Source organism: Lethenteron reissneri, chromosome 35 (genome assembly GCF_015708825.2).
Source record: "Lethenteron reissneri isolate LAM-NWPU_2019-01 chromosome 35, ASM1570882v1, whole genome shotgun sequence".
NCBI classification, from domain to species: Eukaryota; Metazoa; Chordata; class Hyperoartia; order Petromyzontiformes; family Petromyzontidae; genus Lethenteron; species Lethenteron reissneri.
The window spans coordinates 183,952-244,899 of record NC_083813.1 but is presented as its reverse complement, the minus strand read 5'-3'; the positions used below and the strand labels follow the sequence as shown (position 1 = coordinate 244,899).

The following is a 60,948-nucleotide window of genomic DNA, read 5'->3' as shown; positions in this document are numbered from 1 at the left end:
ATAGATGAGACTCGACTCCCACTGCAACCCCGCAAGTACCAACTCCATCAATCACTGGAAAGTGGTGGGAGCCATTTGTAAACCCATCGGCAAAGAGTTGAAATGAAAGAGACCTTGAGGCATTCTGAAAGCCGTTTTCGGTCTGGATTCAGCATCTAGTGATAGCTGCCAGAATCCCGCCAAAAGGTCTGTGGAGAAATTTTTTGCTCCTGTGAGCATATCCAATGAGTCATCTAAGCGCGAGAGCGGGTAGGCGTCCGCCAAGGTAACTTTGTTCAGCCGCCTGAAGTCTACGCAAAACCGCATGGATCCATGCGGCACCCCTCACGGACTTGTAGAAGGCGATATGATGTCAGACTCCATCATCCCCTGCACTGCCCGCTGCACATCCTTCTCGCTAGGACCCATCCTATAGGCGTTCTGCCAAATGGGTGGAGCATCGCCCGTATCAATGTAGTGCTCCATCAGCGTCGTGCGACCAACATCGTAGGGACCCTTACAGAACACGTCTGCGAAGTCACACAACAAAATCCTGAGCTCCCCCGATTCCTTTGCCGACAGATTGGTGTTCTGGGGCAGAAGCGCGTCTATCCATGACATATCCTTTGCGCCGACCGACGGACCCTCCAAATGCACATTGTTGACGGTCTGCGCCTCAGGGTCCGAATGCATTGGACTGACATTTGCAAACAAGGTCCTTTCCTGCACTGTAGGAACAGTGGCTGATTCCTGCGCACAAGCGTATCAGCTGCTGCTAAGCAATGGCGACCAACCACCGACGTCACCGCGGAGACGATGAGCGGCGCGTCCGACCAGAATGTGACGAGTGGGGTGCAATATCGAAGCGGCACCAACGCCTGCGCACCAGGCGGGATCGAGACCATAGTCCCAACCAGCGCCTGAACTCGCGGAAATTGCCACCACCCTTCAGGCCAAACAACGCCATTTATTAACCGTATCCGGTCACGGGTCCGGACCATCAGCTGGAATCCTAACCACCGCCCCCGAGGAGTGAGATGCGTGATGGGGTGAACATGGGGTGGATGGTTCTGGTCAGGTGTTCGAGGTGTCAGCACTCGCGTGAGGCAGAACGGCCGTGGCCCGAGGCTGAGGAACCCGGCTGGTCGTCCCAGGTGCACTCGTCCTGCTGCGGCATCCGTAGGCGATGTGTCCCTCGTGACCGCAGCGATGGCAGATGACTTTTCCTGTGACCAGAGGATGCTTTCCTGCCTTGTGAGGTGCCCAGCGCTGGGGTCGGTGCTCCGCTTCTCGCGGGATCCTCGGACACCACCGCAGGGCCGCCACCATCTCTCCCTCGTCCTCCGCCAGCGGCGCGTGTCTGGTTGGGGGCCGTGGCAGCCCCTCGATGTCGCCGAGATTCCCTGCGAGGTGTGCCACACTTCGATTTGGACACTTCCCACTGTCGGTTTTTAAACTTATGGTACACCCCCTGGCGAAGAATCAAACACCTCCGCCATCTTCTTGTAGAAGCCCTGCAGGGATCCTTTTTTTGTAGGTGGAATCCGGTTGAACACTGCCAGTGTGGGGTCATCCAATGCAGTGGGCAGTATTGTCAGGGCTTGTTCCTCCGTCCACTTCAGTGCCCGGGCGGTCCTCTCAAACCAGTGGATGAAAGCGCGCCATTCTCTCGATCTGGACGCGAACCTCTTTATCGTGTTCTAGATTTGAAGCTTTTGTGACTGTAAGGATTCATATTCTTAGGTTTTTTCGGTAAAGTCACGTAGGTAAAAAATTACAATTTATAAAAGTAAAATAAAAATAAAATAAAAATCACGACGTTTCGGAGGCAACACAAGCTTCCATCTTCAGGTGGAACCGTCACAGCACGATAGCTGTATCAAGTGAGAGAAATTCCAAGAAAAGTCCTTGTATATATACTGGTTGAGGGTGGGAAGAGCCAAGGTAGGCCCTAAATATTATTTTTGTGAGGTTCGGTGCGGCTGAAGCACGCTGTTAGGAATGAGCCTTTGTTGTGTAAACTTTATCGTGCCCAGCTGGCGGCTCCATCCTGGTCCTCCCTCCGCGGGCTGACTCGGCTGAGTTTCGTGCCGAGTTTCGGGCTGAATTTCGCTCCCGCCCTGTACCATTACCACTTGCACGGTCAGCTGCTCTCCGCTGCGCTCCAGTCGTTCATGTCCCCCGGTTGCTGCTGCTGTTGGCAGATATCGGGAGGACAGGCAAGGGCTTTCTCCTGGGTCCCGCGCGGGCCGCATGGTCAGCGGCGTCGCTGGTGCTGCTCCATCCCCTGATAGCTGCTGCGGAGTGCCAGGTCTGGAAGGCTGACCGTGGCTCCCGTCTCCTCACTGGGGAGGCGATGCAGCTGAAGTTCCCCCCGCTCGTTCGACCTCAGGACTCAGCCGGCGAAACAGTACGGTTACTGCCTCCAGCAGCTGATCCATCCTCCAATCCCTAGAGGATGATCTGCGGTGGTGGCGGCACTGGGTCTGCACTGTCGGGTTGGTAGAGGAAGGTGCCCACACGGGGCGAGCAGCTGCCTCGGATCCCGACGATGAGCCAAGGGACAAATCCCGACTAGTCGGTTCTGTTGCCGAGCAATTCTCATCACGGGCACCAAGAGCTCCTTCTGGCTGAGTCTCCCCCCTTGAGATCTTGCGTCGGCTGAGGCGAGACATCCCACTGCTGCCACCAGATGAAGAGTCGGAGACTGGTTAAGCACTTCTTTAATTTTCTAACCACAGCCACACTCGTTCCTCAAAAACCCCGAACACGCGTTTCACAGCCCCTTTTAAACCCTCCATCCTAATACACATCTCCGTCTCGCGCGCCGTGTGCATGTGACGTTAGTGGCCTTTAATCCCGACCCCCGTCTAGTGTATTTCTGTGCGTGTGAATGGTGTGTGCTATGTTGAGTGCGGAGATTGCGTGTCTGCGTGGTTTGAGTGCGTGAGGATGGCTGGGACATCCCCTACACTAGTACAGCACACCGGTGTATTGGAGAGTAAACCCACAATATTTACACGATATAACCCAAAAACCTATATTGATGATATCGGTCGCGAAAGCCCTACGTGTTAAACTGAACAATGAATGATGTGGCAACTTCTAATGGGATTCCTGTATTATGCATTGGCTACCTAGATGGCGAACCACTCAGTCACGATGATGCTCATCTGGAATCGCTCTATACAAATGGGAATTTGGCTATTTTTTCAAATCAGGGACACATCAATAGTGTCCCATAGAGCAATGGTGGTTCTCAACCTTGTTTGGCTACTGCTGATACCCCCCTTGTTGGATTTTGTTGCAACCGAGTAACCCCCCCCCCCCTTGCCCGACCCCAACACGGTTCTCAGAACTAAATGTACGAATAATGAACATCAATATATTAACCAATTGTCCATCTTATGAGGTATTCTAACTAGCTGCAAGTAAACTGCAAGCGATTTCATATTCTTAGTTCTTTCGGTAAAGTTACGTAGATAGAAAATAAAAATGATAAAATTAAATTAAAAATAAAATACAAATAAAAGCAAAATGCAACTGCTTATACGGGTTTCCAAAGTGAGTTGGGGGGGGGGGAGCTTGTGAACAGCACACGAGTACCTGGTACGGTGTGTAAACATCGCCACTAGGGAGACAAAGGCAGCCAGGCGTGGTGTTGGCCACCCACCCCCCTCGTGTGCCGTGTCAGCCTTCATAGGTGCTGCTCGCTAACAGCACTTCCTCAGCAGTGTTCAGGCTATACGGGGGGATCTGTGTGTTTGCGTGTACCACATTGACTCTTGACCTGTATCATTCTACGACACGCACACACTTACCAGCTTGCTCGATCTTCGGGGCACACCGATGCAACAAATCGCCGTGGGCCCATTGGGTGGGTGGGAATGCGTTGGAGCTTAAGCGAGAATTCACAATCCCTTTCTCATACTAAACTTTCTTTATTTTACCAAGGTCAACGGAGCTATGTAGCTCTTTTTCAGAAGCGACCTAGCCACAAATTATAGCCCAATGAAGTGGCTTATCGTGCAGAAATTTATAGCAGCCAAACAGAACCGGCCCTAGACCTTTGGGGGCCCTAAGCAAAATTTGGTTGGAGGCCCCTTTGATGTATGATTTTTTTCACCCACGAGCTAGCAGTGACTCTAGGGGGCCCTCTGCTGGCCACGGGGCCCTTTGCAAGTGCAAGGGTCGCTTAGTGGCTGGGCCGGCTCTGCAGCCAAATATTCTAAACCCATGTTGATTCTAAATGTGGAGGGTAAAACCAAAAGATCCGGAGAAAAATCCACGCGACCACGTGGAGAAGATGTAATCTCCAATAATACAGCAGGCGTCAGGGTCGGGATCAAACCCACGACCTCCTTCATACCAGGCGAGGTAGTTAACATCTCGCCACAAAGGAGCCCTAATCTTAACATCAAGCAAAGATCTACGACAAGAATTTGCCCAACTGCATGAGTGTTTTCGTATGTCTCTCCGTGTCTGTGTTTGTGTCTAAGTTTGTACTTGTGCCTCTAACTTAGAAGTCACCAGCCACCCTGCTTTTCAGACTGGCTCACTAGGCACGGGTCCCACAACGTTATCTGGCTACTCAGGTGGGTCGCAAGTTGGGAACGTTTGAAAACCCCTGCCAAAGGGAAATGTAGCATTTAACATCTGTACAGTATGTTGAAACCGGTCCAGACTTGGCTTGGACTGAACCAATTTTGCCAAAATGATGAACTCCCACGTCGTAGTGCTGACGAGACATAACACGTGTTTTTGTGTGTCGATACAGATATGGGAAGGTGCATTGTCTGCTTATATATATCGTTACACATTCTCCACAACGATGTCCATTATGTCGTGTTGTTGTTAAAGAGGGTAACGTCTGAGCTGGCATGGTAGATGTCATTAGAACTCGAGTGATGCTGTGGTGGCCACTGGCCGGCAGAGAACCCGCGCCAAGTGGCCACTCCTCTGCCAGCTTGCGGCAAGGCCAACGCCGCTGCTCGGGGCTCCTGTGCCTTGGGGAGTTGTACTGCACTACGATCCTCTTCAGCTACCGCTGTGACGATGATGTCCTCCCAATCTCGCCTGTTCTCCCACGAAGATGCGGGTTTAAGTAGAGCGCAGCTTCATTTCTTAGCAGTTAAATCGTTGATTTGGCGCTTTCGTGACTGCAGGAATTACTCTTTGGTTCTTTTGGTAAAGTCACGTAGAAAGAGAAAATAATAAATTAAATAATAGCATACGACGTTTCGTTTGCAACACAAGCAATCATCATCAGGCACACAGCACTGTGTGCCTATGTGTTTGTCTCTCTGTCTGTGTTATCTCTCTCTGCTTACGTGTCTGTCTGTGTCTCCTGTTCTGTGTTTAATCTCTCTCTTAAATTTAGCAATCTTTGGAAGAACCTAATCAACCAGATAGGGTGTTGACTGTTATGTTAGCCGACTATCTGTGTTGTATTACATTATATTTCTAAGTTTACTAGGTTTTGTTTTCTCTTTCATTTGCACCTGATGATTGCTTGTGTTGCAATCGAAACGTCGTATGCTATTATTTAATCTATGATTTTTTCTTTCTACGTGACTTTACCGAAAGAACCAAAGAGTTAAAACGTTGCTTCACATCAATACCCAGAATAGTTTTTTTCTATGTATGAGATTTTACAATATCCAAACTTTCTAAAAAACAACTGGATACAGCACTTGTGTCCATCATAAGCACCTCCGATTAGCACAGTTGGCTACGTGCGATGCGAAAGAAGTTCAACATACATACATACGTAGGTAAATTTCACAACATTCGACATGGTTATCACACAGACTTCAACATAAACACTGGTTAGGGAAACTGGAAACACTTTATGGAAAGTCCGAAATGGTTTATGCTTGATAAATAAAAACTAGACAAGAAAACATAAATTATTGAAAACAAATGCAAAATAGACAAAACGCTTTTCAGTCAAAATTCCGGTGGCAGCAGCCTTGTGTGTTCGAACTGCCATGGTCAGAAATTGCTTATGGATGGATGACAAGACGCGCAATCAACTGTGCACGCTGACCCAACAGTTGATCACCATACGCGCAGTCGCTTGGGCACGGGACGAAACGCGTTGCTGTGAAACGGTTTCTGCCCGCACACCTCGTTCGTTCCTCAGTCCGCTTTGTCCTGGTGAGGGTCGCGGCAGCAGCATGCATGCTGAGTAAGGCGGTCTAGACCTCCTTTTCCCTGGCGACTCAAGTTCTTCTTGGGGAATTCCCAGGCGTCCCCAGGCCAGCTGAGCGACATAGTCCCCCGCCAGCGTGTCCTGGGGTAGCCCCGGGGTATTCGCCCAGTGGGACGTTCCTGGTAGAGTTCCAGGGGCAGTCTATCAGGAGGCGTCCTTACCAGGCGCCTCCTCTCTAGCACTCTGGCATAAACTTGACCCGGGACGGTGAGGAGTGCGATTCCTCTGTAGTTGGAGAACACCCTCTGGTCCTCTTTTAAAAAAAAATGGTAACCACGACACCAGTTTGTCAATCCAGAAGTACAGTACCTGCCTTCCATACAACATTGAAGAGGCGTGTTAACCACGACACTCCTACACTGCCCAGCGCTTCCAATAACTCTGGGCAAATCTCGTCCACACCAGCAGCTTTGCCGCTATGAAGGCCCTCAACTGCCGCAGCGACATCAGCAGCCGTTAGGGATCTGACCCCCCCCAGCTGTTTAAAGGGCTGCCTACTCACTATTACCACTGATCTAGCAGGCCAGTGTGTATACCGTACAAGTGTTACGTTTCAATTAAAAGCAACACTGTGCGTCTCCCTGATGGCCACAGAAACATGTTTACTTAATGAATGGCGGACAGGTACAATGGCAGACAGATTCGATTCTCTACCTGGTGGTTTAAATGTCAGCTGTGTGGATGACATTGCTTGGAGGTAGGCTTTCCAAATTGGCATGGGCTAAGATTCTATCTTTGTCACGTGTGTGTCTTTGCTGATGGCCCACAAGGTGGTGCTTGAGCCGGAAAGCCATGCCGCACTCCGCACATGCAAAGGGCTTCTCGCCGGTGTGAATGCGCTTGTGCCGGATCAAGTCGAACGACTGTAGGAACACCTTCCCACACTGCTCGCACGCAAACAGAACCTCTCCTGCGTGGATCCGCTCGTGCTTCCGAAAGTACTGCAGGTCCCTGAACTTCTGGCCACACACCTTGCACTGGTAGGGCTTCTCCCCCGCTTCTCTGCATGTGTTTTGAATATGGGGGGCGGTTACTTTTAAGCGCTTAACGCAATTTTGTATGGCACTTCCACTTGCAGAGTTCATGTTTAGACTTCTGGCGTCAATGATTTCTGCATCTGTTTGGAAGTGCGGTCTGATCACGCTGGCTTCCATGTCGGCGAGAGGCGCTGCACTGTCATTCGTAGCGATCCTGCCATTTCTGAAACAGTTTAACAGTGCTACATTCTGTTGGTATATTCCAGCGATGGTGCACGCTTTCCTCTTACCATCCTCCCTTCTGGGTTCTATAAAAAACACAAGAGAAAATCTGTGTCTTAGTGCTTCATACAATAACATAAAAATTTTTGTAGAGTACGTAAGTATGTTTGTATGTATGTTTAACTTGTTTCGCACTGTACATAGCCAACCATGCAAATCGGAGGTGCAACTGCATCTCAAGACCCTTAACCAAAAAATGAAAGGTGAAACGGATTTAAAGGATCTTATGTGTTTAGTTTGTTGGCCTTCCCCCCCCCACCTCCGAATATCATGGTTGACTACGTACGGTGCGAAAGAAGTTCAGCATACATACAGAGTACAAATACGTGATCCGAGGTTCCCGTGTGAGGATGACGTCACGAGGGAAACGAGAGAGAAGGTGGGGCGAGAACAAAAGAGAACGTCGCAGAAAGAGAGGGGTGACGTCACCGGAAGAGGCGGGGCGATCGGTGGCGCCTCTCGGTGGGGATCGGAGTGATGAGGACGTGTGTGGCGTGAGCTCGTGGAAAATAAAGAACAGTGTGGCTCCCCCAACTTTGGCTGGTGGACTCATTACACATACATAACACATTGGCTGGGGGAAAAAAATAAATCATAATAAAAGTGATAACAGTAAAAATAGACCTCTAACTCCACAACACAAATTAAAATCATCGAAAAAACTGCCGAGACTAAACTGACCGACGCAACGACCGCACAAGCATGAATATATGTCTAGAAACGTCCCAATAGCCATTAGGTTAAGCATGCACAGTAATTACTGCGGGCTGTTAGGGGGGGCGTAGGCTTCAGTACGCCAGGATCCCCTCTACACCCTTGGAAATGTAATCTGTCTGCCGCTGCAGAAACCCACACACCCTACACTCCTGACACAATACAGGACCTTACCCTCCTCCCTGCACTCCTTCCCTCTGGTGCTTGCGGAGAGGCAGTGCCTGTGGTCAAATATCCAAGGGGCGAGGCCACACGGACAGCGCCCGTTTCCTATTCCTTTACGCACCTGGCTAACACGCTGTCTTATGCATGGTTGCCGAACGAATACATTATAAGGTCTAACTCATTACACACAAAGCGCGTGCCACAAATGAACCACAATACCGAGCTGATTTCGTCAAGGAATAAACTATCATCGCAGCAGCTTTTGGCTAACCATCGAACAAAGATGGTCACTGCATCGCGAGCTTTCAAACGCTCTTCCTTCCGATATTAGGAAGCCAATGGAGCCATGAACTTAAATTATCTAGATTGAAAACTAATTTCGATAGAACTGCTTTTTACATCTAGTTTGTTGTCCTCCCCCCGCACCTCCAATTAGCACGGTTGGCTATGTGCGGTGTACAAAAGAAGTTCAACATAAATACATACAGGGAGCTGCCAATGCCACGTCAAAGCGAGAGGCACTTGCACAGCGCTTGCTGCTTGCGACTGCAGTGCAAGGCCGCGAGCGTGCGGGGGCTGTGCACACCTGCATGGTGCTGCTGTAGAGGCTGCGCTGTGGCGGTAGTGGCGTTGGCGATGTGGGCACTAGGGGCGTGCTGCCCGCTGCTCTCGCACGCTCGGGGCAGCGAGGCGCCAACGCAGCGAGACTGTCCCTGGCCGCGGAGACCCTGCCGTGAATCTTTCCGCACACTCCACGAGGTAGCGTCGTCATGCCCGAGTGATGACGCCGAGCAGCCCGTGTTGCCGCAAGGCTCCTCCGGCGCTCCGCACCGCATCACAGCGGACTCCACGTTCATCGACATCGAACGAGCCTCCTTGGATTTGATGTTATCTGGTAAAAAAAAAAAGACAAGTTTGTGTACACGCACTGTAGAAACCACACGGAATGGAAGAATACAGCATGTGATAATAAAGATAGAGGATTTCGTAAATGAGTAAACTTCTATCTAAATAATATCATAATGAACACTCCATCAAAATCTGAAGAAAAAATGTATATATATTTATAAATTAGCATATAAACACGTATTAATGGAGTGGATAAACATCCCAATATAGGACCACAGAGCTTGGGAAATTGTTGGTAGGGCCGGTGCCGGCTGCCTTTCTGGTCCTCTAAAACTGTGCAGCGCTACAATTACTACAGCCTTGATATGCGATTTGCATCAATGACGGAAATGTAACTTTATTGTACAGCAGTATCGACCTCTACAGACACCTTGACGACGGTCATTCTGGCTGTGTGCAACACACACGTGAGTGTACAATGTCTACGTATTCCTACGTGTATGTACGTTTATATTCCCTGTACCACGGTACACGTTGAGTCACGATACTGTGAAAATGCTCCTGCTCTGGAGTTGTCGTGGCGAGATGTTAACTTCCTCGCCTGGTATACAGGTCGTGGGTTCAATCGCAAATCTGACGCCTGTTGTAAATTTGAAGTTTGCATATATCTCTCTCCTCTTGGTCGCGTGGATTTTTCCCCCCACATTTAGAAACATGCATTGAGAGTATTTGGCTGCAATACATTTTCACATAATTGTAAGCCATACTCTTTGGTTCTTTCGGTCAAGTCACGTAGGTATAAAATAAAATAAATCACGACGTTTCGGGCGCAACACAAGTGTCCATCATCAGGTGGGAAAGCATGGTCTGCTGCTGAGGCAGACTGAACTGTAAACCACATCGTTGAACTATCATTGGTGGCCTGGTCGCTTCTGAAAAATAACTATATAGCTCAGTGGGCCTTACCTGGTAATATTAAAAAAGTTTAGTTTTAAAAGTTTATAGTTTTAGAACTCTGTATACCCATTTCGATTTAAAGCTTTCGTGACTGCAGGGATTCATCTTCTTGGTTCTTTCGGTAAAGTCACGTAGAAGGGAAGTAATAAAATAATAAAACATAATAAAATAATTCTCACGACGTTTCGGCCACAACGCAAGCAGCCGTCCTCAGGTGAAGAACATGTCTGTCGATAAGACAGAGTCTAAATGACACGTCTTAGGCTTGGAGTGTCTATTTAAGCTTCCCTTCTACGTGACTTTACCGAAAGAACCAAGAAGATCTGTATACCCAATAAGATCTGGTTCCGATATAGCTTTCATGGATCCCACCTAAGCCTACAGCAGAACATTACTTTTGTTATTTAGTTTTTGAAGATTATAAATTCATTTATTTATGCCTCTTAAAACCTTGCTCACATTTATAAAAAAGTTTTCATTGTGAAAATTCCACACAAAATCTTTACAACAAACACAGGAAATCACCGACTCACCAACGTGTATGATGACGCCTGCTTCTGCGTCGAGGTTCCACGCACAACGCTCTGGGTTGTCGTGTTCGTCGCCATCGTTTAGATCTCCACATTGGGCCACGGCATCAAACATTTCATCTGCGATAGATAGCGGTAGCATTTCCTTGCCATCACGGGCCGATGAGAAGAAGCCTCGCAGCACTTCCACACAACAAACTACTCTGGGTAACGAACCCAATAGCCACTCGGGCGACCGTGCAGCAAGGGGTAAAGCAATGGGCATCGCATCAGCCGCTCAACCCAGCACACGGTGGTGCTCATCGGCATCGGCGAGTCAGACCTGGTGCTCCAAATTCCACTTCCCTCTTGGCGATAACTAGCACGTTATTTTACTTCGGTCCATACTTTCACAGCGTGGAAGGGACAATTTTCCCGCACCTCCGATTAGCACGGTTGGCTATGTAATGGTACAAAAGAAGTTCAACAAACATAAGTGCATTTCTCGCAGCGGAACCAAAAAGAGACTTGGCTCATTCACGGAGGCAGGCACCTGCTGCATGCCTCCGAGGAGCACCGTGGCCAGCGTCAAGGCAATGGGGACGCGGGGCGAGTTGGCCAGCGTAGAAGGGAACGACATTGAGAGAGTACAAGTGCAGGAGATGAACCCAGGGGATCGGATGCATTGCCCACGCATTGTCCAAAACGATCGGCGTGCCACGTCTACCCCCACGTCACCTACAAACGTTTGCATCAACTACGAACATTTTCCCTGTAGGCGAGATAATGCAGGGCACAGCCAAGAACAAGGAAGGAGTGGGAAACGTAAGGGATTGTGGATACGCCAGCAACACGGCCCTAGCCGGATCTAGTAGGGTGGTGACACGGCAGAGGTTCGCAGTTCCAACCCGGCAGGCCGCTCTTGTTCATTCTGCCATGTGTAGAAACCATCAAATGCTTGGCGCCATCTGCTTTGTAGTGGACGTTAAAGATCCCGAGATGTCAATTGAAGAGGAGTAGCGCGTTGCACCGGTGGCATTATGAAAATGTCCCCAAATTAATAACTACCAGCAAATTACTGAATGAGGAAATCACACGGCAATTGTCGCCCCCTGCTGTAAAACTTAAGAAGCTGTCCTGAAAAAGAGCATTGATAATTATTCCACTTGGGTATACAAGTGGAATAATCATAAAACTTGTGCCCACACTGCACAACAGCATAGAAGAAGCAGGCTTGGGAAAAGTTTTTAGAAGTAAAATAATAAGGCAAACGACTCCATTCACATGAATGCTGCAACATTGCAAAGTCCATTTGTATGCATATAGATAGGCGGATGTGACAAGGCTGTCACCGACAAATGTTCAACACAAGACTAACAATGCGTGTTCATATATTGCTGCTCAAAACAACAGCTAGCACATGACTCGGGTGGTTTAATACACGCCACGTCCAATATATTAGATTTTTGCACAAGTAACATATACGCTTCAGCAACCCCATGTTACGGTGTTCGGGAAGTTCTTATTATCGCTTGAATGGAAGACAAGCGAATGGTTGACGCGACAATACAAGGTGAGCTTCCGTCCCTCGACGTCAGGGTTGAATCCAGGACCTCCTGTATACCAGGTTAGGTAGTTAACATCTTGCTACAGTGAAGGAATGGAGCCGAGTGAACCCCCAACCAGGATTTGACCTCATAGCCGCTCGCTCTACTGCTGAGGCAAATGACCGGTTAATCACCCGGTCGTGAGGTAGACTCCGACATGCAGGCAATGAAACGTCGATAAATATTTACACAAAACAATTAAAGCATGCGACACCATACCTATTGGGGACCCTCCAAACGAATCGTCTCTTGAGATGTCATCTTTTTCGACTTTGACCTCCACCAACGTTTCGGGTGTTTTAATGTCTCCAAGAGTGACCTCCAGCGCCGGCGACAGCCTTGCGGGACCTGGGGCCTTCTCTCGAGGCGAGGCAATTCCCCTGGGCAAGCTGTCGTCTCTTTTCACAAAAATCCTCGTGGGGCCTGAAACGAGAAATTATTCATTGGTATGCGCAGCAACATTTGAATCATTCACAAGAGTTTTGCACGATTAAAACTCGGAGTTAAACGAGTCACGATTCTCCACTCAAGCAAGTCTAAACTATATAAACTATTATTTTTTATTTACCACTAAGCTGCTATGTTTCTCTTTTTAAATCCTTTATATTAAGTTCACTTGCTTGCGCGCTTACGACCGTGCAAATCTTTCGGTCGTTTTTTAACCCACTTCCCATGATCCAATCGAGCTGACATTTTGCACACAGACTCGTTGTGCGTGACAATTTATTTTCGTGAACATTTTTTTCCAAAATTTTACACTTTTTAGGAAAAAAGAAATTATATTTCATTACCAATTGCTTAATGGTGGCAGGCAATCATCTGACCCATAGGTGGCAGCCATCTCAAGCCAGAGGACGAGAGGACTCTAGCCGCCACGCATATAAAGGATTTATAGTGAAAAACTTTGTTTTTACGGGTTAATTTTTTCAGAAGCAAACTGGCCACAAATGATAGCTCAACAAAATGGCTTATCATGTGGAAATTTATAGCAGCCGAATACTCTAAATGCATGTTGATTCTAAATGTGGAGAAAAAGCCATCCGACCATGGGGAGAACATGCAAACTCCAAACATATAGTAGGTGTCAGGGTCGGGATTGAACCCATGTACTCTTGTATGCCAGGTGAGGTAGTTAACATCTTGTCACCATTTGATCAGCTACTTTTACCATCCATTGTATTATCTGTTTGTGTCTCATTTGTAGTTCTTTCACTCGATTAGCATTAAAGTAACATGCACATATAATCCGAATGTAGTTTGTACAAATTAAAAACACGTTTGTGATTACGTGTGACTTGGTGTGTATCGTGGGCCTTAACGTTCAATACGCAGACGAATCGATGCATTCTTGCACCCCTAAGGCCGTTAAATTCATATTTTTGACACAATTCAGCATCAACGCTTACCATTATATTTTCTCTTCACTTTTGAATTTCGCAAAATACTAATCTATTTTTTAGTATTCGTGTTCGACCTAATTTTAACAATCAAACAAATAATGTTATGGCACCAGAACTGACCGTAATCGGACATTTACTCTCCATGGTTACCGAGTGCTGATCATGACTCATGCCATGTATCAGAAGAGAGTGGCTGTGCAAGTAATCACGAATTCCACCCAAGAACTACAGCTTCAAACATTCTACAGATGTTATGATTACAAAAAAACAAAGAAACACACCCATGTCACTTCGATATTTACCTGGCTCCAGCAGCACCTCCATGTTCTCCTCGTGCGCATCTTGAGAATCTTCCGTCATGCACGGATCGGCCAAAGTCTCATATTCCTCAGCTTGTTTCAATGAGACACCACGAAAGAGACCCAGCATATTTCATGCATGATTAGAGTGCATCAGATTGAAGTCGAAACGTGTGATTGTGTACACCATAAAGGTGGTATTCCAAACACCGATCATCAACAAATCATTTTTTGCAGACCATCAACCCGTTTTGAACAAACGCTTCCAATGACATCACAACATTAACTTATGGTATGGCACGATTGTGAATATCTGCAAACGTCAACAAATACTGTACACATTCAACTCTGCAACATGATGTATTCAACTAAACAGTAAATTCCACAGTCCCTCATCACCTGCGTTTGAGCAGACTCCAGCATCCGGGTCCTCCAGCGTGTCCATGTAGAGCGCAGGCTCCAGGCAGCTGAACCTCTCCGCCGACTGCTGCAGCTCCTGGCTCAGGGTGCTGAGCATCAGAACGATGGCTTCCAACAAGCCACTGAGAAAAGGCTGCAGCGGGGGGCCGGAGTGAGACCCGGGCAGCAGAGAAAACCTGCCGCTTCTCTCCTGTCGCTTGGTAAGCAGCGCTTCTGTGGCTCTGCGCACTGCGGCGTAGAAAGCGAAAGGCAGCCTCTGCTTGGCGGCAGAGAGGAACTCAGCACGAATCTGCGGCTGCTCGGCGCAGGCCAGGAAGGATTCATAGTCGGCGACGCCGAGCTCCGTGTCCACGGCCTCGACGGCGCGTGCGCTCCCGCCGTGGGCGGACAGCCACCCGGAGAAGTCTTCTCTGGGATTGATGGAGACTTCAAGCATAGCCATGGCAAGCAACGCCGGACCACCTCACTGACCTGCAGCGTGGAAACATCAGTTCACCGGGACACCGCATGCAAAGACCAATGTAAGGCAAGTATGTCATAATGCAGCTGAAGCAGCTTAGATATCAAAATTTATAAACACTCAGATTGGATCAAATCCTGAGTGACAGTGCATTTACCAATATCCAATTATCCTGCAGTGAACATTGAAGCCTGTTGCTAGACTGGGAAAGCCCTGGTCTACTCGACTAAGACCTTTAAAATGAGATTGTGCATTTATTGTATGAGAGACCACAACGACACATTTATTGGAAACATCATTCATCGTTAACCTACGATTTCTTACAAAGAACGTCTACAGTATGTCACACAGTGCTCTAACACCGAACTCAAGATGAATTCTTAGCCTCTATAGAAACCCAAGATTACTCTGATGCAAAGTCTGACAGAAGACCCAGATTGTCTGGATAAGATAGATAAGTCCCTGGCAAATGTTGTTGCTGGGAAAGGTTCTGGGCGCGATCGCCTCCGTCCATGTCGAGGGGCAACCTGGCCACCTCAGTTCTCCTTGTGCACACTCAGGAGCCATCAACTTTCCTCGAGCGGTCAGAGAATTTGCTCCGTAGGATGTGAGACACTTTTACGGTACCCGCTTCATAAACCCAGCAGGCCACTAGGCATGTGCTCAACATATCGCTCTTGTTCGCTGCCTGTACTAACTGGCAAGTCAGTGAGGAGCACCTGCACTAATTAGGCAAGTCAGTAAGGCGTGGTAGCGGGTAGTTTGTGATAAACTACCTCAGGGCGTGATGACCCTGCCTTGCGCGAGTCCCAGGCACAGCTGGCCCGGCTGTCAGTACCTGGTAAGGGCCCCTCCCAGGGTTACGCGGTTTTCTCACTGCCTCGTGAGCGTCTCGGGAGAGTCAATGGCTAAGGGAGTAAACCCCGACAGGAAATCAAGAGTGGGGCCCCTCAGGCGGTTTTGTGACGCACAGCGGCACATTCCTGGTAGCCCCTGCAGCCAAACTGGCACCAAACGTCGTGCTACGCACTCGTTTGGACCTCACCAGCAGGGCTGAGGGGGGGATCCTGACGCATGGGCAAACCCAGGATTTCCAGAATAACCTTCCCGGGCTTTGCCCCAACAAGAGGTGCAAAAATGGGGAGTGGACACTCCTCGGCCACCTAACACTCTACTCACCTCCGGAGATTCATGACCAGTTCTATGAAGAGCGTCACAATATTAGTAGCAAAATCCCCAGCTCTGAGCACATGTTTCTTCTGTTGGGAGACTTCAATGCAAGGGTTGGGGGCTGACCACGACGTGTGGCCCGCATGCCTTGGCTATCACGGCATCAGAAAGATGAATGCCAGTGGCCAAAGACTACTGGAGCTTTGTTCATACCACAATCTCTGTATCACAAACTCATTCTTTCTCACAAAACCATGCCATAAAGTATCATGGAGACATCCAAGGTCTCTTAATTGGCACCAACTGGACCTCGTCATCACCCAACGAGCCCTCAACTCAGTACTCATCACACGCAGCTACCACAGTGCAGTCTGTGAGACACCAATCACTCGCTGGTATCCAGCAAGGTCAGACTACGCCCTAAAAAGATACACCGCCTCAAACAAAAGCGCTACCTACACATCACCTCTGCCAAGACCTCCCTCCCAGAGCTCACTCAATCATTCCAACACAGCCTTGAGCAGTCCCTACACGACACACCAGATGGAAGCGTGGAGACAAAGTGGGCGTACATCCGAAACGCCATCTTCAATGCAGCCACCAATAACTTCGGCAAGCAGACAAGGCAGAACACAGACTGGTTTAAGGAACATCTGGCTATATTGGAACCCATCCTCCAAGCCAAGCGCATGGCGCTCCTGAAATACAAGCAAGTCCCAAGTACAGGATCTTTAAGGGCTCTGAAAGCTACCCACCAGTGCAGCTCAAACGACCGCCAGACGCTGCGCCAACAACTACTGGCTGAACCTCAGCAGTAGGATCCAACTCGCCTCTGCCACTGGCAATATCCGTGCCATGTATGAAGGCATCAAGACAGCCTTTGGTCCAAACATCAGGAGAACTGCCCCCCTTAAATCCAGCACAGGGGCCAGCCTGAGATGGCTTGGACACGTGCGCCGCATGCAGGATGGCAGGATACCCAAGGATGTCTTGTACGGCGAGCTGACATCAGGCACACGGGCCACTGGTCGCCCAGTCCTGCGCTTCAAAGATGTCTGTAAACGGGACATGAAGAGCTGCGACATCAACCCAGACGACTGGGAGAAAACTGTCGGTGACCGACTCAGCTGGCAGTAGGCTGTGAAAACAGGCTTTAGGAGAGGCGAGGAGAAAATACACACTGCTTGGCAGACCAAGAGGGAGCGACGTAAAGAAAAAGCAATAAATACCTCTGGAGCTGCCACTGCATTCATTTGCAATTGCTGTGGCAAGGATTGCCACTCAAGGATTGGCCTACTAAGTCATTCTAGGCGCTGCAAAACCTACAGCTGACCACGTAAGGCGCGCACAGGCACAGCCCTATGAGTAAGGTGCAGCTGCACTAATTAGACAAGTCAGTGAGGTGCAGCTGCACTAATTAGACAAGTCAGTGAGTGCAGCTGCACTAATTAGACAAGTCAGTTAGCAGCAGCTGCACTAATTAGACAAGTCAGTGAGTGCAGCTGCACTAATTAGACAAGTCAGTGAGTGCAGCTGCACTAATTAGACAAGTCAGTGAGTGCAGCTGCACTAATTAGACAAGTCAGTTAGAGGCAGCTGCACTAATTAGACAAGTCAGTGAATGCAGCTGCACTAATTTGACAAGTCAGTGAGTGCAGCTGCATTAATTAGACAAGTCAGTGAGTGGCAGTTGCACTAATAAGACAAGTCAGTGAGGTGCAGCTGCACTAATTAGACAATTCAGTGATGTGCAGCTGCACTAATTAGACAAGTCAGTTAGAGGCAGCTGCACTAATTAGACAAGTCAGTTAGAGGCAGCTGCACTAATTAGACAAGTCAGTGATGTGCAGCTGCACTAATTAGACAAGTCAGTATTGTGCAGCTGCACTAATTAGACAAGTCAGTTAGAGGCAGCTGCATTAAATAGACAAGTCGGTGATGTGCAGCTGCACTAATTAGATGCTGCACTCGAGGCATCAACTCTGCTTGGGTCACTTCAGCTGCGAGGGAAATGAATGAGACGGCGAGGGGGGACTGGAAGTTCGCCTGCACGCAACTTCCAGGGCGCGCAGCATCCCCTGCATGGCTCTGTCGGGGTTCAAGGTTTGACAACAATCGTTAACATTCTACAGCACAGCTGCAGACCGGCGTGTGGCTGCTGTGAGGTGGTGTAGCGGGTAGCGCGCCGTCATACGAACCCGACCATCCGGCCAACAAAGGTGCCTTTTATTAGAACCGGTCCTGGGCCTCCTCGAGGTCGACTCCGCCTCAAATGCGTCCCTGGTGCGGTGTGTAAACATCGCCACTAGGGGCTGGCCACCCCCCTCCCTCGTGCGCCGTGCCGACCTTCATAGGCGCTCGCTAACAGCACTTGGCCCCGACAGTCTGTTAAAGCTACACGGGGGATCTTTGTCTTTGGTTGTGAGGCTGCGATAGGGGGCGCACGAGGCTGCTCGAGGTGCGCGTCGACCTCCACTCGCACGCGAAGTTGACCCCCAGCGCGGTGCTCGCGAGGTCAACAAAGGGAGAGGGTCACGTGGGGTCATGTGACTGGTGGGTGTCGTGATCACGGTATCGCGGCAACAATAATCGACCCCACGAGCATTTGTCTCATTTGCATATACATTTGTTTTAAATACACCTTACTCTTTAAAAATATATATATTCGTTTTTTAGAATTAAATGAGGGTCCCAAGACAACTGGACCACCCCGTACAATGTCCTATTGTGTTGTATTGTTTGTTGTTGTATTGTTGTTGTATTATTGTATTTGTTGTTGTATTGTTTGTTGTTACGTTCTGACCGCCCCTCCTGGCCACCTGTGAACGGGAACTTTATAGCTCATCAGATTCATCCACTACAAATAATGCGATTCAACTGAGGAACGCGTTGGGCCGAGCACCCCCAGGCAACCACCGACTCCGTCCCAGCGCTCGACCGACCCCGAGGCGCCGCGCCCCCCCACCCCCATAAATCGACTGCCCAACACCTCGTTCAGAATGGGCCCGTCACAGAGACGTGATGTTACACCGCAGGCTCACGACCGCTGTAGCCACCCCACCATTAACCTGGAGCACCCCCACCCCCTGTGCTCCCACGGGGGTGTTGGAGGGGGCTACCCCCGACCGCCTTTGTCTCCCCCGCGCTGCTCAGGTTAGGCAGAGTTGGCCCAGCGCGGAGGTGAGGGGGGGGTGCCGGGACAGTCATGGACGCACGGAACCGCCACCGTAAGAGGGGTGTGGGTCTCAGTTCGTCACCACGGCGTGAGCCGGGCGTGAGACGACTCAGCGCCGCCACGACCACCAAGGCCGCCACCACCACAGCCGCCTCGCCACTCACCGCGAGCGCCACGTGACCACCGCCGCCTCCCGGAAGTGACGATCCCCCCTTCACCCCCTCCACCCCTTCCCCCCCGCGGAGGTCACGTGTCACGCCATGGGCGGTGTCTTGTGGGGCAGCCACGCGGTCACGTGACAGGGGTGCTATGCCCAACGCTTGCGTCAATTGAATCAGAATCAAAATCTGTGTTCATAGTGGAGGAATCCGATGAGCTGCAAAGCTCTTTTTCACAGATGTCCGGTAGGGCCCGGTCAGAACTTTACAACAACAAACAATGCACAAACACGATAGGAGTGCAAAATATTGGTCAAATTGTTCAGGGTGGACCAGATGTCGTGTGACCCTCATTTAATTCTCTAAAACTTTATATGTTTACTAACGGGAAGTACCCGGCGTTGCCCGCGCAAAAAGAAACACACACACACATCGACTTGCACACACACAGACATCGACACACACGCTCCAGTCTCAGCAGCAGCGTCTCCAACTCCTCCTCTGAATGAGCAGCTATTACCAAATCATCGGCCTACATAACATCCCTTGATCGCACCCGGGCATCAATCAGCCTCCCATTATATCTGTACCAAATGGAAATTCCCCCGGTACAGCTATGGAAGGCTTCACGAACTACGTGGTCAAAATAGATGTTAAATAATGTTGGAGCCAGAGGACATCCCTGTCGCACCCCAAGGTGTACAGGGAAAGGCTCTGACTCCCGGCCACGTAGTTTTACCCGGGCCCGCTCACCATCATGAAGGCCCTTCATGATCGTGAGCAGAGGGTCAGGGACTCCGAAAGCACGAAGAACAACCCAGAGCCCAGCCCTACTGATGGTATCATAGGCCTTGACCAGGTCAATAAAGCAGAGATGTAGGTCTTGTTGGAATTCCCTATACCTCTGCTGTAGCAGACGGAGAGAAAATACGGCATCTGTGCAGGACCGCCCTTTCCTGAAACCGCATTGGGGCTCCGCAAACCTTTCCTCAGCGTGCCTAGCAAGGCGATGTTGAATAATCCTTGCAAGGTGACGTTGACTAAACCCCACACACACAGACAGACAAACAATGACATGTATAGGTAAAAGTTAAGTTCATTTCAAACGGAAATGAATATGCAAATGAAAAATGTTCTAGGGGCCCATTAATTGGGAGTCACAATACATCTGGACCACTCTGGATTCTGCGTATGTGGCTTTATAAAGGGGACGGGAGTACAAGACGACACCAATGATACTGTCTAGATCTTTCAAGGATCTGTGAGCTCCTCACACAATCCAGTCTGGTTAAAGCCAGGATGGATCATAGGCAGGCCAGCCTGAATGAGTAAAACTGGCACAGATCTCCCTTTATAGGGCTCCACGTTTATTAAGCATAGAGAATGGAGGGCATAACTGTGGCTGAGATCCGGAGCTTCGAATGGAGCGACAGGCCAGGTAGCTTCCACACTTTACCCAGCTGATGAAAAGATAATGCCGCTCGACTGATTCGGAGTGAGACCTCTGCTGCCAAGCCGGAGTTGGTCATAACCACACTGCACACTGCGCATGTATGGCAAACTCTCCACTCTCTTCACAACTGCCCGATCATTCATGGGGAGTTGAGGGGGTGGTGTATTGCATTACACAAATGACCCAGGCAGGTGATTCGTTTTGGTGGGGCTGATGGTAAGGCTCCACCTCTTAGCAGAACACCCCAGGAAAAAAACCTCCAACTCCTCAGAGTGAGCAGCAATTACCAAATCATCAGCATACGGAACATGGTTGACCAATAGGGAGCCATCCCTTGATTGCACACGGGCATCGATCATCCCTCCCATTGTATCTGGCCCAGATATAAATTAATCTAGTACAGCCATGGAAAGCCTCTCGAACTATGTAGTTAAAGAAGATGTTAAATAATGTGGGAGCCGGAGGATGTCCCTGTCGCACCCCAAGATAAACAGGGAATGACTCGGACTCCTGGCCACACAGCTTTACCCTGGCCTGCTCACCATCATAAGCATAGAGTCTGGGACCCCGAAAGCACAAAGAACAACATATAGCCCTGGTCTATTGATGGTATCATGGGCCTTGATCAGGTAAATAAAGCATAGGTGTAGGTCCAGTTAAAATTCCTACATCTCTGTTGTGCAGATAGAGAATATGGCATCTGTGCCGGACCGCCTCGGCCTGAAACACATTACATTGCTACAAAGACAAAGATCCCCCTATAGCCTGAACAGACTGTTGGGGCAAGTTCTGTTAGCGAGCACCTATAAAGGCCGGCACTGTGGCACACGAGGGGGTGGGTGGCCAGTACCACGCCCAATCGCCTTTTTTCTCCCCAGTGGCGATGTTTACACACCGCACCAAGCACTAATTTGAGACTGAGTCGACCTAGCGGAGGCCCAGGACCGGATCAGATATTCGTCATTGGACGTGAGCGAGAATCGAACTCGGGTCGCCGGGTTCGTAGCGCATTGCGCTAATCGCTGCACCACCGCTCCCCATCTTCAGAAGCGCCCCACTCAACCACAAGCACCGCCCACACAGAGAGAGCAGCCGCCTCCTCACCGCCTCAAGATGAGTGACACGGATGGTGCCGTTTAGCCGGTTGTCCGGCTGTTATACAAGGTGGTGCGTGAGTACAGCAGCAATAACAAAGACTAAAACATCAACAATGCAGAGAACGAATACAGTATCTTAAGGAATATTGCACAACGCTCAAACGAGGCATTTAACAGTCGTAAACGAAACATGCAAATCGAAAGTGCAAATATCATGAGCAAGAGGCGTCAGAAAGTTTGGTATGGGTGCACGTAAGCTCGTTGATTTGGCATAAATTGGACATAAAGAGCGGGAGTGAATGAAACAAACTAAGCTGTAGATCGTCTTCTTCCGTATGACTGCTGATGTAGATGCAGAGCACCAACTACAATCTCACATTCAGGTGGTCAACCCAGACAATCAGGGCAGGAGCAGCGGAGTTGTATCATCGCTGCGGTCTCCGTATTTATGAATCGGGCATTGTGTCGTGATACGCTGTAGGGTCTGTTCTGGATGACCAGTCGCACACTGGAGAGTTTTTAATTTTCCATTTGTGCATCGGGTATCCACATCTGTCATGGTGTGTGCAGTGGCTACGGTTTAGGGTGGACCATGTGCTTCGTGGAAGATCAAACCCAGGGAAAGCTGTAGAGGAGTGGAAAGGGTCTTCCAGAAACGCAGGAAGACGTTTTACCAAACCAAGATTTAACAAATAGAATGTATAATTGGATTACCTAGGCACTTCTGAGGATACGAAAGTTATAGGAACTAAGTGGTAATTTAGGTATTTGGTGCATTTTCTTAAGAGGCCTATTAGGATTAAGACAGGCCCAGTGGTGGTATCCCATGATATCCAGGAGGAGGGAGATCTGAGTTAATGTCCAGGTGTCAATGATGAGTTGCATGGGGACGTCAAGGGCAACATCGATATCGGAGTCAAATCCAGTGTAGTAATGAAATCAGACGTTTTATTGTAAATTCGGAAGCTAGGCGGTAGATGGTGCTACAGTACAGCAAATATCTGGGCAGGATGGTGGCTAGCCCGCCCACTGCATACATCTCCGCCCATTACGCAGTTATCCCCCGCCCACTGGTTGGGTAGCTCCACCCAACCACTCAGTCCCGCCCGTGAACTTTGACAAAGAAAACGGAAAATTGACAGGAGTGCAAGTAGGCATGATGGAGAGGTGCATGCTTGAAATAACCATGAGACAGAAAAATAGATACAATTAATTAAGAGGCATATTGACTTTTAAGAAAAGTCGGTGGACTTGGGCGGGACAGAGCACGAGAAGGGATGGGGGATGGTGGCCGGTGGCTGAAACGAAGGACGAGGTGCCAGCAAGGGCACGCCCCGTGCTCCAAGGGAGTCCACTTCGGGGTGCCAGCAAGGGCACGCCCCGTGCACCAGGGGACGTCCACTTTGGATACGTAGGAGCATCAGCTCGTGTGTAGGCGATGGATGTGTGTATGTTGAACTTCTTTATCACCGTACATAGCCAACCGTGCTATTCGGAGGTGCAGGATGGTTACAGTGCAGGACAAAGGTCAGCTTTTATTCAGCAGTGGACTATGTCTCTGCAACCCTCAAAAACGCTAAGATGCCTGCTAGCCAGAGGTGTGGACTCGAGTCATGTGACTTGGACTCGAGTCAGACTCGAGTCATGAATTTGATGACTTCAGACTCGACTTGGACTTGCATAACAATGACTTTGTCCCACCTCTGAGGTGTGGACTCGAGTCATGTGACTTGGACTCGAGTCAGACTCGAGTCATGAATTTGATGACTTCAGACTCGACTTGGACTTGCATAACAATGACTTTGTCCCACCTCTGCTGCTAGCAACATCAGCAAAGATGAGCGTTTTGAATTAGCTCAATTAAAAAAGAGGGATGACATTGTCATCCTCTCAGCCGACAAAGGCAATACCACTGTCATCATGGACAAAATAGAATACAACAACACAATTCAAGAACTACTCAACGATGGCAGCTATACAAAAATAAAGAGACCCCACCAACAGCCTCGTCTCCAAAACCAACAAAATCATTTCTGCTTCAACCGCATTAATTGATCAGACCAAACAGTTCTCGTTGAAACTTTCTGCAGCCAGGCCACCAAGATTATACGGCTTGCCAAAGATACATAATGAAGATACACCTCTTCGTCCCATTGTCTCTACTATCAACTCCCCCACCTACAAACTGGCTCGTTTGTTGTCTGAAATCCTACGGCCTTTCACTGGAAAAACCACCTCTGCGATACTAAACTCTACTGACCTGGTATCGACAATCAAGGGGATTTCCCTGTCCCCAGACGACCTGCTTGTCAGTTTTGATGTGGTTTCCTTATTCACCAAAGTTCCTGTACCTGACACCATCGCAATCATTGAAGACTTGGTTCATCAAGGACTGAATACTGGGGTACCCCCCCTGGTGAGACACTGCTTAACCAATACATACTTCACCTGGAATGGAACTTTTTACAAGCAAACTGAGGGCACCCCAATGGGCTCCCCCCTATCTCCGGTTGTAGCCAACATTTTCATGGAGAAATTTGAGACTGACGCCATCCAGACTGCCACTCTACGCCCGACCTTATGGAAGAGGTACGTAGATGACACTTTTGTCATCTGGCCACATGGCCGGCCTGCTCTAGACCAATTTCTCGACCACATAAATTCCATACACCCAGCCATCAGATTCACCATGGAAGTCGAAAAAGATGGCAAGCTACCCTTTATGGATGTCCTAATCAAAAGGAGACCTGATGGTTCAATGAGCCACTCTGTCTACAGGAAAGCCACCCATACGGATGCTTACCTAAAACCCGATTCCCACCACCATCCATCCCAGAAGAATTCCCTCATCAAGACTCTATACCATAGAGCCCAATGCATATCCGACCAGGAACACATTACCAGTGAACTCAAACACATACGCCAAGCTCTTAAGGCTAATGGTTACTCCGACTACACAATCCGCAAAGCCATCACTCCAACCATCAAGAAGGATCCTGTTGAGGAGCCTTTCAAGACCATCACCTTACCCTACATTGCTGGGGTCACAAAAAAGATCTCCAAAATCCTGATTAAACACAAGATCCAGGTCCGATTCAACACAGTACATAAAATCCGTGATCTGGTCCCGTCTGTAAAAGATGTGGTTCCAGACATACAATACCCTGGCGTCTACAAACTAAGTTTCCTCTGTGGTAGCAGTTACATTGGAGAAACCAAACGACATGTCTCGGACCGCATCCGTGAACATAAAGCAGACTTTAGGACAAACACGTCAGCCGTGGCAGATCACTGTTACAATTCAGTGGGCTCACATGATATTGACTTCTCCAAGACAGAGGTTCTCTGCAAGCCATCTGGCTACCATGAGAGATTTGTTCATGAGGCGATCCACATATACAAACACAGAGGCAATTTCAACCGAGAAGATGGATTCTGGCTTAGCAATAATAAACCATTTCAGATCTTAACTGATTGTGTTCACGTTTACGGTGACTTTCAGACCGCGTTCCACTCACTGGCATTGTGTAATGCGAGCAAGGATTGAGGGGGGTGGAGTCTGGGTCACGTGAGGAGAGGGAGGAGTTAGGGTCACGTGGGGGAGAGGATTTAGGGAGAGAACCGGAAGGGGTTCAGGGAGTTGAGACGGAGTGAAACGGGAGGAGGCCACGCTGGGCAGTACGGGGAGAGTGGCGCGATCGCCACGCGTTGGGAGACGTCGGCACCGTCGGCCATCGGTGTCAGGACGCAGAGGGCTAGCGGGCTGTGGAAGGCTAGCTGCAGAGCGGAGCAGCTGTGAGGCTGCAGAGCGGAGCAGCAGTGTGGCTGCAGGGCGGAGCAGCAGTGAGGCTGCAGAACGGAGCAGCAGAGTGGCTGTGGAGTGATCGTCGGAGGAGACGCAGGCCTGAGCGAGGACGCCGTGTGAGCGAGATTCTACGAACCCAAATAAAGGACAACGGAGATCGACACTGAGAAAGAGTCCTTTATTACAATTGTATTCTCCGCAGGGAATGGATTCTTTGCTCCGTTGCAAGTTTCCTCTCTATACTCTCCCATTGACATATTTCGTTGCTTCCTCTTAGTATCTTTCACACGACGGTCAACGGTACAGTGTATAATAACAAATAGTATAACAATTTATATGCTTAATACAATGTACAAAGTAATATATAGTATCGTAATTGTATAGTGAATATACAGCAGTGTGATATACATTAGGGTGGGTAGAATAATACATAGTGTAATATTACAATGTATAAGGTATAGGGTGGTGTATAGTAATGTAGTATATAATTTAATGTTGGGTTTGTCTATGGCAGTATATAGTACGGTGTAGACTCGTGTGATGTAAGAGAATAAAGTTTAGATGGAAGCATATTATATTTTTTACGACGTAGAATTGTAATGTATTACTTACTGTTAGTAACTCAGCTTATTGTAGAGTATATTTAGTATACTGATGATACTATGTAGTTTATACTTTAGTTGTTTACGTGGTGGTTTTAGTTACTGCAGCTACATACTATTAACACTGCTTCCCTTTATTAATGCTACCCCTATCCCCTCCCTTTGATGCTGCTAATCCTGCATAATGCACGGGCATAAGTAGTACTAATCACATACCTGCATTTCCCATATCCCCTCCCTTTGATGCTGCTAATCCTGCATAATGCACGGGCATAAGTAGTACAAATCACATACCTGCATTTCCCATATCCCCTCCCTTTGATGCTGCTAATCCTGCATAATGCACGGGCATAAGTAGTACTAATCACATACCTGCATTTCCCATAAATATGCTAAATTCCTCTTGAAATGCAAATTCTTTTGTCAAGGCGCCCTTTCCCCCCCTTCCAACCCAGCTTATATATGCTCCAAGCACGTGTGCTGTTTCATTCAGACGCTGTCGCCTCGACAGATCTGGTTTTCACCTGAGGACGGCTGCTTGCGTTGTGGCCGAAATGTCGTGAGAATTATTTTATTATGTTTTATTTTTATTATTTTATTACTTCCCTTATACGTGACTTTACCGAAAGAACCAAGAAGATGAATCCCTACAGTCACGAAAGCTTTAAATTGAAATTCAGTGGACTATGGTTGATGATGGTGATCATGACCATCATTTATTATAGCTAATATTATCACCATCAATTATCGTCATGCATTATTACCATCAACATTATCATTATAATTTGTGTCTCATTTGCATCATCACTGCCATCTTCACACGTGAGTGCGCGCGAGTCGGCTTTCCAGCATTTGGCAGACAGCTGTAACTTTTCAGTAACAATGTAAGTTTCTCTAAAGTCTCTGGACAAATATTTCACGTCTGTGGAATGACCACCAGCCCTCCCAACGATTCACACAGGCCCACTCCAAATGATGATTGACGCCATTCCCAATACTTTCCACGGTTGTCGACTGTCCTTACCACTTACTTTGAGTGATTACACAATTGTGCCATGCACGTGGCGAAATGGTCGTGTTTTTACGGAATTGGTCGTCGATGAATAGGGGATGCGTTATTAAATAAGAACATTTATCAGTGGTAATGGGTATTTTTGAGACCGAATGTGCCAGTAGATTCGTAAAAAAACACAAAATGAGCATCAGTACTCGGATTCACTGCGTATGATTAAAGCAATAATGTAAGAAACTTACATATACTGCTGGAATAATCAAGATCACCACGATGTATACTTGTGTTATTTATGCCTCAATACATGGGGGAAGAGTGGTAGCACAGTGGATAGCGAACTGCACTTGGAACTCGGTAACCTGAATTTTATTCCTGGCCATGGCTAACATCAGTGGCGAGTGCCATCTGAAACCGTCCAGTGTCCGCACCCCGTTATCAACCCGTACTGACCAGCCGAGTGAAGTATGGTTAAACAGTCCCCAAAGACCAACATAGCATGCGGAGGCTTCAGCGGTAGATTGCCAAAGGGCTCAACATTAATATAAATTAATCTAAAGCACTTAACGGAAAGACAAATTTATGTTAAATTGTAATAAATATATTACACACTTCACATATATTTTGTATTTAAAGTGTACACAAACATACGAAACTGGCTCTCTGTGACAGCCTTGGAGTTCGATGATAAGCAGGAGGTACACAGAGAGCGCAGTTCAACCACGAGATGGAATGAGAATGGAACTGCAATGCCCCCATAAAAAAGACAAACGCTTGTACAGTGGTTATTACCATTATAGCAAGTGCCAATTTAGACATAACTAGAATTGTCCAACGATTTGCAAGATGGAGCAATGGCACAGTGGCATCAAAAGGATAAAACTTCGCCCATTGCACGCTGCAACATCAGAAGTGCCTCCCTGATCTTACAAAAAAATGCCGGCTGTTGCAACTATGTATGGCGACATTTCCTTCCACGCTGCTGCCCCACGTTACTGGAATGTCCTCGCCTCTCGGCATAGGCTCAGCTCCCTCCCCTCCCTACATCGTTTCATATCAATTCTAGCTCAGCATGGACAGTTCGACTGCACCTGTACATAAACTCTTGGCCGTTACTTTTCGTATTCCCGTGGTGGTTGTTTCATTTGCTTGGATTCCCTTTGCCTCACGCACATCTCCTCTCCCACCATTCATTACCTCGTTTTTGATGTTTTTTATGTCGATTGTTATTCTTTCTGCATTATTTTGGCCTGTACCTCCAACGTGTTATTCCAATGTTGCCTCTTCCTCTCTATAATGTTGATGCTGTTCTTGTTCCTACATCTACCTTGGAAACTAGCTGGGTGACTGGATAAAAGGGATTTTCCATGTAACAAAGAAAGACTAAGTTGAATCGCATCAGCTGTGACCTACAGGGCAATAACAATTCACTCCGCCGAGCGACGTGATACACGCTCTCGATTTCGGAGCCGAAATCCGATTCAATAACCAATTCGTAATTCTTATATTCTCTCTTTTCTCCGTCATTCTATTTCAATACATTAATGTTCACATATCATTTTCATGGAACTTAATGGAACGTTATCGATGACTAAACCTTAACCGATATAGATTGACGAAACAATGCATCATCACACCCATAATGACCGCTTTTTGGCAACATTCCAATGACATTTGCCATTAATTACAAAAAAGAGGGTTCTATGCAGGTTGTGGTTTGGACTTAAGAGTGGATCGTCTCACCATTGCAATTATTACTGAACGTTTCAAGTTGAGATCTCTTCCCGGCGATCCGCGCGACACTCCCTCGCCCTGCAGCCTGCGCTAGCGCGGGAGGAAAGTCTACACGCAGGTGGAGGAGCCCGAGGGCGGTGACTTCCTCTCAAAGATTTCATAAAAAGATGAAACAGCACCAACCAGTGCATGTCATGGCATCTTTATACACCGTAAGCTTTGTACACTGTATTTAATTTGTGTGTAAGATTCGTGCTTGTGGTTTGCAGCGTAGCTCAACCTCGCTTAAGTCGCGCTAACACATGGAGAGTTGTACGTTGTTACGGCACGATGCTCGTGGCCTTGCGCAGAGCCAGGTAACCCGACACAATGTCCATGGGCAGCGTGCGCACCTGGGAGAACTCCTCGGCATTGCTGAAGTGGAGTTTGCTCTGTGGGTCCGTGTAACTTGCCTGCAACCAGACACAACACCGAAAGGTTGCTATGGTTGATGAATAATATCTGAGTACATTATTAATTGATTTTGAAGTTGATAGAGCCAATATCAACACATTTGTCAACTACAGTGGCCATAAAAAGAAAATTTAAATAGGCAATTGTTCAGGCAATGGCCCTTCTTCATAGCGCATAGACCACGGTCCTAAAACGTCAGGCAGCAGCCCTTCTACAGATTTTGCCACTAGACTGTAGCTATGGTCAAGATTGGTGAATATTTTTTTCGGAGATAATATGTAGCGGGAAAGAAAATCAATACTTTTTTTTGATGAGAAAGTTTGACAACTGCCTTAAATTATTAACTTTTAAAAAATGTACACCTTTTAAATATGTTTTTAAATACCTACGTGACTACAATTGGGTGTTTGGAGACTTGTTGTTTTTTTCACAGAATAGAAACATTTAATGCATTTTTCCAATTATGAATTCAGCAGTAGAAACCCATGCTGCCGTGCCATCTGCCACATGTCATCCAAACTTCTACTCTTCCAATATCAATGTGAACAACAACAGTTATGCTGGGTGTGCCAAAATTGTATACATACCTACATTCATTATTTTTATCATTCTTAAATCAAATTAATTACATTATATTCGGAATAGATGACAATATATCATGCAAGTAGCACAATTTACGAATTACTGTATTGTGTAGTGAGTCTGCGTATATCTTACAGGCAAACCAGAGAGGTCTGAATACTTCTTGGCTGGCTTAAACGATGGAGGAGCGTCGATGTTGCTGTCTGTAAAAATATTGTAAGATGTAAAACAAAGCAAACATTTGTTTAAATTAAGGTTTAAATTTTACACAAAAAAGGCCTCTTTACCAGTAAACACACCTATCACAATATAAAATAAACCAATGCACAAATGACTACTCTAAGTGTACATTATTAATTAATGAACACGTCCAAGGAGTTGCATGTCAGGAATCACATCCTTGACAAATGGGATCAAATCACGGATTTTGTGTACTGTGTTGAATCGAACCTGGATCTTGTGTTTGTTCAAGATTTTGTAAATCTTTTTTATAACACCTGCTATGTATGGCAAGGTGATTCTTTTGGTTGGGTCCTCAGATGGTTCTCTCCCCATGATTGGGGATACATTCAGACCGCACAATCCACAAAGTTGTATCCCCAACCATGGGGAGAGAACCATCTGAGGACCCAACCAAAACCATTACCTTGCCATACAATTGGGTGTGTTTCCTGACATGCAACACCCTGGTGTCTACAAACTAAGTTGTGTCTGCGGCAGCAGTTACATCTAGGAAACGAAACGACATGTCTCGGACTGTGTTCGTGAACACAAGGCAGATTTTAAACACGGCAGAACCAATATCTCTGCCGTTGCTGATCACTGTTTTAACGCGGTGGGTTCACACGATATTGTTTGTTCCGGGACCAAGGTACTCTGCAAACCTTCGGGCTACCATCAAAGATTTGTCAATGAGGCATCCAGATATATAAACACAGACAATTTCAACCGAGAAGATGGGTACAAACTGAGCAATCATTGGAAGGATGTTATTAACCGGTTTAGGTCAAAACTGGCTATGATGCCCCCCCTTCCTGCCTGGCGATGTTAGCAGCTATTCTCGACTCTCTGAGTCACAGCTTCTCTCTCTCCCTGCCACCGATTATCTATGCCCCACCCCCTCTCTCTCCCCCTGCCGCCGATCTCCCCCTTGTCTTACGCATAGCCCCTTTCTTATCTATGCCCCACCCCCTCTCTATCCTGCTTCTAAATTTCGATTTAAAGCTGGAAAAACCACCTCTGCGGTACTAAACTCTACTGATCTGGTCTCGACAATCAAGGGAATTTCCCTGTCCCCAGACGACCTGCTTGTCAGTTTTGATGTGGTTTCCTTATTCACCAAAGTTCCTGTACCTGACACCATCGCAATCATTGAAGACTTGGTTCATCAAGGACTGGATACTGGGGTACCCCCCCTGGTGAGACACTGCTTAACCAACACACACTTCACCTAGAATGGAACTTTCTACAAACTGAGGGCACCCCAATGGGCTCCCCCCTATCTCCGGATGTAGCCAACGTTTTCATGGAGAAATTTGAGACTGACGCCATCCAGACTGCCACTCTACGCCCGACCTTATGGAAGAGGTACGTAGATGACACTTTTGTCATCTGGCCACACGGCCGGCCTGCTCGAGACCAATTCCTCGACCACATCAATTCCATACACCCAGCCATCAGATTCACCATGGAAGTCGAAAAAGATGGCAAGCTACCCTTTTTGGATGTCCTAATTAAAAGGAGACCTGATGGTTCAATGAGCCACTCTGTCTACAGGAAAGCCACCCATACGGATGCTTACCTAAATCCGGATTCCCACCACCATCCATCCCAGAAGAATTCCCTCATCAAGACTCTATACCATAGAGCCCAATGCATCTCCGACCAGGAACACATTGCCAGTGAACTCAAACACAGAGACAATTTCAACCGAGAAGATGGATTCTGGCTCAGCAATCATTGGAAGGACGTAATAAACCATTTCGGATCTTAACTGATTGTGTTCACGTTTACGGTGACTTTCAGACCGCAGTCCACTCACTGACATTGACTATATATCTTGTATTCTCCGCAGGGAATAGATTCTTTGCTCCGCTGCAAGCTTCCTACCACCACTCTCCCATTGACATATTTCGTTGCTTCCTCTTAGTACCTTTCACGCGACGGTCAATGGTATAGTGTATAGCATATTGTATAATAATAGTTTTAAAGTGTAATGTTTATTACAATGTATAAGGTAATATATAGTATCGTAATTGTATAGTGAATATACAGCAGTGTGGTATACATTTGGGTGGGTAGAATAATACATAGTGTAATATTACAATGTATTTTCTATAAGCATATTAGTTGCTGTGGCACCATATTATTAACATTCCTTCCCTTTATTAATTCTAACCTTACTCCCTCCCTTTGATACTGCTAATCCTGCATAATGCATGGGCATAATGAGACGGAAGCTTGTGTTGCCTCCGAAACGTCGTGATTTTTATTTTATTTTACTTTTTAATGTTTTTTACCTACGTGACTTTACCGAAAAAACCTAAGAATATGGGCATAATGACTTTAAACTCCTCGCCAAACCTCCTACGCATTTCACAAGTAGTACTAATCGCATATCTGCATTTCCCATAAATATGCTAAATTCCTCTTTGATATGCACTCCGCAGGGAATGGATTCTTTGCTCCGCAGCAAGCTTCCTACCACCACTCTCCCATTGACATATTTCGTTGCTTCCTCTTAGTACCTTTCACGCGACGGTCAATGGTATAGTGTATAGCATATTGTATAATAATAAATAGTATTAAAGTGTAATGTTTAATACAATGTTTAAGGTAATATATAGTATCGTAATTGTATAGTGAATATATAGCAGTGTGGTATACAGTTGGGTGGGTAGAATAATACAGTGTAATATTACAATGTAAAGTCTATAAGCATATTAGTTTCTGCGGCGCCATATTATTAACATTCCTTCCCTTTATTAATTCTAACCTTACTCCCTCCCTTTGATACTGCTAATCCTGCATAATGCATGGGCATAATGACTTTAAACCCCTCGCCAATCCTCCTACGCATTTCACAAGTAGTACTAATCGCATATCTGCATTTTCCATAAATATGCGAAATTCCTCTTGATATGCAAATTATTTTGTCAAGACGCTCTTCACCCCTCCATCCCAGCATAAATAGTCACTCCAAGCCTGGGGCGTGCCATTCAGACTGTCTTCTCGACAGACCTGTTCTCCACCTGAAGACGGCTGCTTGCGTTGTGGCCGAAGCGTCGTGAGAATAATTTTATTATGTTTTATTTTTATTATTTTATTATTTTCCTTCTACGTGACTTTACCGAAAGAACCAAGAAGATGCTTCTAAAATTAAGCACCCCCAGAGGGCTGTGCGGCTGATGGAATACTTTTAAGTTTTATGAAGAGTGGCAAATATGGGGAGGCGTTTTGTCTACTCATTTATTTTAGCACACGCCAGTATTCACTCAATTTCACCGTCTCTCCCCACAAATCCTTGATGTAACTTTGTCACCAGTCCGCTCCGTGACGAGTCACGCCGTACGCACATGTGGCATCATCAGGGCTCCAGTTCATGCTGCGCTCGGCTGCGATGATCTGCTTCAGGTTCTTCCACACGCGCGACTTGCGAACTCCCACGCCACCCAGACCTGAGTGCTACAGGACACACACACATGCCACTGATGAGACACTGAATTGCGACACCGGTTCAGTATGCTGGTAATAAACCGATGCTACTCCCAGAAGGGCACGTGGCTGGTGGGATGTGTAAATAAACTTATTTTGTATGTGGAGAGGCAGATGTGGGAAGGACTGTTGTCTATTTCTCACATGTGCCTCGTGTGGGATAATACACGAAGGGGATTCCACTGGCACGACCCTCACCTTGACAAATCAAGGTGTTTAAGTCGATCACAAGGGTGGGGCGCATCGTAGGGTTACAGGTTCCACCTCAGATTACAAACTATTTACGGAATAATTTTAATTGCCACCTATATTTAGACTTTAAAAATTTTTACTTTCTGAGGCCTAATGCCAAGATATCAATAATAATGTACAACCCCTTTGTGAATGTTATCAATAATTTGTTTTAAATATTTCACATGGGAAAGCCTTTGAGATGTACACTTTGTTTGCACAGCTGTTCAGGGTGTACATCGACAAATACGTATCCACTGCTGGATGAAGGACTCTTTAAGCCGTGCCGATCATGGCCATACCTCACCACTCAGTAAGTGGAGGACCAGGACCGATTGATATATCACTTGCCACTGATGTTAGCCATGGTCATATATCAAACTCGGGTTACAGGGTTTACAAGCCCAGTGCGTTAACCACTGCCCCCCTTCCTGCAAGTCAGAGGTTACAAAATTAACCACTTAGTTTGGCGATAAGCGTCATTTCAACACGAACAGGCAAATGCTGATGCCTAAACTAAACAATTTTATTTTACCAGGTAAGGCCCAGTGATCTATATAGCTCTTTTTCAGAAGTGACCTGGCCACAAAAAATAGCTTAACAAAGTAGCTTATCACGTGGAAATTCACAGTAGCCAAAGACTCTAGACGCATGATGTTGATTCCAAATGTGGAGGGGAAAACCGGAGGACCCGGAGAAAAATCCACGGGACCATGGGGAGAGAGACGTGCAAACTCCAAATATACAGCAGCAGGTATCAGGGTCGAAATTGAATCCACGAACTCCTGTACACCAGGCGAGGTAGTTAAGATCTCGCCACCATGACGCCTCAGACCAGCAGGAGGTGCGAGATGTCTTGAGACGCGTTAGGGACAGGGCTGGCGGTAGGCGGGAGCTGGGCCCAGCACCACCAGTAGTGGTGGTCCCTTTGATGCCACTCAAGTCCATGGCAGCCGCAGACTGCTGGTCACGGTGCCGCCCCCCCCCACACACAACTTCTTTACTGCCCAACGCTCCGTCCGACAGGAGCAGGAGCCGGGTCTGACTCATAGCCACCCACGGTGAAGCTGGGGTTCTTGAAGGGAAGGGCCTTGCTCACGGCCGGCTCTGCCGACACGAGCACCGGCACCGCCTCCTTCTCCTCCACCGTCGTCGCCGTCGTTGTCGCCGTCGTCACCTCCCCCTCGCAAGTTGAGACTCCCGGCTGCTGCAGCTGCATCATCACACAGAGCACCAGCCATGCACAGAAGCATCACGCACCACTGTCGTGCTTGTTACAGGTATGCCCTCTGCACTGCACTTCCCTGGGTGAATACAGATGCAATGCCACGTGTCCTCGCTCCCATCCCCGCACTCGCTATCACCTCGCACTCGCTCCTCACTCGCTCCTAATCCCCTCACTCGCTCCTCACCACTCACTCCTTAATTCTTCCTCACCCCTCACTCACCGTTCATTCGCTCCTCAACCCTCACCCGCTCCTCACTCACTCCTCACCCATCACTCACTCTCCCCACTTTCCCCTCACCCCTCACCCGCCCCTCACCTCTCACCCGCCCCTCACCCCTCACCTCTCACCCGCCCCTCACCCCTCACCCGCCCCTCACCCCTCACCCGCCCCTCACCCCTGACCCGCCCCTCACCCCTCACCCGCCCCTCACCCTCACCCGCCCCTCACCCCTCACCCGCCCCTCACCCGCCCCTCACCCCTCACCCGCCCCTCACCCCTCACCCGCCCCTCACCCCTGACCCGCCCCTCACCCCTCACCCGCCCCTCACCCCTCACCCGCCCCTCACCCCTCACCCGCCCCTCACCCGCCCCTCACCCCTCACCCGACCCTCACCCCTCACCCGCCCCTCACCCGCCCCTCACCCCTCACCCGACCCTCACCCCTCACCCGCCCCTCACCCCTCACCCGACCCTCACCGCGCGTTTCTTGATGTTGGGTTTCGTTGCTGTCGCCGCTGCCGCGACCGCGAAGGCCGCGCCGCTCCCGGGCCGCTTCTTGCAGCGTGGCCGCGGGGGGGGAGCAGGAGGAGGAGCGGCGCTCAGCGGCACCGCCGACATGGCCGGGGGCCCAACTCCCTGCAAGTCTCAGCGCCTCGCCCTCCCCAAGTCTCCCCGCGTCTCCCTCAGTCCCCACGAAGCGGGCCGCGTCTCCCTCTCAGTCCCCGCGTCTCCCTCTCTGTTACCCGCGAGGCGGGCCGCGTCTCCCCTCGCGAGGCCGCAACGGAGTCGCCGTGACACCGCCTCCGAGAGCCGCCATTGGCTGGCGCGGTCACGCGGTCGCCGTGGGCACGCGCGAGCCGCCATTGGCTGGCGCGGTCACGCGGTCGCCGTGGGCACGCGCGAGCCGCCATTGGCTGGCGCGGTCACGCGGTCGCCGTGGGCACGCGCGAGCCGCCATTGGCTGGCGCGGTCACGCGGTCGCCGTGGGCACGCGCGAGCCGCCATTGCCTGGCGGCGCGGTCACGCGGTCGCCGCGCGCTCCACGTGGCGGAGTGGTCGCCCGGAAAATAACGATCACGTGGCCACCAAGGGGCCACGGCGATTGTACCAGGCTACGTGCACTTTGAGGGCACGTGAAGTGTCGAAGGCCCACTGGCAGGAGATCACGGTACATGTGCCATGGGTTGGCTGACTGAGATGACTGGCAGATGCACCACCTGTGCCAACTTTTGGCGTTTTATCCACCCAGCGCCCCGCTCGTTGTTCTGAGCGTCGCTCCGCTGCCCGACGTTGTTGATGGAGGGCGACTGCCTCCATCTGCGCAACAGCAGCAGCGTCCTCCACAGAGGCCGACCTGGACACTACTGGTACCGGTCATCGGCAAGTCCACTCAGTTCCACATCCTCCTCGCTTAACCCAATTGTGTTCGTCTGACAGTACTATTACATCACAGATATATCACAGTGATATAGCTACACCACAGATATATCAGTGATATAGCAGATACATGCGCTTACATTGATGATTATCCCGTATTGTAATGCCTGCCACCTGATTGCTCTATAAAGGTTAGCCGGCCTTCACCTTCTCTCGTGTCTGCTGTATGGCACGTCATGAACCTGTCATGGATTGGTTATATTACTCATCTGCCTAAGGACGCATCAAAGAAGCTTGGTTTTCTTTTTCTATATTAAAGCCTCTGCAGCTCTCAACATTATTACGACACAGCACAGGCAAAAGTTGGAAACTGTCATTCTGGGATGAGGTACCCAAGAGTCTAAACTTCACTGCACCTGATGGAAGAGTAAAGCAGCGGTCAGGTTGACTCATGATCCAACACTCACCGGTTCACTCGCTAACTGGCGGTCAGTTATCTCTATCGCGAGTGCCATGGTTACTGTTCGTGAACTTCACTCATTCAGTCCTCTGCAATCGATGCAATGTAAAACTCTTTGTCAGCCGTCACCTTTATTCAGGAATTTATGTACACACTCACGTATGTACAATCGGAGGAACAAATAAAGAACTAAATGCACGCTTCCCATCACTGCGAGGTTCGTTACACCTTTTTTTTCAGCCCCGAGTGCAGAGTTTGTACAGCACGTGTTTCCTCAACCGCCGCGTCACCAACTCTGCAACCCGTCCGTGTCGAACTCCTGTTGTGATCTCTGCCTCCTCTTCGCCCTCGCGCCACTCTGCTCTCACGCTCTCCCCGCTCTCTCACCCTCTTGTACACACGTATGCCCCACCCTAACTCCACTCATCCTCTATACCTCTTCGATTTCTCCTCTTCCTCACATCCACCTCTTTTGAACGCCAGTCACCCCCACTCTCTCCAGATCACCCTCCCACCTCTGGAACTCGAGAATCCTGACTTCTGCTTAACCTAATTTGCTACACCTGACCTGTAAAAAAACACAATATTAAATTTCGACTTAAAGCTTTCGTGAATGCAGGGATTCATCTTCTTGGTTCTTTCGGTAAAGTCACGTAGAATGGAAATAATAAAATAATAAAAATAAAATAAGAATTTTTTTATTTTATTATTTCCATTCTACATGACTTTACCGAAAGAACCAAGAAGATGAAACAATATTACTTTGTACGGGACTAAGAAAATTACAGTTAATCATCTGGACCTGTGCAAAAAAAAATCTTATATGAATGGATGTTGTTGCGAAATTTCTGTCAACCCTTTCCCCAAATGGCATAAACCAAAGCATGAAATCTTGTTACACTGTGCTAACGAAAACACAGTACACGATAATTTCTTCAACGTTGAATGCATTTGAGGATTTGGTTATCTTCTTTGAAAGCGACAAACACTGATTTGAACTTTACTGAGATTACAAAGACCATGGGCAGAGTTATAAAATAACCCGAGGACAATTTCTCCCCCCTTGCGGACGGATCTCGATTCGTGCAGTAGGGTAATTGCATTGTGAGTGAAAAGCTGTTGCCACAACTTTTCTCTGCGACTGCAACAAAATTTTTATGTAGTGCACATCATGTTGGATGAATGCATTTTTATGCATTAAGTGAATTTTCACCAATAAATATGCGCCTTGTCCCCTTCACAGTGGACATTTAAGATCCCCTGACATCATTTGAAACAAGTGGGCCATCGTGTGTTGGCGGCTTGGTCGAAATGTTACAAATTCGGAAAAAAAGAGCCGCAAATTACTTGTTTGGAATATACATAGCAATCATCACCCCCTAATGCAACAAAAAAATTTGTAGGACCCGGCAGAATAAGAGTCTTGAGACTCAGTGAGGCTTTCCTGGGTAAACAAATATAATAACAAAAGAAATATAGAACTTCAGAGCTGAAATTCTGTGGTTGTGTAGTGTCACGTAATGCAACATGTCGGGGTGCTATTGTGCACCGCACTAGGTGACCAATGCCCTGTGGACTGCCATGATGTGGCGTGCTTTTGTGCACCGAGTGTGCATGCGCTATTGCTGTGTGTGTGTGGTGTGCTATTGCTGTGTGTGATGCACTATTTCTGTGTGCTTGTGACGAGCTCTCGAGGTAACATTCGTCAGGTCTTGGCCCGCCGCTCGCTCAGAGGCGCAGTCGCTTGATGTCCTCGCTGCGGAAGTCGGCGCGCAGCGACAGGGCGCGGCGCACCTCAGCGGGCGTGAGCCGCCACGTTAGTGGCCCCGAGTTGGGACCCCAGTAGTCCAGGATTTCCGTCACCTGGACACGGTCCACAGGGGAAGCGGTTTTGGGCGGCGCAGGTGATGGAAAAACCAGGGAATGATCTCCCGTGGAGCGTGTATCATGTTTCACCTGGCCACTGAGGGGGGCGAAAACTTGTAACATCAATAAAAGCACTTCTCCGCATTATCCACTTCACTTTTAAGTTTACAAATCCATTTTGTACTTCACACAAAGTATAACTCCACTTTATATTCTTAGGTTTTATCGGTAAAGTCACGTAGGTGAAAAATTAAAATAAAAATTAATAAAAGTAAACTGACACATCTGCTGCTGTGTCGTCACCAAACTCTAAACAGATTTTATTTAAAGCTAGCCTATCACTAATCTCGGAGAGAATAAAGTTACTCCGATCTGAACTCGATAATTTAGACAAGACTCTCTTACAAACGCATTTAATGTTAACACAAAAAATGTCCCCTTCCGATTGGAACCACGTTGACAACATGACTTCTGCTTCTGCTGACTCAATGTCAGCCAAATGCAAAGCTAACCTGATTTCTAAATTCAACCTCCTATCTAAGAAGAAACCAGAGCCACACATCACAAAGCTGGATGTCAACAAGACCGTTATTAATCAGAGTAACATCCCAATTTCTGACAATCTGAAGACGGTACTAGACAGAGGACTAAATTTCGCTGTCACCCCTAAATATATACCAGTAGAGGATGTGATTTCTCAGATTGATGTAGCCCTCAGAGGCATAGGACACATCCATGCGGATGTGGCAAGAGCTGAAATAGCCACTATTCTTAAGAATGCTAAGACACCCACTAGTAACATCAGCAAAAACGAACGCTCTGAACTCGCGGACCTAAAAAAGAGAGATGATATAGTCATCCTCTTGGCAAACAAGGGCAATGCCACGGTCATCATGGATAAAAATTCATACAACAACAAAATCCTGGACCTACTTAATTATGGGAGTTACTCCAAAATTAAAAACGATCCTACTAACAGCCTAACGACAAAAACGAACAAAATCATCACGAGTTCGACTTCCCTAATCGAACCAACCAAACGTCCCTCTCTAAAACCATCAGCGGCAAGACCTCCCAGACTCTATGGTCTTCCCAAGATCCATAAAGAAGGCACCCCGCTACGACCCATCATGTCGACGATCAACTCTCCTACGTACAAACTGGCCCGGTTTCTATCAGATACTCTGCTTCTCTTCACAGGCAAGACCTCTTCGGCAGTACTCAATTCAACCCAACTAGTCTCTATGGTCAAGGACATGGTACTATCTCCTGATGATATCCTCGTCAGTTTTGATGTAGTATCTCTGTTTACCAAAGTCCCAGTACCTGACACCCTAACAATAATTGAGGACTTGGTCCAACATGGATTGAATTCGGATGTACCTGCACTGGTTAGGCATTGCCTCACCAACACTTATTTTACCTGGAATGGCACCTTCTACAAACAGAATGAGGGTACCCCTATGGGCTCCCCCTTGTCACCAGTGATAGCCAACATGTTCATGGAAAAGTTTGAATCAGACGCCATCCAGACATCCACCCTGCGTCCTTCCCTGTGGAAGAGGTATGTGGATGACACTTTCGTCATTTGGCCACATGGCCTCCCAGCATTGAACCACTTCTTGGACCACATCAATTCCAGACACCCATCCATCAGATTCACCATGGAAGTGGAGAAAGATGGTAAACTACCATTCTTAGATATTCTGTTTGAGAGGAGACCTGACGGATCAGTGGGACATTCTGTCTACAGAAAAGCCACCCACACAGATTCCTACTTGAAACCGGATTCCCACCACCACCCATCTAAAAAGAATTCTCTCATCAAAACGCTATACCACAGAGCTCATGGCATTTCTGACCAACACCACCTGGCCAGTGAATTAAGACATGCACATCGGGCCCTCAGGATGAACGGATACTCTTACCGCACCATCCACCATACAGAAACAGCCACATGAAACTCCGATCAAAACTATCACGTTGCCATACATAGCAGGCGTGACCAAAAAGATCTCCAAAATTCTAAACAAACATAAAATCCTAGTCCGATTCAGTACAGTACATAAAATCCGTGATCTAATTCCATCTGTGAAAGATGTCATTCCTGACTTACAATACCCTGGAGTCTACAAACTGAGTTGCAGTTGTGGTGATTGCTACATTGGAGAAACGAAACGTCATATCTCTGATCGTGTCCGCGAGCACAAATCAGGTCTGAAACACGGCAAAACTGATTCTTCCGCCGTTGCCAATCATTGCTACAACGCTGTGGGCTCTCATGAAATTGTCTTTTCCGAGACCAAGGTACTCTGCAAGCCTCCTGGCTACCATCAAAGGTTTGTACACGAGGCCATCCAAATATACAACACAGACAATTTCCACCGTGATGATGGGTACAAACTAAGTAATCATTGGAAAGTCATTAACCATGCAAAAAATATTTAACTACACATATTTGGAGCATTCCTGGCAGTGATTTCAGCTGCACCACCTCTACATAACAAAGGCTCAGTCAACCATTCTACACAACAAAGACTAATTTCCTGGCAGCGATTTCAGCCGCATCACCTCTACATTACAAAAGCCTCAGTCCCATTTACACGCACCTTTACATCATCCGCACCTAGTTTACACAACAAAGGCTCATTCCTAACAGCGTGCTTCAGCCGCACCGAACCTCACAAAAATAATATTCAAGGCCTACCTTGGCACCTCCCACCCTCAACCAGTATATATACAAGGACTGTTTTCTTGGAATTTCTCTCACTTGATACAGCTATCATGCTGTGACGGTTCCACCTGAAGAAGGAAGCTTGTGTTGCCTCCGAAATGTGATTTTTATTTTATTTTTATTTTACTTTTATTAATTTTAATTTTTCACCTACGTGACTTTACCGAAAAAACATAAGAATATAAATCCTTGCAGTCACGAAAGCTAGAATTATAACTCCACTTACCTAGCACCTTCGTAAAAATGCATTAATTGTAACTTGAATTGGCCAAACATCCAAATTATGAAAAATTACTTAGAAATTACTCAATTGGGATTATACAGAACAACACCGTCCCCTATTGGCAGGTCCCCCCTGAGTGAGACCTTGCAGGATAAACATGCAGAATAATTTGTGCCTGAGTGAATACTGACATTCCCTTCCGTACGAAGCAACTCCTAAAATGTTCTTTCATTACTGATCGGCATGCTGAACCTCACCCGCTCCAGGTTGAGGATGGTGGCCATCTGTGTGAGCCGAGCAAACTTGTCACGGATGGTCCAGGTCGTGATGGAGGTGAGGTAGGCCACCAGTGCCCTCAGCTCCTTGTCAAACTGCAGTCCTCCCAGCTGCAAAATAAAGGTCGGCCCTGCTTGTTTTATTGTACAGGGTGGCAGGGTGATGGTGGTATATACGGCTAAATGTATGTTGAACTTCTTTCGCACCGCATGTAGCAGCCAACCATGCTAATCGAAGGTGCGGAGTGGTAACACTCGTGCCTCAGCACGAAGGATCCTGGGTTCGATTCCGAACTCAGGCAGCTTTTCTGTATGGAGTTTGTATGTTCTCCCCGTTCTGCATGGGTTTCCTCGGGGTTCTCCCGCTTCCTCCCATGGCTAAAGAAAACAATGTAACCGGTAATGGCCAAACATCCCGATGCCGAAATATTACAAGCACATTACTCAAATGGGATGACACATGGCTACATTGCCCCCGACTGTGAGTCTGGAGACTCAGTAAATCTTCTCTGGTAACCAAGCGTAACAACAATAATAAAGCTGTCCCAGTGGTAGTGGGTTCCCGTCTCCACTCCAGCCAGTGGGCACGGGGCACTCACCCGGCTGAATGTGGTTTTATGCACGCAGCGCTCCATCTCCTGGCTGATGAGGCCCGTCGCGAGCCCAATGAGGCTGTCGTATATGGAGGGCGACACGGCCGCCTGCCACAATACGAAGGCCAGCGAGGCCCCATTACACGGCAGGTATTATAAGAGACGTTCTTTTGTACAAGCATGTTTAAGAAAATGTACGTTAATCATAATCCACGCTCCAGTGTCTACAGCCTTTTCTCAATCCACTGCTGGATGAGGGCCTCCTCACGCCAGGTGGGTTGTGGCCGTTATTTGACCATACTTCACCGCACTGGGTTCGTCTGGGTTGGTAAAGCATAGAAGTAGCAGCAGAGAATTACAGTACAATGATGGATGTGTTGCGCTGCCTGTCTGCTGTCCACCACGTAGCGCCACTGCAGCCAAAAGCAATCTGCTGTTCGCGGTGGCCGCCCATACGAGCACTATCCAGGCTCAACTCTGCTTCGCTGCAGAGATCCGGGCGTTAGGGTGGCGAGATGTTAATTACCTCGCCTGGTATGCAGGATATCGTTGTGTTCGATCCCGACCCTGACGCCTGTATATTTGGAGTTTGCATGTTCTGCCCATGGCCGCGTGGATTTTTCTCCGGGTCTTCCGGGTTTTCCCTCTACATTTAGAAACATGCATTTGGAGTATGTGGCTGCTATAAATTTTACACATGACAGGCTGCTTCATTGAGCTATCATTTTTGGCCAGGTCACTTCTGAAAAAGAGCTATATAGCTCAGTGGGCCTCACCTGGTTAAAAAAAAGAAGTTTTTATAGACTTCTTAGCACGAGCTAATTGCATTTTACATGCAGGAGCCCAATCTGCGATCGCTTACCTTGAACTCTGCCATCAGCTGCTCGAAATTAACGATGAACTTCTGAGCCCAGGGGTCGTTGGCCTCGTAGTCATTGAATTCCTCCTGGAACGCGACGTACACACGCACGCCACCGCAGCGTCACCACCATGGCTAAGTCTTTGTGGCTGTTTATTCACTCATTGTCAGGGTTGTGCAACGATAACCGGTAATCCATACAAGTTTTTTTTGGGTTAGATCGCGTAAATATTAATGTCATTAAACCCGCCACCACCCGACACAGCCAATTTATAAGGTTCGTTGCGTAAACAGAACATGCCAATTTTTTACTAGTACAGCACACCGGTGTGTTGTAGAGTAAATCCACAACATTTACAATCTGAGTGCGACGTTTCACCAGTAATTATAACTAGCTTCATCAGTAATTACTGATTTGTAATTACTGGCGAAACATCGTACTTAGATTATAGAATGTTGTGGATTTACTCTACAACACACCGGTATGCTGTACTAGTAACAAATTGGCATGTTCTATTTACGTAACAAACCTGACTAATTGGCTGTGTTGGGTGGTGGCGGGTTTAATGACATTTATATTTATGCGATCTAACCCAAAAACATCTATTATGGATAATATTGGTCGCGAAAGCCTATGTGTTAAAGATAACCGGTAAACCGGTCACCATTTCCAAAATTGGTAACCGGTTCAGGCAGTCAGGAACCGGAAAACGGATTCCAGTAGGATTTTAGTCATGAATACACCGATTTAAGAAACGTGCCCCATTGTTTCAACTCCTGTGTCGGGAGATTGAATCGAAACCGGTGACCTCTGGATTGCAAGTCCAGTGCACTGACCAATGCACCATGGCAACACCCTTCAAATCGAAAACTAAAGTTGTAAGTCAACTCTTGCAAATACTACCCTAGTCACTTTGGGCGGCAGGGTTGCACAGTGGTAACACTTGTGCCACACGGCAAGAAGGACCTGGGTTGGATACCTGACTCGGGCACCTTTTGGTTGGAATTATCCCCATGTTCTGCATGGTTTTCCTCGCATATCTAATAAAACATTTAATGTTACTGGTATTAGTTAAAACACCTTAATGTTAAAAGATTACCGGCAAATCACTCGATTGGGATAACGCACAGCAGCAACATCGCCCCCCCCCCCCTCTACTCCGAACACTTGGTAGGACCCTCCTGAAAAGAGCCAAGACTCGGTGAGGCTTTCATGAGTAAACACGTCTACTCATGATTACATCACATTTACATCACTCCTGGGAATGAGACTGCTGTTGGTCTCTTGGGTTTCTCACCCGGTTGAACAGAATGAAATGCCTCTGACAAGTGACCCGACAGGGGCTCTATACCCGATGCACGCAGCTCCCTCCACACACACGGTGAGGGGTGAGGGGTGGGGGGTGGGGGGCCGTCTGGCGTGAGTGTGCCAGGTGCTGTGGCTCGGCCTGTGGAGCGGCACCTCCTCGATGTTGTGCGAGACGAGCAGGAAGTCGTTCATCCAAGGCTTCACTTGCGGCATGATGGCTGCGTTGTTCAGCTCTGCCAAACCCTCCTGTGAGGCGGACAGCGTGAACGGACGGACTGCATGCATGGACAGACTATGTGCACATACAGCTGGTGTGTACACAGGCACCGTGCGCACCACACGGCCTGCAAACGGGGCCTACAAGCGCCCATGTTCTACAGACGCACGTCGCCACGGTGGCAGTGCGTCGCTACTGCGGTGACACTGCGTCGCCACTGTGGTGATAGTGGTGCACAACTAACAAAAACGCATCGGGCGGCGTATTCAGATGCATTTCTGCAGCCGTCTGGAACGTTCTTCCTTCCGATTTTAGGAAGACAGTGGGGCTATGCGCTTTTAAATAATCTAGATTGAAAACTCATTTCTTTGGAACTGCTTTTTGTGTTTAGTTTGTTATCCTTCCCCCCGCACCTCCGATTAGCAAATACTTGGCAGGACCCTCCTGAAAGGGAGTCTTGAGACTCGGTGAGGCATTTTTCCACCTCCAATTCGCACAGTTGGCTATGTACAGTGCGAAAGAAGTTCAACATGCATACCATAGCACTGACTTTTGGTTGAACTTCGTAAGCCGCCTTCTTTTCGCTGGTGAATATTTACGACCATTACAAGCACAAGCAGACCTCATTTAACGCTCAAGATGCGTTCCTGTAAAAGTGAGCATGACCCAAATCGGAGCTAAAAGGGATCACGCTAAGCGAGGTTTGCCTGTATAGGGAGAACTGTCAAATAACAGGGCACTTGTAGAAATTGCAGTCCAAGTCAAAGTGATTTTCTGCTTAAATAATAACTAAAACAATAAACTAAAACTATAAACAAATGTTTTTTTTACCAAGGCCCACTGAGCTACATAGGTATCTTTCAGAAGTGACGTGGCCATAAATGATCGCCCAATAAAGTGGCTTATCACATGAAAATTTATAAAGCAACAAAATACTCGAAACGCATGTTTCTACATTTGGAGAGAAAAACCGGAGGACCTGTAGAATATCCACACAACCACGGGGAAAGAGACACGCAAACTCCAATTATACAGCAGGCTATAGTAGTAGGTTTTTACCCTTTAAACTGGTACAAAACTGACACCTTTATACAAGGCATCATGTTTGCAATAACCGCAACACAAGCAGTCAAAAGCGCGATATAAATATAATTATTATCTATAGGAAAACCACCGTTGACTTCCCCACAAAGTGGGACTTATTTTTAAATCCCGAGGGGGTGTTGGGCTGAGTCAACTCTAACCAGGACTTGAACTTGCAACCTCTGATTGCGAGCCACTCATTCTACTGCTGAGTCACCTGGCTGGTTTGTACATTACAGTGTAAGTTAAGATATTCTCAGTCTTACGGTCTCCTGGATTATTAATATTGTAAGATCTTACCTGCAAGAGGTCCTTGAAATGGTTGGAGACAGACACCAGGTCTGAGAGACAGCTGTCCACTTTGGCACGGGACTGCTCACTCTTGGTGCCTTGATTAAGCAACATCTGGCAGTCAGCCTGGGTACAAACACACACACAGAGGCACACCATTACAAGCACGTAAGTGCAAACACAAGGTACAATCCAATAACGTTTCACCACAAATCTGTCTGTCCACCTAGTTGTAATTACAGGCGAAACGTCGTACTCAGATTGTAAATATTGTAGAATTGCTCTTCAACACACAGTTGTGCTGTACTAGTAACGAATTGCCATGTTCTGTTTACGTGACAAACCTTACGAATTGGCTGTGTTGGGTGGTGGCGGGTTTAACGACACATTTATATTTACGTGATCTAACCCAAAAAAACCTATATTATGGATGATTATAGTCGCGAAAGCCTACATGTTAAACTGACATGGTACAATAAAACATTATATTGCACACACACTTACCCAGGGGAGCCTCAGTGACTCACAAGACACTTTTTCAGGAGGGTCTTGCTGTGTTTTTGCAGTATGGGGTGACAACAATGATGATGCTATGAATATTTCTTTATCAGAATATTTTTTTAAACTGGAGGAGGAATTCGATGAGCTATGAAGCTTTTTTTCACAGATCTCCAGTAGGTGATTTCTACGTGTGATTGCTATGTGTGATTGCTATGTGTTCCCAAATTAAGTGATTCGTAGGTAGTGATCAATGTGGCTCATGTGGACCGTGATGCTGGCACACAAGAGCTTAATGTTCGTCGAATTATGTCACAGGATCTTTTATCAACCACTGTGAAGCAAAGGGCACGTGCATTATGGATAAATATACCCGAAGTATTAATCAGGGCAGCCTGCTGGATTCAATCCACGAACCTCTGCAACAAGCGGGGCACGCCAGACCGTGCCACCGCTGTAAGCGCTGCAGAGCTGCGTTGGCAGTGGTGCACACAAACTCAACACGGGCGACGGCTGCCCGACGTTCAAAAACCGTGACCAAGCACGTTACCTCCAGCGTCTTCTTGAGGGTCTGAATGTTGTCGCTGCACACCTCCGTGTTGTTCAGTGTCACCTGAGCGCACGGGGAGAAAGCAGAGTGACACTCCATGCTTGTCTGACACTGGGAGGTATAGCAGTGACACTCCGCGCTTGTTTGACACTCGGAGGTGAGCACGTTAAATACAGAAAGCAGTATAATTCACGTGACCAGTGAGATGACCCCAAGAGGGGGTATTTTTGCATGGGATCACATTAAAACTCATTCACACTCACTCATTTGTATCGCGCTGGGAAGGTGATACTGCAGAACTTACCAATCTGAGGGGTGATTGCACTACTTACTCTGTAAAAAGTTTAAATAAACCAGATTTAGTGCCCTCAGAACTGATATACATAAAATTAAGTGACGAACTAATATATATCATATACAGTAATAACAATTCACATTTTTTCTTTTTCCTCGGTGACTTTCAGATCGCATTCAATTCTCTTTTTCTCCCCTCTCCTCTTTTCCGAATGTAATAAAGGACTTCGCCGACACACTGCTTGGTCTCCGTCACTCTTTATTCCCATTGACGCTCGCACTCCACTGGTCCCGACAGCGGACCAGCTGCTCCTCGCGCGCGTCCCCCGCACGCGCTCTCCCATCAGTCACTCCGCTCCCCCGCTCCCGCACGCCGCTGGCCGACGGTGTGCTCGAAGCTCCTCCAGCCACGTGGCTGATGGTGCAGATCCCCTCCGGCCACCCAACGTGGTCCAGCTTCGTGACTCTACCAACTGACCCGGAGCCCTTCCGGGATCCCACCTATATCCCCTTCACCACGTGATCCTGTCTCCTCCCTCTCACCACGCCCTTCACCAAACCTTCCAGATCCGGCCTCCGCATAGCGCCTTGCCGGCTCCGCCTTTAGGTTCCGCCCCTGCTCACCTCGCATCCGATTGGACCCGAGGTGAGCGGTGTACCTTCACATACGCCCCCATATTGGGCCCCGCCCCCAAATACCCTGGGCCGTATGATTGGCCCAGAGCCGAGCAGTGAACCCCGCTTACGCTCGCATTACACGAACATAGATGGACTCGTCCATCTGACCAATTGCCAAATCGCTGTCCGTGGTGCTGACGTTAAGAAAAAAACGCCACTTTTTAAAATGTTCTTGTTGTGGATTTCACACCTGATGATGATTGCTTGTGTTGCAGTCGAAATGTCGTGAAAATTGTATTGGTTTATATTTTTATCATTTTATTATTTCCCTTCTACGTGACTTTACCGAAAGAACCAAAAATATTTCACTTGTGTTTGTCGTGGTCAAATCTTGTAATCAAAAGTTAGTCTACTTCCAGTTGTCCAATCAATTCCAAATGTTGCACGCGTACTCAGATCCGGTGACAATGCATGCCTGTATCGGCATCAATTCATCAATTAATTGCCTCTTTTCAACCAATTACAATTTTTGTATGGACGGCTTATTAATTATATATTTTTGTATTGGTCAAAAACACTGCGGTCCCTAAACTGTGGAATCGGCTCGCACAAAAATCCGGCGCCGCGTGTCTCAGACGCCATTGATGTACTTCTCGACCGTGAGTTAAACGAAGTTGTTAATAAAACCGTTGTTTTTAAAAAACTTTTTTAGAGAAGTTTATTTACATATAACTCCACACATGCAGATCTTATTTCAAAACGCTGTGAAATGTGTAACTCTATCGGGGACCAGTATAGGGGACTAATATTGTGGATTGTTGTATCCGAAGGTTATCCGCAATTTTACTGCTTACATCCACTTGGGAAAAAATCGCATATAAACCCGTGGGTCATAGACACAGATACACACAAAAGACAAAGATTCCCCGTATAGCCTAAACAGACTTTTGGGGCAAGTGCCGTTAGCAAGCACCTATGAAGGCCGGTACAGCTCACGAGGGGGTGGGTGGCCAACGTTACACTCGGCCGCCTTTGTCTCCCTAGTGGCGATGTTTACACACTGCACCGGTTACTCATTTGAGGCTGAGTAGACCTAGGGGAGGCCCGGTTCAGATAATTATCACTGGTGTTGGCCGTGAGCAGCAATTGAACTCGTGTCGCCGGGTTTGTAGTGCAACGCGCTAACTACTACACTACCGCTCCTCACACACAGATACAAAGATCAAAGATCCCCCATTTAGCCTTAACAGACTGTAGGGGCAAGTGCTGTTAGCGAGCACCTATGAAGGCCGGCACGGCACACGAGGGGGTGGGTGGCCAACACCACGCCCGGCCGCCTTTGCCTCCCTAGTGACGATGTTTACACATCGCACTAGGTACTCATTTGAGGCTGAGTCGACCTAGGGGAGGCCCGGGACCGGTTCAGATAACCGTCACTGGTGTTGGCCGTGAGCGGGAATCGAACCCGGGTCGCCAGGTTCATAGTGCAGCACGCTAACCGCTACACTATTGCTCCCCACACAGATACACACACACACACACAGATGGGGGGGCTGGGGGGGGCTGGGGGGGGGGGCCTAGGCAGTGCAGGCTCACCAGGAATGACTGCTTTGCCTCCTCGGTGCTCTCAATGCCGCGCGCCTCGAACTTGCCCTGCTGCAGGCTGCTCTGCATGAGGCTCACGGCGCTGCTGACGCCGCGCTGGATGTCCTGCAGCGTCGTCGCTGGGAAGCCCACGCGCAGCTTCGTGTTGAGCACCTCCCTACGCGACAAACCGGCACAGCTCCATTGCTCTGGGCACACGACAACGAGGTGCACTCGAGAAAAACAAAGTGCACTGCGTGCAATACAGCTTACATTTATAGAGCAGTTTAACACAGGTGTATGACAGGAACCCAGATGTTAATTATCTCGCCTGGTAGACAAGAGGTCATGGGTTCCATCCCGAACATGACTCCTGCTCTATATTTGGAGTTTGCGTGTTTCTCTCCCTATGGCCGCGTGGATTTTACTCCAGGTCCTCTGGTTTTTCCCTCCACATTTAGAAACATGCGTTTAAAATGTTTGGCTGCGATAAAGTTCCACATGATAAGCCACTTCATTGGGCTTTCATTTATGGCCAGGTCGCTACTGAAAAAGAGCTACACAGCTCAGTGGGCCTTACCTGGTAAAATAAAAATAGTTTAGTTTGAACGTTTTCCAACCAAGGTAGAAAGCGTTAATGCATTTACTCTGTCTACGAGAGCCCACACACACACAGCCCATGCTGTGGTGCTGTATACTCACTAATCCCACACACAGCCCATGCTGTGGTGCCGTTTACTCACTAATGATCAGAGACAAAACAAACACAAAGATGCCCCGTATATCCTTAGGAGACTGTTGAGGCAAGTGCTGTTAGCGAGCACCTATGAAGGCCGGCACGACACACGAGTGGGTGGGTGACGAACACCACGCCCTGTCGCCTTGTCTCCCTAGTGGCGATGTTTACACACCGCACCAAATACTCATTTGAGGCCGAGTCGACCTAGGGGAAACCCAGGACTGGTGTTGGCCGTAGCGCAGCGCGCTAACTGCTACACTACCGCTCACCCCCGGTGTACTAATCCCACACACACATGCACAAAAAGCAAGGGCCCGTGCTGCGGTGCTGTCTAAGCAGCCAAGCTCACCGGAAGTCCTCATCGAGCAGTGTGGTCGCGTGATTGATCATGGCACACAGGCAGTCAATGTTGGAGCTGGCCATGGCTCGTCCAATGCACTTCTTGACGATGTAGAACACGTCGTCCACCACGCTGGACGTGAGCTGCCCTTTCTCCACCGTGTCCATCGCCACAGCCTGCCACCAGCATGCAGCACCACTTTATTGAGTTGTTATTATTACGACACTTGTTTACCCAAGAATGCCTCACGAGTCTCAGGACATTTTTTAAAATAAGAATAATGACATCAACGTGTAACGTGCCACTACCACACAGAGTTTGCTTGCTCCCACAGAGACAGCGGAAACGACTCGGGCGTGAGGAGGCACAAGCGCATGCGAGACCCGACTGGACATCTGTGCAAAAAGAGCTTCATAGCAGCTCATCGGATTTTTCCTGGCCTCATCAAATATGCTGAACACAGATGGAACAGGTGGAGTCTACAACTTGCTGTACCGCCCTCTACTGGCGAGCCAGGGTATGGCACCTTCTTGATGCTCACGGGAAAGGGGTTCACACAACATTTGTGCAATCTGCCCACCCTCATTGCCTCCACAGTGCTGGGTTACAGGCCACGTGCAAAGCCACCGCTGCCCAGCGAAGGCGGGTCCTGCCGAGTTGTTGCAGAAAGGGGCGATGTTGCTGTGTAATTGAATTATTTGCAGGAAAGTTTCAGTGTTGGGATGTTTCACCAATACCAGTTACACTCAATGGCTTTTTGGTAGCTATGGTAGGAATCTGGAGAAAACCAAGGAAACCCACACAAAACTAGGGAAGAACAGACAAGCAGCATATAGAGAGGTGCATGATTTGGGAATGAAACCCAGGGCCTTCTTGTTGTGAGGCACAGGCGCTACCACTTCAACACGATGCCGCCCAATGGAAAGAGTTTAAGTTTATTTTGATTTGTCACAAGGGTGGTCCCGTTTAGCCAGTTGCCCGTCTATTTTAGGAGGGAGATCCGTGGTGCTGCGTGAGCACAGCAACAAAACAAGAACGTCACTATTGCGGAGAACGACTGCACCATCCTTGCCGAGCCCCAGGAGGGAGCGCTAGGTGGTACCTTATTGACGGTCTCTCGCATGAAGTACTCCTCCATGGTGATGTAGGAGCACATGAGCTCCTGCATGCTGCGGCTCAGCACGCAGTTGTTTATCAGCTTCTCCAGCGCAGACAGGTGCCCTGACAAACACCACATTCTCATCACAAAAAATCCATTGTAACGTATGACTACATTAACCCAATAGGCTCACAGTGACAACAACCAGCCTCATCAGGGGATAGCCTGATGAGGCTGGTTGTTGTAATCACCGGCGAAACGTCACGATACTTGAATTGTAAATATTGTGGGCTTACTCTCCAACACACCTTTGTGCTGAACCAGTAACTAATTGGCATGTTTTGTTTATGTGACAAACCTGACTAATTGGCTGTGTCAGGTGGTGATGGGTTTCATGACATATTTATATCTTGATTTGATGACGACCGCTTGTGTTGCGATCGAAACGTCGTGATTTGTTTTATTTTATTTCTAACCATGTGACTTTACCGAAAGAACCAAAGAGTATGGACATATGTTTATGCGATCTAACCCAAAAAAATCTTTATTATGGAGTCACGCTCTATATCGCACATGCACTTTCACCCGTCAGGACTCGCCTCAGCCTTGGCTCTGACTCAATTGAGCCAGCACAGAACCATCTTCTTAACTCAGCTCCGAGCATGGTCCTGGACATGCTCAGGATTCCCATGAGCCGTGTTACGGCTGAGCCGCTCACTTGCTTCTTTGGAAGCCACCGAGTGGCTCAAACCTGAGTTCAACAGCGAGGCCGAGCCAGAGTCGAGCTGCGACTGACCTTACGACCCTGAGAGCTTGGAGACCGGTGGACCAAACAGCTGTCATTAATACTAATGAAGTATGGGAATTGACGGCAGGAACTTCTTGACGGGTAACACACTTTTTATTAAATCTTTACGTGTCACAATACAACGTGTGGTCTTCCTTCTTCCGACGACACACTCCACTAATCTCGTGTAAACTCTAGGCCTCTGGCTACACCCGATACACTTGACTCGTGTAGCCCCTATGCCTCTGGCTACACACACTACACTCGACTCGTGTAAGCCCTATGCCTCTGGCTACACAATACACTCGACTCGTGTAGACCCTATGCCCTGGCTACACACAATACATTCGGCTCGTGTAGACCTATGGCTACACACACTACACTCGCCTCTGGGTTACACCGAGTCCCGGTCCCCTTAGGACAGCGGGGCTAGGTACCGCAGGGCTCTAGGTCTTCATCCCCGTCTTCATTCTTCGCTGGTTACACACTGCCCTCACGCCTGTGTGCATCCCCTTTTATAGCCCCTGCTCACGAGAGGCGGAGCTGATGCGTACTTCAGCATGAGCATCGCTCCTTAATGAACCAATCACGACGCACTCTCTCTACGATCCGGTTTCCCCAGCGCGTGTTAACACTCCTCCACCAATCCCACCGCGCTGCCACCCGATCACTCCCTCTCAGCACGTCACCGGTCCACAGCCAATCAGTACCCCGTAACCCACGACCCCGCGCTGACCCCTGATCCTCCACCGTCAGCGCACGTCACCACCTACACAGCCAATCATTACGCGCTGGCATACGATCTCTAATCCCAGCGCGTATCACCTCTACATCAAGAAAAACAATTAAGCAGACAGTACGCCTCCTTCACAGATCTGCCCCTCTGTATGAGTAAAGTACAAGTCTTGTTGTTGCACACCCCGTCAGCCACACTCTGGCGAAGAGACACTGAATGTCGAAACCGACCTCGGGTTTGTTTGTGCCGATTTGATTTATACTTAGGACTACTGGGACTATCACCATCATCAAGAATTGTATGACCAGTGTCCATGCTATTGTGCATAGATGCTTTCAATGAAAGGCTGAGAGGAAACATGACAGTGACAACCGCGCCGTGTTCTGTGCCCACCGTTCGTGTGAACTGCACCGTGCTCTGCACTCACCGTTGCGCATTTCCTCGCTGGCGTCGGCGTCGCACACCTCCAGGTCGGCGAGCACGCGGCGCCGCACGAAACGCAGGTAGAGCTCGGCGCGAGCGTTCATCACGCTCATCTCTCCCAGGATCGTGTCCAGCTCCCTGCGCAACACATACACACAGCCTCTCACGTGTTACCCTGCTCTCACACACACAGAGACACTCTCACGTATGACACACTCTCCGTTACTTGATCAGAGAGACAAATATCCCCAGTATAGCCTTAATAGACATTTGGGGCAATTGCTGTTAGCAAGCACCTATGGAGGCCGGCACGGTACATGTGGGGGTAGGTGGCCAGGACCATGCTCGGGCCGTCTTTGTCCCCTAGTGACAATGTTTACACCCGGCACCAGGTACTCAAGTGAGGCTGAATCGACCTAGGGGAGACCCAGGACTGGTTCAGATATTCGTCTCCAATGTTGGCCGTGAGCAGGAATCGAACTCAGGTCGGTGGATTCATAGTGCAGCACGTTAACCGCTACACTACCGCTCCCCACTTTCACACACAAACAACTACAAAGATCACCGTATAGCTTTAACAGACTGTTGGAGCAAGCGCTGTTAGCGAACGCCTATGAAACAAACTCATAGAGACGCACACACAGACACTTGCATGACGTTGATGTCTGTGCAGCGTGGCCATACCTCGGCGCGATCCTCTCCAGCTGGGAGCCTCTCAGCAAGCTGCCCTCCACGCGCTTCAACTGTGCACACAGGAGGCACGCGCACCATGCTTGACATCCAAACAAGTAATCAGAAAACGCCACTTGGAATGATAACTAAAGGCTCACCCACTTATGTGCGATATTTCTGAACAATAGCTTCACTCTACCATCGGTCATCGGGGAGCATACTTCCAATGGTGTTTGAAAATAAAATCTCAACTCAAGCGCAAAGTTTCCATGCAGTCGCGCACAAACGCATGCAGCATGTACACTCCACATGGAGCATGCACAGGCACACCGCTCCAGTGAGGATCTGCCATGGTTTTCCACATCACGTCTTGGGATTCATGAAAACATCTTAACACTTTATCTGTGCAGAGAATGAATACAAGCGGACAATCGCATCATGAGCCACGATCTATCCACTGCTGAGTGAAGGTCTCCCCCAGTCTTTAACACCTCTCACGATGCAACAATCCACCTGGCACCTGCACACGAGCCAATTTCATTGCTCCTTCTCCACGGAGGATGTTCGCTCGTGCGTGTTCTCGCCCATTGCTACCATGCCGTTGTTAGTTTTGTCCATCAGCCATCGTCCCTTCCAGCGATGCGTTCTGCCCAAGCCCACTTGCGTTTCGTAGCAGCGCATGTGACGTCTGCAATTTGAGTTTGTTCCCGGGGACATACAGTGAGGGAAAAAAGTATTTGATCCCCTGCTGATTTTGTACATTTGCCCACTGACAAAGAAATGATCAGTCTATAATTGTAATGGTAGGTTTATTTGAACAGTGAGAAACAGAATAACAACAACAAAAATCCAGAAAAACGCATGTCAAAAATGTTATAAATTGATTAGCATTTTAATGAGGGAAATAAGTATTTGACCCCCTCTCAATCAGAAAGATTTCTGGCTCCCAGGTGTCTTTTATATAGGTAACAAGCTGAGATTAGGAGCACACTCTTAAAGGGAGTGCTCCTAATCTCAGCTTGTTACCTGTATAAAAGACACCTGTTCACAGAAGAAATCAATCAATCAGATTCCAAACTCTCCACCATGGCCAAGACCAAAGAGCTCTCCAAGGATGTCAGGGACAAGATTGTAGACCTGCACAAGGCTGGAATGGGCTACAAAACCATCGCCAAGCAGCTTGATGAGAAGGTGACAACAGTTGGTGTGACTATTCGCAAATGGAAGAAACACAAAAAACTGTCAATCTCCCTCGGCCTGGGGCTCCATGCAAGATCTCACCTCGTGGAGTTGCAATGATCATGAGAACGGTAAGAAATCAGCCCAGAACTACACGGGATGATCTTGTCAATGATCTCAAGGCAGCTGGGACCATAGTCACCAAGAAAACAGTTGGTAACACACTACGCCGTGAAGGACTGAAATCCTGCAGTGCCGGCAAGGTCCCCCTGCTCAAGAAAGCACATATACATGCCCGTCTGAAGTTTGCCAATGAACATCTGAATGATTCAGAGGACAACTGGGTGAAAGTGTTGTGGTCAGATGAGACCAAAATGGAGCTCTTTGGCATCAACTCAACTCGCCGTGTTTGGAGGAGGAGGAATGCTGCCTATGACCCCAAGAACACCATCCCCACTGTCAAACATGGAGGTGGAAACATTATGCTTTGGGGGTGTTTTTCTGCTAAGGGGACAGAACAACTTCACCGCAACAAAGGGACGATGGACGGGGCCATGTACCGTCAAATCTTGGGTGAGAACCTCCTTCCCTCAGCCAGGGCATTGAAAATGGGTCGTGGATGGGTATTCCAGCATGACAATGACCCAAAACACACGGCCAAGGCAACAAAGGAGTGGCTCAAGAAGAAGCACATTAAGGTCCTGGAGTGGCCTAGCCAGTCTCCAGACCTTAATCCCATAGAAAATCTGTGGAGGGAGCTGAAGGTTCGAGTTGCCAAACATCAGCATCGAAACCTTAATGACTTGGAGAAGATCTGCAAAGAGGAGTGGGACAAAATCCCTCCTGAGATGTGTGCAAACCTGGTGGCCAACTTCAAGAAATGTCTGACCTCTGTGATTGCCAACAAGGGTTTTGCCACCAAGTACTAAGTCATGTTTTGCAGAGGGGTCAAATACTTATTTCCCTCATTAAAATGCAAATCAATTTATAAAATTTTGACATGCGTTTTTATGGATTTTGTTGTTGTTATTCTGTCTCTCACTGTTCAAATAAACCTACCATTAAAATTATAGACTGATAATTTATTTGTCAGTGGACAAACGTACAAAATCAGCAGGGGATCAAATACTTTTTTCCCTCACTGTATGCTTCTCGTTCTGTCTCTCAGTGTGATTCGAACAAAGACGGCCACCACATCGTGCGCGTTCAGATACGCTCCTGTGGCCGTCTGGAACGCTCTTCCTTCCGATATTCGGAAGCAGCTGTAGCTATGCACGATTAATTCATCTAAATTGAAAAGTTATTTCTTTAAAACTGCTTTTTGTGTTTAGTTTTTTGTCCTTCCCCCGCACCTCCGATTAGCACGGTTGGCTACGTATGGTGCGAAAGAAGTTCAACATACATACAAGTGTGCGTTTCTCCGTGCTCCTTTGCGTACTTTTTCAGCATTTATGTATCTGATCCGTGATTAGGAAAAAAATGGAATCACTGGGTAAGAACAAGGGACCTGTTCGATTTGACCATACTACATACAACACGTGGAATCTATCTGGACAATCAAACTCTGTTTAACTGGAGAGATCAAGAGAAATAATCTGGGATATTGTTAAATTGCGACATAGTTGGTCTCAGTGAGACGCAAAGAGCACCCTTCTCTCTCATGGAAGGGGAGTTGACAGGAACCACGGATTAGTGGGATTCTCAGTCAGTCCAGGAATCAAACATTGCGTTTTAGGTTTTCAGAGTAAGTAATTGAGGACTCTGGACAGGTGGCTCAGTAGTCAAGCGAGTGGCCCACAATCGAAAGGATGCGAGTTAAAATCCTGTTTGGAGGTTGACTCAGCCCATCATCCCTCTGGGGTTGATACAATGCTTACCACTTTGTGGGGAAGTCAACGGCATTTGTCCTACGGTTACTTTTCCCAGAAGTAGGAATATACATTTTTCGCCACTGGCTCAGGGCAGTATAGAGCAGCTGAGTACTGCACCAATGCTCATTTGAGCATGAAATCACCGACTTTGAATGAGAGAGGGAGAGGGCTGTTCAAAGCGATGAGCAGCAATCCTCGTCCAGATGGGGCTGTAGTTGACGACCCACCTTCTGCTCGTAGTGACGATGCTCCGTGAATCTGTCGACGACGCGCTGCACCTGCCGGTCACACTCCCCCTGCAGGTGCTTGAGCAGGACAAACAGGCGGCCGGGCCCGTAGAACGTCTCCACGATGGGCTGGTGCGTTTCCACTATGCGAGCGATTCCTGCAGCCAACGAAACGTTCACGTTATTAGGCTACACGTGTAGACCTGTGCCTTTATCCGGCCACGCCTTACAGAGGGTTGGCACCCAACCCGAGATAGATAGGTGTAAGCAATGATATTAATTAAGACTTGTAACACAGTTTTCGCTTGCTCTTGAAGCTGACTCAGAGGCGTGAGGAATCACAGACAAGCAGGAAGGCAGCCAGGCAGTGAGCCTGTGCCAATAAATGCCCAAGCTCTGCAATCCTCTATATATGAAGATGTTTTCAGCCAAGTAATGAGTATTTATACGTGTGGGAGGAAACTGGAGCTCCCGGAGAAAATCCACGAATGTGAGGCTGACAATACTCCATCCCCATAAGATGGCGATTAATCAAGTTGCTGTAAAGCCTTCTCCTGTCAAGCCAGGGTATAGCACCTCGAGCCCCACGGGTAGGGAGCTTCACAACATTTGTGTGATCCACCAACTCTTGCTGCCTCCACAAGTGCTGGATCACAGGCCACAAGCAACATAATCACCGCCCACAAAATTTGAAGTTAAATGGTACAACTTTTAGGTGTGTGACTTTGCTACATTCTTGAAATATTCTGGAACATCTTAACCCTGAAACTTTATTGATTTCAGTTTTGCACCACAGTGGCATGTTACTGAACCATTTAACTCAAATCTCGTGCACTAATAAGAGGCTGGGAGGCCCAAACCCCTGCCCTCCCCTCTCGCCTGGACGGCCTCGCTCAGAGAGACCTGCTGGCCATCTAGGCAAGAAAAGGTGCCTGCTCGGTCTATGTGTAGCGCTGAGCGCCCCACCACCGCAGTCTCCGTGACGAGCAACGCCAGCTGTACGACCACCACCCGCAACAAGTCCAGCTGCTCCGGCACCTTCTTCCAGCCGTTTTCGGGCTGCTGGTGCGGAGATGCTGCGTCTGGATCGACCGCCAACTCCCCCACCGTGGTTTCAATAACCGGGACCACGGTTCCCGGGGTCGGCAGGAGGTCTTGGGTCGCATTTTCATCGTCGGAAGACGCCACAGGTGGGTTCCGTTTCTTCTGATGTTTGAACATACTGAAATCTTCGCTGTTTAACACAAGTTCTTCTGTTTAATATATTTTTTTAACCACTTCTGACTCCAATGTAATGAGCGATTCCGCGACACGTCGTGTAGAGGGTACTTCTTCTTTATTCTGACACGGGCACAACACGGGCCAACCTGATCCTTCTCACTCTGAGTACACACTGAGATATTTACGTCTCTACTGGCTACACACACGGCCGATCACTCGGCTACGCCGCTGGCTGGTGGCGTGACGAGGATGGCGATGGAAGCCCGCAGGGGATCTTCCACGTGGCCGGACGACGGAGAGAGCAACGCAGTCCGGACCCAAGAATCCACACACCAACCCCGAGCCCTGATCTGTCCCCGCTTATACTGTATCTCCCCAGGCGCGGCTAGGCTCCACCTCCGGCCACGCCCTCTCGTGGAACCTTCGAGCAGGTTCCCGGAGCATCTCGGCCAACCCCGCCTATTACCTTTGCCCCAGATACCTCTCCCTTCCAGATTGGATGTTGTCTTTAGCGGTGCCCATACCCGTGCTTCCCTTTCCCAGCCAGCAGGTGTCATCATGTCATTTCATATGTATAAAAGCAAAACTATCCAGCAATTTTGGAAAAGGCAGAAATACGAGAAAAATAACGAAGCCAAGTGTGTTAATGAACTTGATAAAGACAAACAATCTTCCTATATTATCAAACATCTCTATCCTGGCATCATTGGCATCACCCGATGTATGAAGGCCCCCCCCTCACTCCCTCGCACCTTCAAAGAGCAGGGTGAGGGTGTCTGCAAAAATGACGCCAGCTCGCTTATCGCCCACATCCGTGGTCATGGCGAGCTGCAGGTTCTCCTCCGCCTTGATGGCGACCTGCACAGCCACACGGCAAGGGCCAGGACCATTGGTCTCACGTGGGAAGAGCTTGTCACAGCCCCAGGTGTGTGTCAGTGGCTAATCACACCATTCGCATGCACAAACTCACACTGATAAGCATTGGGATGTGTTTGAAGTGCCAATAAGATGGATATCTAATCGGTGGCACTGACGGCATGGCCCTCTGCCTATTTAGTTTAGGGCCCATGTTATGTATCTGGACAAACAGCATGCCCATCAATGAGCACGGTTGGCTACGTATGGTGAGAATGAAGTTCAACATACATACATCGCTGCCAATTGCACCTTTATAATTATTATACTTGCTTACCCACGACAGCCCGAGTCCCAACTCTTTTTCAGGGTCTTGCTAAGTTGTCAGAGTTGGGGGTGATGATTGTTGTGCCTCCCAATCATGTGGTTTGCAAGAAATTTGTGTAATTTGAGAAGTTTGAGCCATAACACCGACACACACGAAGGTGTGTTCTTTTGACAGACA

General features: G+C 48.2%; 3 protein-coding genes across 4 annotated transcripts in view; all 3 read right to left on the bottom strand.

Annotated features, from left to right (window-relative positions):
- Window positions 1-2,747: 2,747 nt before the first annotated feature.
- Window positions 2,748-19,382, bottom strand: LOC133350783 (B-cell lymphoma 6 protein homolog). 2 transcript variants are annotated; one of them, XM_061565508.1, is made up of 7 exons: window positions 19,342-19,382; window positions 14,352-14,843; window positions 13,956-14,045; window positions 12,473-12,676; window positions 10,671-10,787; window positions 8,918-9,223; window positions 2,748-7,478 (listed from the first exon to the last, which is right to left on the bottom strand). In XM_061565508.1, exons 2-7 carry the CDS (start codon window positions 14,812-14,814, stop codon window positions 6,856-6,858), a joined length of 1,803 nt encoding a protein of 600 aa, XP_061421492.1. In that variant the 5' UTR covers window positions 14,815-14,843; window positions 19,342-19,382; the 3' UTR covers window positions 2,748-6,855. The 2 variants fall into 2 exon arrangements, with proteins under 2 accessions (XP_061421492.1, XP_061421490.1); XM_061565506.1 differs by lacking the exon at window positions 19,342-19,382 and adding an exon at window positions 18,349-18,886.
- A 6,471-nt stretch (window positions 19,383-25,853) lies between these two features.
- On the bottom strand, window positions 25,854-36,291 carry INO80C (INO80 complex subunit C). The gene is made up of 5 exons (XM_061565505.1): window positions 35,941-36,291; window positions 35,076-35,228; window positions 33,646-33,754; window positions 30,206-30,273; window positions 25,854-29,487 (listed from the first exon to the last, which is right to left on the bottom strand). Exons 1-5 carry the CDS (start codon window positions 36,079-36,081, stop codon window positions 29,356-29,358), a joined length of 603 nt encoding a protein of 200 aa, XP_061421489.1. The 5' UTR covers window positions 36,082-36,291; the 3' UTR covers window positions 25,854-29,355.
- A 1,115-nt stretch (window positions 36,292-37,406) lies between these two features.
- COG4 (component of oligomeric golgi complex 4) overlaps window positions 37,407-60,948 on the bottom strand; it is a 29,057-nt gene continuing 5,515 nt past the window's right edge. The window contains exons 6-19 of the mRNA XM_061565504.1: window positions 60,341-60,446; window positions 58,368-58,525; window positions 55,103-55,161; window positions 54,423-54,556; window positions 52,476-52,594; window positions 51,383-51,549; window positions 50,307-50,472; window positions 47,799-47,861; window positions 46,760-46,876; window positions 45,313-45,405; window positions 43,854-43,937; window positions 42,998-43,099; window positions 42,381-42,509; window positions 37,407-39,163 (exon numbers count right to left, since the gene is read on the bottom strand). Of these exons, the coding sequence (XP_061421488.1) occupies window positions 39,029-39,163; window positions 42,381-42,509; window positions 42,998-43,099; window positions 43,854-43,937; window positions 45,313-45,405; window positions 46,760-46,876; window positions 47,799-47,861; window positions 50,307-50,472; window positions 51,383-51,549; window positions 52,476-52,594; window positions 54,423-54,556; window positions 55,103-55,161; window positions 58,368-58,525; window positions 60,341-60,446 (1,632 nt within the window). The 3' untranslated portion in view covers window positions 37,407-39,028. The remainder of the gene's footprint in view (window positions 39,164-42,380; window positions 42,510-42,997; window positions 43,100-43,853; window positions 43,938-45,312; window positions 45,406-46,759; window positions 46,877-47,798; window positions 47,862-50,306; window positions 50,473-51,382; window positions 51,550-52,475; window positions 52,595-54,422; window positions 54,557-55,102; window positions 55,162-58,367; window positions 58,526-60,340; window positions 60,447-60,948) is intronic.

Excerpts from the sequence above, each read along its gene's own strand:
- LOC133350783 (XM_061565508.1), bottom strand. The coding sequence starts at position 14,814 with ATGGCTATGCTTGAAGTCTCCATCAATCCCAGAGAAGACTTCTCCGGG. Across the intron at positions 12,677-13,955 it reads GGAGGTGCTGCTGGAGCCAG|GCCCCACGAGGATTTTTGTG; the intron begins GTAAATATCGAA and ends TTCTCGTTTCAG. Across the intron at positions 9,224-10,670 it reads AGGCGTCATCATACACGTTG|ATAACATCAAATCCAAGGAG; the intron begins GTGAGTCGGTGA and ends TTTTTTTACCAG.
- INO80C (XM_061565505.1), bottom strand. The coding sequence starts at position 36,081 with ATGTCGGCGGTGCCGCTGAGCGCCGCTCCTCCTCCTGCTCCCCCCCCG. Across the intron at positions 30,274-33,645 it reads GAGCCCTGATGATGCCACAT|ACAGCAACATCGACGCTCCT; the intron begins GTGCGTACGGCG and ends ATATTTTTACAG. Across the intron at positions 29,488-30,205 it reads CAGACCTCTCTGGTTTGCCT|GCAAGTTACACGGACCCACA; the intron begins GTAAGATATACG and ends GTCTGGTTGCAG.